This window comes from Nomascus leucogenys, chromosome 18, assembly GCF_006542625.1.
Source record: "Nomascus leucogenys isolate Asia chromosome 18, Asia_NLE_v1, whole genome shotgun sequence".
Taxonomy (NCBI): Eukaryota; Metazoa; Chordata; class Mammalia; order Primates; family Hylobatidae; genus Nomascus; species Nomascus leucogenys.
In genome coordinates, this window is record NC_044398.1 from 36,860,754 (window position 1) to 36,931,930 (window position 71,177).

The window sequence follows — 71,177 nt, forward strand, 5'->3', positions numbered from 1 at the left end:
TCGCTGCTGCTTTCTACATGGCATTCCCCAGCCTCTCTCCACTTGCTGTGGTACAGAGGTCAGGTCACAGTGAGGGGCAGAGGACAGCCTGGCCATCCTGCCAACTCAGTGTATGGCTGGGGACAGGCCCCTGGCTTTGCTGGACTTCCACTTCTTCATCCATGTGACATTGATAAGATTACTATCCTGATGGAATGCAAGGGAAATACTTCAGGAAACATTACGAATGCAGCCTTGAACGTGGCAGTCATCAGGCAGAGGAAATTTGATCACAAGAATCACCCAGTGACGCGGAGGCCAGGGAACATGCCTTGGGTGTTTCCTTGTATGTTCTGTCACTGCACATCTGTCCCAATTATGTTGGCCCTCCGGGAGTGACCAAGGTGAGAGGCGCTCAGGACTTTTCCCCAGGGGACTCAAGAAAAGATGTCAGCAGCTCTCAGAGCCAGGCCAATGATGACCATGCAGGAGGAATATTGCGGCCCTCCTCAGAGCCAGAGAGGTCCATCAGGAGCATCAGGAGGGGGGTGGGGATGGTGGCACTGTAGCTGGGCCACCCAGAAGATTGGCTGGAGCTATAAGGCTGGGAGTGGGGCCAGCAAGGTAGCCCCCCGCTGGGGGGCAGAGAACAAGAAGGTGGTGTTAGGCTGGAGAGGAGGGGAGGAGTTAAGGATTGTCTTTTAGGGCAATTCAGGGCCCCCTTCTCCAGACGTGGGGAGGTAGAGGAAGGCAGGGAAGTAAGTGTCATCTTTGACTTGCAAACCCCTACACATAGACATCCCACCCCCTCACACATAGAAGCCCATACGTGAGCACTCCACTCACCCCAGTGTGCACACACCACATCACTCACCCCCCTCAGTGTGCACACACCACATCAGTCACACCAGGGTGCACACACCACATCACTCACCCCCCTCAGTGTGCACACACCACATCACTCACCCCAGTGTGCACACACCACATCACTCACCCCAGTGTGCACACACCACATCACTCACCCCCCTCAGTGTGCACACACCACATCACTCACCCCAGTGTGCACACACCACATCACTCACCCCCCTCAGTGTGCACACACATCACTCACCCCAGTGTGCTCACACATCACTCACCCCAGGGTGCACACACCACATCACTCACCCCAGTGTGCTCACACATCACTCACCCCAGGGTGCACACACCACATCACTCACACCAGGGTGCACACACATCACTCACCCCAGGATGCACACACCACATCACTCACCCCAGTGTGCACACACATCACTTACCCCAGTGTGCACACACCACATCCCTCACCCCAGTATGCACACACCGCATCACTCACACCAGTGTGCACACACTGCATCACTCACCCCAGTATGCACACACCGCATCACTCACCCCAGGGTGCACATACCACATCACTCACACCAGTGTGTGCACACATCACTCACCCTAGTGTGCACACACATCACTCACCCCAGGGTGCACACACATCACTCACCTCAGTGTGCGCACACTACATCACTCACTCCGGTGTGCACACACATCACTCACCCCAGGGTGCACACACCACATCACTCACCCCAGTGTGCACACACCACCCACCTGCATCCACCCAGCCCTGAGATGGCCACCTGCCCCTCCCCTCTGCCTCCTTAGGAAGGGGAGGCCCATCCCTGTGGGGTCTGGAGAGTAGGGTAAGCAGGGTATGAGTCTATAGGGTCCTCAAGATCGGGTCTCACATTCAGGAGGGGCTGCAAATTAGACATTTGACTTTATTTTCGAGTGAAATTTTCAAGCAGGCACAGAAGCACACCACTAGGACTGAAAGAAGATGCTCAGCACCCAACTTGGAATCGCATTGTAACACCACACTGCCCGGCATGTACCAGGAATTCATATTTTCTCTAACGCCAGTAATTAAACAAGAATGTTTCGTTGTATTTGTGTGTTAAAGTTGTTCATTGGTTCCATGTAAACATTTAACATAACGTTTTCCCCACCCCCCACTTTTTTTTTTAATAAATGGGAGCTTCAACCATGGAGAGGGACCCTGGCCTCTCTAAGCCTCCCCTAGGCCCTGCTTTGGCTGGAGGTCAGAGGGCCATAGGTGCACTCTTCACCACTTCCAGACTCTTCCTCATACTGCCCCGTTCCATGTGTGGCCAGGAGAGTCAGAGGAGAGGGTGAAACACAGAGCAAATGGAAGCCTTATCCTCCCTTGGGTTCGGGGAGGCTGAGTCTGGTCCCACAGTCCGAGCCCAGGCGGGGCGCTGGGATGCACATGACTCAAGAGAGTCGGCAAATGCAGGCAGAGCCGGTGATCGCCGATGAGGACTGCAGCTCTTCCGAGGCTGGGGAGGCCTCACCCAGGAAGGCTGGAGTCTTGTCACTTGAGGACATATCACCAAGGAATAAAAATAGGTATGTTTCAAAGACCAAAGCCAGAGCACATTTAATTCCCACAAATTCAAACCCAGGCCCATCTCCCATGGGGTTGTCGCTGGGGGGCACCCTGGGCACAGCATGCTGGTGAGCTGGCTGTGCTGAGTAACTGCAGAGGTGCTGGCCACAGGCTGCCCCATCCCTCAGGGGAAAGTGTGCCCGGCCCTCTCAAACGGTCACATGGTTTCAGTCCATGGACAGTGAATGGCCCTGTGTGCACCATTGGCCGTGGGAGCACTGCACCAAGGGGTCACGATAGCTCCGGCCACAGTGTATCATGCAGCCCACGGGGCTGCTGTCCTGACCTCTCTCTCTATCCTGCAGGTGGCCTGGGGTTAGTTTTTCAGTGCCTCAGGGGTGATATTAAAAAGCATTTGGCCGCTGAGTGAGCACTGGCGACAGTGGCCAGACCACGCCCTGTATGTGACAAGCAGCCCAGTCACACCTGTGACTGATAGGCCTCAGCCTGGCCTGGCCTCAAAACTCCTGGGCTCCCAATGTCTCACTGCTCTTTAGCTGGAGAGAACCTGCTAAGCTGCAGCGGGGCACTTGGGAAGATCCTGGGCTTTGGTGTCCCACAAATCTGAGTTGGAATCATGCCATTGACCAATGCTACTTGACCTGCCTGTGTTTTGTGTCTCTAAATTGGAAGCCATGCCCCTCTAACTGGGTTGTGGGAAATAACATGCAATGATGGGTGTGGCACGCGGCCTGCTCCTTCCCTCTACTTCCCAAGGGTTTTGGAGTGAGCTGGCCTCTTCCACCTCTCTAACTTCCATCAACCTCGGCAGTCACCTGCCCGCCTGTGCTCCTCTGGCTCACTGCTATTGTTTTCTGCTGACTTTGGATTATTTTTCCCCCTGTCTCCTTTTCATCACCTCCTTGCACCCCAACAACCCTCCCAGGCTTTCCTGTTGTGCTCAAATCCCCATTTCCTTAGCCTTCCCTGGCAGTTGAGCTCAGTGGTGTATGCTTTGGGTGGGGGGTGGGGAGGGAGAGCGGGCTCCCTTTCCTCCTCCAGGCTGTCATGCAGATTGAATCAGTCCTTGTTGTGCCCAGGGGGATGCAGGACCTCTCATGTGGAGCCCCTTTGGCCTGCCTCCCCAGCCCCGCAGTCAGATACTACCTACACCCACACTCTGCCACGCTCATGCCCTCATAATGGTACTTGAGGGTGGGCACCCCCATGTCATCCTTGTAGAGGACGGAGATGGGGCTCAGTTTGGTGGGCACACAGCAGGCCTTGCCCACCTTTGTGGGGAACTTGAGATGCACCAGGGTCTGCACGATAGCGTGTTTCGTCGGCGTCACATCGTCAGCCAAGGGGAAGAAGCAGCCGCCCTTACACTCGTAGGCTTCGTACTCCTTGGGTGCGATGATCCAGCTGTCCCAGCCGATGTCCTCAAAGTTTACCCGCAGGGAGGTCTTTTGACAGTGGCTGCCAGCCCCGGCGCTCCTTTTCCGCCTGGCTAAAGTCGACCCCGCAGCCACGTGGCCATCCGCGTCCTCCTCGTGGCTGCTCTCACCTTGCTCTGTGGAGCCGTCCTTGGACAGCTTCTTGAGCACGCTTTCTTGTTCATGGCTGATCATCTCCCTCAGCTCCAGCCTGGTCTCCTTGGTCCCGCTGCTGTGGTCATTGGAGAAGACGACAAAGAAGGGCAGGTTTCTGGAACCTGGGGGGACACTGATGTCCAGCATGTCGCAGCCCTTCCTGTGGTTCTCCACAGTCACTTCCAGCTTATTTTTGCTCTTGGTGGAGTCGGACCGGACCCAGCGCTTCACGGCGCTGGACACTTCCAAGGTCTCCCAGCCCTCATCCTGAATGTCCTGGGACACCAGGAACGTCTTGGTCTCTGTAGCACTATCCCAGGCATCTGTTCCATCCAGAACATCATAAATCACCACGCTTCCTTTCAGGTCGTGAGAGGGGTCCACATGATTTTGACAGGAGACATAGAGTCGGAGCTCAGCTCTGGTGATCTGCTCGTGCCTCGGAATGGAGATGTTGAAGAGCAAGATGTGCTTCTGGAAGGGGAAGTCCTCCGTGGCAGTTATGGAGATGGCATCTGAAATGCAAACACACGTGGTGGGCATCTGCCGGAGGGTCTGTTTCCATGACACTGAAGCTGAGTCTCAGGGTTTAGACAGAAGGGCATCTGGGATAACAAATTTGGTCTGTATTGTCTCCATTCGGTTTCACCCAAGCCCTTAAGGTATAAGAGTATTTTGAAAGGTACATTTAAGATCTTCCAAAGGAGATGCCTCCAACTGGGATGGACAATTCCCACTGTTTATTGAGCACCTACTATGTGCCAGGCATTCCACTGGGAGCTTTGCAGAATACATTTCACCTTAATCCTCTCACTTACCCTGGGAGGATCTAATTATTATTCCACGTTTGCAGATGTGGAGACTGGGATTCAAGGCAGTTAATTGCCAAAATGCATACAGCTAGTTAAGTATTCCGGGACTTACTAGCACACAGCTAGTGAGTACATAAAGAAAACAGCAAAACTCACTGTCAGATCCTGAGTGAAGATCCTAAGTGTATGAATTTAAAGGAGAGATCCTGGGTGGGGACAGTGAAACCCCAATATTAAGACAATATCAAAAATCTCAGCCTCTAAACAGTGTATAAATCATTTGAAATTGTAATTTCCAACCAAAGAGAAAGTGGATGATTGGTTTTAGTGTTTCAGGAACAAAATCTATTAGCTTCAATTGCTTTGTCATGTCAAGCAAAAATGGGGCTTGACTTTTGGCCACATAGTTATCTCGATATCCCATTTATCCTGGGCTGACACTTTGTCATTAGCACGCTCCTGCTATACCATGTCTGGTTCACAGACAGGGAAAAGAGGTTGTATTTTCTGAGCACTTGCTATGTGCCCACATATATGGAGACCTTGTGCTATAGGGAAACCTAGCTGGCAGGTTTTGAAGTGCTAGTCCTGCCTCTGCAGACCGGTTAGGTCTGGCCTGGATGTGGTATGGAGTAGGGCCCCTTAGCCATTTGCAAGTCTCAGACCCAGGAAGGGAGAGGCTCTGTGCTCCTGGACATTCAGAGGGAGACAACAGCAGCAGGAAAAGCCAGCTGTGCAGGCAGACAGGCCTGGGTCAGAATCCAGCGGCTTAACACTTCCTAGGTGACATGGGTGGGTACCCTTGGTGGCTGCAAGCTTTGACTGAACAGTTTCACTCTTCAGAAACTTATTTCCCCTGCGTCATGTGAGCTTGACTGAGTTAGGACATAGGTCCTAGGTCTGTGTTTGTTATCTTCTAGTCCTTCTAAATCAGATATATTTCTATTTAAAAACAATTAGGTTCTCTTCCAACACTTCTCTGTCAAAGAATTTTATCTGATTTTTAAAACCCTTTCACAAGAAAGGAATAGATGTGCTTTGAAAGTTTAAAAATATACCAGTTAGTTGGAGGTGAAATAGGTTGTCTGTTCTGTTCTGAAGTAGGAAGGGCACAGGAAGGGAAGGGGGAAAGGAAGAGAAGTGAATCAGAGGGGAGAGATGGAAAGAAGAGGAGAGTAAAGGGAAGGGATGGAAAAAAGGGAGCTGGCATCCCTGTGCACCTGCTGTGTGGAATGTGGCACACAGCCTGGGGAAGGTGAATCCTTCAGAGCAGAAGCGCTGAGTAGAACTCTCAGTGACCATGGAAACATTCTGCAGTCTGCACTGCCTGATAGGGAAGCCATTAGCCACACATTTGAAAGGAAGCTGGTGAGGCTAAAGAACTAAGTTTTAATTTTATTTCATTGTAACTAATTTAAATGGAAGCTTGAAGAGCCTCCTATGGCCAGCGGCCTCCACCCTGGGGAAAGCAGCTGTGGACCTGTGAGTTCCACCCCAGCACGCGTGGTGCAAGCGGAGACCCTACCTTCCATGCTGAAGCTCCGCACAATGTTGGACGCTGGCGTAGTTGACTTATCGGACGTGTACCTGTTGTACAGGTCGATCATGTACTGCGGTGGCTCCACCCTGGTTTTGTCCTGCGAAGGGACCCCACTCAGGTTAAGGCTGCGCAAGAAATCCACCTTCATGTTCTCCAGAAACATCTTCAGGTTGAAGGTGTGCTCCGGCAGCCCACCTCCAGGCACCCCCAGTGGGCTGTGGGCGTTTCCCCCAGCAGACCCTCGTCCCCAGCTCTGCAGTGGCTTCCCCTGTAGGGAGCCAGCCAGCAGGGACAGCAGGGGCAGGGCCACCCACAGTGCCCCAGGACACATCTTGGGCCCGCGCAATCACCCAGAGAGGAGACCGCAGGCGGCCGTGCTGTGTTAGCGGGCACGGGGAGGAGCTGGGAAGGAGCAGGCCGGCATCTCCCTGCTGTTTGCTCTGAAGGAGCCGTCCTGGCCAGCACCCACTCTCACCCGCCGCCGGGCTGGATTGTCCTCCACTTGTGCTTATCTGGTCCTCGATGCCGCGCTCCGACGTCTTATCTGAGGGAGCCTTCCGTTAATGAAGGCTCTATAAACATCTGACAAACACACAGGGCATGCGGGAAGGACACGGCCTACTGTAAAGAATCTGTGCTTCTCCAGGGGGTTATTGCCCCCTAATTAGGATACTTTCTCATTTCCTTGCCAGGGCTCTTCGGAAGAATCTCCAGGCAGGGTGACATATGCTCCATCTCCTGGGCCACAGGAGTGAAGAATCCAGGAAATAAGACCAAGTAGTCCTCCAAATATAGAAAGGACAGCACAAGATCACAGTGAACCGTGGGGGCTGGGGAGATAGGGACAGTGTGGGGACCACATCGGGGCTCAGAAGAGGCCTGCTTCTTGCAGAGTCGGAGCTTGCCAGCAAGGCTGCCTGCTCTGTTGGTGGGATGCATTGAAGAGCATTAGAGATCACGAGTGAATATGGCTCCCGTGCAATTTAGTGTGGTGATGAGTCAGACTAGACACAAGCTGGGATCTCAGCTCCCTCACCGATTCCCTGCAACTGTCACCTGGAACAAGTCACCGCAGATCTTGGAGCCTCCCATTCAGAAGATAGTTGTAGGGGTTAAGAGGATGCTGTGCCCCAGGCTGGCTTGGTGGCGGCATTCTGGATGCCCCCTCTCCAGCCCAGGCCTGATTGAGCTGGAGCTGGGGGAGGAAGCCCTGGGTTCCCCCAGCCTGCTCTGTAGGAGCTCCACAACACACTGCAGCCTGTGGGGAGCTCCCCACATCCCTGCATCCCAGCTCTGTCACTGGTCTGTTGTGGGGTGGTCTTAGCTCACACCGACCTGGCAGCCACCTGGCCCACACTCACCAGCAGGGAGAACCACACAATCTGGTAGACAGGGGAGCAGGAGGGTTGTTCTGAGACTGGTATATGCCAAGAAGATGATCCCCTGGCCTTTGGAGGCTGACAAGCTGTGGCCCAGGAAAGGGCCCCAGGGACTGCATTAAGAGCAGTGTGTCTACACTTAAACTCTGTCCATTTCCATCACGTGTGGCTTTGAGCAAAGCAAAGAAGGAGCATGGTTAGAAACACTCTGGGGTATGCTGTGCCTGGTGGTTTACTCAGGGGAAGATATTCTATGCTGGTGAGGCTGTCGGGGAGAGGTTCAGAGAGCTGAGCAGGTTTAGGGGGGTGCAGGAAGGGCCACAGCATGCTGCGGTCAGAGATTGCAGAGGGGGATGGGTGAAATCAGGAGCCCCCGAATGGCTGGGCCTGGACAGAACTTGCTATCTCTGTCCTTTGATGACATGGGCCAGGGGAAGACGGGAAGTGTGCTGCTTCAGAAATGCTGCTTGGGAAGAGGACTGGAAGTGTGCTGGGCTTTGATCCAGCTCAGTGCAAGAATTCCATGGGGCACAGAAAAGATGAATAAATGGGTGCCATGCCCAAGAAATGGAGCTGCAAATGTGGAGTGGGGTGTGGTCCGGGAGGAGTGAGGACAGGGCAGACACCTGCAACGTGGTCTGGCCAGGAGCTTTTCACACATGAGAGGCTGAGCAGAGGGATAGCCTAGTGGCCTGGATGTGCTCAGGAGGAGCTAGGGGCTTCTACCTGATGTTATTTTTTAAATGTGACTTTTTTTTTCCCCCAGTTATAACAGTAGTCTATAGTGTAGAAAAATTGGGAAATGGAAAACATTAAAGAGAAAATAAATAACCTACAATTTAATCATCCAGTGATGCCCACGGTTAGCATTTTGAGACACATCCAGCTCCACAATCCTATATCTGAAACCCTTGTGGCCAGGATTGTGTTGAGACTCCGACAGTTTCAGATTTGTGGGATTTTGTATTGTGCACATGCAATAACATTCCCAAAGGGGTCAGAGACAACTCCTTATAATGACACACATGAATATTTCTGCAGTGAAACAAATAAAGACACAAATGTCCACTCAGGTCAAGTTTTCCCAGAAAAGGAATTAAAAGAAACTCTAGGTTCTCAGATGGTTCTTTATTTGGAGGTCTCAGATGAAGGACTATGGACCTGATGACCCTGTGATCCAGGGTCGTCACAGCTGCCTGTGGGTGCTGGTCACACAGACTTTGACATGGGTGTCTTTCCCTGGAGCTGTGCCATGCATCATGCCGGTGTATATCTGAAATGATTTGCCTCACAAACTCAAGATATCAATATGTTCACATCTGTTTTATTGTTTTAAATGGATTGCTTGAGGTTTCCTGATCCATATTATCAGGAAGTCTAGTCTTCTCCTTTCCTGAATTGTCCAAGTGCCCCATGGGTCAATTAAGTCCAAAGGAGATGGGGTGTGAAGGTGTGAGTCCAGCTTCTTCATGCTGGGAAGCGGGAGGGAGAGAGGGGTCCCACCTGCTGTTGCTTCTCAACAACACTGGCTTTGCTGTTGGGCACTGGTCCTACATGTCTAAACGGCTGCTTGTTCTTAGCTGATGGGATGCTCTCCAGCCCAGGTCTGTGGGGTGGCCCCCATGAGGCAACAAGGTAACAGTGTTCTTAGACATGTGCCGGGCTTACCCATCTCCAGCATGCATGCCTCTGTGGCCAGTGGCTGGGTGAAGGTAAGAGGCCAGTTATGGTCACACACCAATTCCAACCAGCCCTTTCTCAAATCTGTAGGCTCTTAAGGGGGGCCTAGGTCACCAGCTGAACTCCCACTTTCATCAGGTGGTGATTTCAGGGACCTGGTTACCTTTACATACAAATGGACCCTGGTCCATCTGAGAAAATCCCCCTAACTCTGGGTCTTAGGGAACAAGTCTCAAAATTGTTCTGATTTTCCCAGGAGGAAACAGACCCTGGATGTTCCCTCCTGCAGAAAGACCCCTCCCTCTGCTATCACCAGCTTTGCATTGTTGGGGCCTCAGGAAGGAGCTGCCTCACTTGAACCACAGAAGTTCTTATTTATCTCTCCTTTCTCCCCTCCTCCTCCAAATTGTGTACTTTCTAATTCTTCACCGACTTCCCAGGGAAATCCGTCCACGTGATTATTCAAAGACTAAAGATCTGAATTATGGTAGTCTTATGTGTCTACACCTAAATGAAGCAAAGCCCGGCATAAAATTTAAGAAAATCTACACCAAAGTGTCTTCAATCTCTGCCTTAGGTTTATTTTCGAAGCCACTTGAGATATACAAGGTTTGATATATATAGGCTTGCTTCTCTTTGACAAAAATTTTTTTAATTAAAAAAAATTTTAAATGTCATCATTTGGATTCCTTTTGTCACAGGTTGCGGAAAAGCAGAATCTAAACAGGCCTAAGCAAAGTGGATTGCACCTGACTAATGAAACCTTCTCAATCGGCAACGGTTTGGCTTTAGCATGGCTTGAGCTACAGGACAGTTCTAGCCATGCTTTCTCCTCTCTCAGTCCTGCCTTACACTGTGTTGGCTTCACGCTCCATCTCTCTGTGTCTCGGCAAGGTGGCCACTCACTGCAGCCGGCCTGCATCCCTTTCACATGGGGGGCTAGGTGGGGTCAAGGAGGAGCAAAAGCCTCTTTTCCAGGAAGTCCTAGGGAGTCTCATGGTGTCTCTCTGATCCTGATTGGATAATCTGTGAACACTCCAGCCAATCACTGTGGCTGGGGGAACGCAATGTCCTGAATGTCCTGATTGGCTTAGGACCCTGGGATGGGCGTGGCGCAGACAGCACAGGGAGAGAGTAAGGTTGGCATGAACCCCAGAAGGGTCTAGGTCTGGGCACCAGGAGGAGGTACTGGGAAAGGATTGTATAAATACCTTCCCACGTCGTGAAAAACCTTTCATGAACTTCATTTTTTTTTTTTTTTTTTTTTTTTTTTGAGACGAGATCTCACTCTGTCACCCAGGCTGGAGTGCAGTGGCGTGATCATGGCTCATTGTAGCCTCTACCTCTCTGGTCCCAGGTGATCTTTCCACTTCAGCCTCCTGAGTAGTTGGGACCACAGGCGTGAGCCACCACGCCAGCCTAATTTTTATATTTTTTATAGAGATGGGGTTCTGTCACTGCTCAGTTTGGTCTCAAACTCCTGGACTCAAGTGATCTGCCAGCCTCCACTACACAAAGAACTGGGATTACAGGCGCGAGCCACTGCGTCCGGCCCATGAGCTTCATTTTTAATGACTAAACATTTTCCAATTCTATGGACATATCTTAATTTATTCAAATATTTTCCAATGGTAGGACAATCAAGACTATTAAGATAATATTGCAAGACACATTATCGTACATTGTTATAGTGTATATTTTGTATTATTTTATTGGACAGGTCATTGGAAGTGGAATATCTAGGTCAAGGTATACGTAACATTTGCAAAGCTCTTGGTAAGCGTTGCTAAGCTGCTTTCCAGAAATGCTTTTTAAATATTCACTCTCAGCTGAGCCTAAGAACTCATCTTACCACACTGTTACCAATACTTCTTTCTAATCCTTGGCAAATTAATGAACAGCAGCAACAAAAATGCTAATTTGCATTGCTCCTGAGGCCGGACTATATTTTCCCCCACTTTTTTCAGGAGACAAACCACAGGATCTGGGCTTCAGCCTCCAAGGAGGTATAGCAGTGGCCAGGTCTCACCTAGTGCTGGTCCAGGGCCATGCTCAGGAATCACATTTGTTACCGTGCTGTGAGTCTAGGGAGAGGGCCAGAGGGCGCCACAGATTCCTGGGTGTTCCACAGGAATATGGCCCAGGGTAAGCATGCAATAACTAGTCATTAGTATTGTTGCTATCAGTACATGATCTTTCTGTGACTGTTTCCATCTCCCCCATCCCTGGGACAGCTCTGCCCTTCCTTTCCGTGGAGCTGCAGAGTGAGCTGTCAGCTCCGCTCTTCTACCAGGACTACCTCATGCCCCTTCCCGCTGTCCTCCACCAGGGCCAGTTCTGACTGCCATTTAGTACCTGCCTAGGACTCCCACACCATGCAACCTCTGTGTTCCAAGAAACAGTTGGATTCATCTAACAACTACTAAAGGGCCCCAGGGCTGCTCCTCTGCTGTCAGCAATTTGACATGTCCAGCCTTCACAGCCAGCCAAGGCTCCTCCAGGGCAGGCCTCCCATGCTCATCTCTGCATATGTCTTTGAAGACCTCGGCATGCTCTGTGGTGGGTGCTTGTCAGGCTGGGTTCTGCCCCAGTGGCTGCCAGCTTGGCCCTGTCCTCCTGCCTTTTCTCAATACCCAGACAGTTTCACATGACTGTGCTGTTGTTACTTTTAACCAAAACCTCAATAGGGTCACAAATCTCAGGACTTGTGAATTACAGAAATCATGGCATCACTGCAATTGGTATGGAAGAAGCACAATTCAATGAACAAGAGAAGTAAACCTGACTCATCCATTTATTTCAAGTATCCTTGAAGCCCGTTCCTCCAAAAAGGTGACGTTGACCTCAGCGTTCCTTCATGGAGCGAGAAAGGATTCACCTGAGTTTCTGTTACACATGACTCCAGAGCATCAGGGACCCCTTCCCTCCCAGGAGGCATCACTAAAAAAACCTATTCTCAAAGCATGGCCATTGAGCCAGCAGCAGCAGTGCCTGGGAACTGGATAGAAATAAAGCCTCAACCTGAATCTGAAACAATGCTAGGGGGCCCAACTCTGTCAAGCTCTCCAGGCAACTCTGATAGGCATTTTGCACTGTGGTTTTGACAAAAGAGGGAACTCATAAGATCCTTCCAAGAGAAAACATATGAATACATTGCCTAGCATGGTATTTGGCCCATAGTAAATGCTACATAATTGGATAAATAAACATATTTCTTCTCCATCCGACCCACCTATCCCCGACTCATACAAACAAGCCTGCTGGCAGATGCTGGAGGAGCATGGCTTGGGGTTGGGCTGAGCGTGAGTGAGCGGACTGGAGGCAGGGTAGATAGAGGATGCATGGACATCACTATCTCAGGGAGCAGAGAGAAGGGGAAGGGAAATCCCAGAAGCACCTGTGAAGGATCTTATGTTTCCAGGTTTTGGTACAGGGAAATAGTTTTGAACTCTAATATTGGTGTTTTGGTGCACAAGTCACAGCCAGGGCTGGTCAGCTGGCCTGCCCTCCTGGTTTCTCACTGAAACTACCTTCCAGCCCTCCCTGGCATGTGCTGCTACAGACGCTCTTTGTGATGTCCTTATTCCACCAGCCAAGCCCAGCTCTTTCGTCCTGCTTGATCTCAAAGTCAGCCTCTCTGTGGAGTCATCTCCATTCCTCCTCCTCCACAGTCTCCTCCTCTCACCCTCCCCTTCCCACCTCAGACATCCATAAGTTCCTCAGTCACAGCTTTGTCTCCATCCTGGCCACAGAAAAAGCATGAGTTATAAGCTTCTGTTCTGATGACATTTTATGAAGTCATAGAGAGGCACCTATTGGGACACCCCAGGCAAAACACCTGGTGGTACCAGGACTCAAGTCTCCCCATTTCTCAAGTATAAAGGTTGTATCGGAAGCCTTCTGAAGTTTTCTCCCAGCCCTCAAGTTTCTCGCTCTCAATGGTACTGTTTATGTTTGTCACATGAACTAATCTATAAGAGGCCCTGCCCTTCTAGAGGATGTGTAAATTCAGAGGTGGGGCCCGCTGCAGGCCACCACCCTGCTCCCTCCAGAATGAAACAGGCCCAGTTGAGTGACAACAGCAAACCATGTCTAGACTGTATGATGGAAGCTTTTGAGCTCTTATGACAATGTAATGTTGACATTTTTTGTTTTAAGGGAAAAACAAGTTATTTCATAAACGTATTTCTTTTTTAACCTCACTTTACTGTGTCCCAACCTCAGTGTCGTTGGGACAACCCTAGCAGACTGGGGATCACTGGCCAGGAAGTTCAGGGTCAGTGCCAGCCATGTAGGCCTTGAATCAGGTGGCCTTGGGCATCAAACTTAATGTTCCCTGTGGTCTTGGCAAGACATCAATGGACATGTTACTTATCCTTCCTGAGCTTGTTTTTCTGCAGCTCCAATTGGGCAGTAAGTTGCAAGGCTGCTGTGAGGCTAAGCAAGATCCTATAACTGCATGGTCTTCTATACATTGGAGGGGTCACTAATGATACCAGCTCCTCCTACCATAGAGTTGGGACATGTCATGTCCCCATTTGGGACCCGCCCCATTTCACATTCCAAGGTCTTCAGGGCATGCCCAGGAAAGATGGCAACTACTGAGCACCTTCCATCCAGGCACAGGCCTGGAGGCCCTGCCCACGGCTGGACCCAGGGAGAGTGTCCCAGCCTGCCCTCCCCAACCCCAGTAAGCCAGACATGAGGACTCAGAGGCATTCCAGGTATTTGGGGGGAATCCAGAAGTTCTCCCAGGAACTGCAAGTGCTAGAAAGAATAAGATAAAACTACCTTGGGACAGCCCATGTTTAGCAAAAATAGAAAGGGGGCAGTTGAATGAGAAGAAAATGAGGGATGGAGTATGCGGAAGAAAGGGACTTGGGAGTTTTATTAAGCCCCAATATTTTTTACTTATTTTGCTATTAACTTATATCCTGTCATGTTCCAAAGAGAATTAGACATGGCAAACCAAGCACTAAAGTGCAGGCTAGTTTGCACCAGCCCAGCAATCAATAGCAGCTTGAAGGCAACAATTTGGTCCCATGTCCAATTCCTGCGGGAGTAAGGGAATAAGGTGGTAAGTGTTGAGGACCATCCCAGCCCTCCCCTGACCTCTGTCAGCAGGCAGGGCCATGTGCCCAGCAGGTGGGGGTCCCCACAGCAGCTGTTCACTCATGTGTCCCAGGGCCACTTGGAGCACCTCATGGGAGATGCTGAGCAGAAGCTGCAGGGCTTCACCCTGGCACCCTCGCATCCCCCTCACCTACCAGTTCTGGCTAATCATTCTCCAGTTTCAATGGCTTGGCCTCCAGGAGTTGCCACTCTTCGGATGCTACCTAGGCTCCTGGAATCACTGTGGCTGCCTGGGCAGAAGGCCAGGGAACTGGGACTTTACATCTCCCTTCCCAGGGCGGCCAGAAGCCAAGAGGCCCTGAACACCCAGCTCCCTTGCTTGAGGCCACACTGCCCTGAGGAGTAACTAAGCTCCAAAGCTCCCCACAGAATTGCTCCTAGCCTGCTTTTCTGCTTCACCCCACCCTTGCCCATGTCTCCTGGGAGCACTTCCCCATACATCCCTTGCACAGGAATCCTGGTCTCCAGAGCCCAGCCTAAGGCCCAAGACAGACACCAGGGCTGCTTCTCTCCTTGGACATCCCCTCTTAGAAAACCACCGTAGCTTTGCAGTTTCCTCTAAGACTTGGGGCCATGTCATCTGTAGGTCCCAGCTGATGGGACTGCTATATACACACCTGTCTCAGATTGGACTCAGATTTTCTTTCAGAAATGCTGGTTAAGCAGCTTCAGGCACTCCATCATAAGGCAATGTAAACGAAGGGCATAAGGGAACAGTTTGGGGTGGCTTGGGTGACCCTTCTACACACAAGCAAAGGAGAAGCAGGTGCAGGAGACCATATGGCCCATCCACTTCCTCATGAGTCCTTGGATCTCAGGAGAGACGCCTACTTATGTTGAATCTCTTGCTCCATGAATTACCAAAAGTAAAAGATCTCTGACCAGGCAACCATAGATGTGTCTTTAAACACCCCAGGCACCTCCCAATCAATCAACTTCCCTGAGGCTAGGGGATGAGGAGAAACCCCGAGACCACTGTCCCTGTCTGGGGCCATGTCCATTCTCGACATCCGCCTAGGTTGGGTTTGCAGGAACCAGTAGTGGGGCAGGACCCTGGAAGGCACGGGAAAGTCTGAGTTTCTGGAGGCTGGGACAGACACCAGAGAGTATGGGGATGGCCTAAGGGACTCCAATGACCCTAAAAGAGGCTGAGTCCCCAGCAACCACCAGATGGTGTACTTACAGATGGGGAGCCAGTGAGATTTTGAAATGGGTGACATTCAGTTATTCAAGATACCACTGTACCTTTAATTTATTAGCTTCCCATAAAAACACATAACATACACAATCTACAGTATAGAAAGTATAATTTACAAAAATATAAAATCTTGGTTATTTTTTAGTATTCCCACATGTTACTATATGTGTTATTTCAATATGCATGTTTAAACAACCCACACTCAGCATGACTATCTCTGTGGGGAATGGTGTCAACGCCCTCCTTTTTTGTTGTTTTAAAATAAAATATATATATATTAAGAAAAAGAAACCAATATTGGCTACATGTGCATACCGTATGGATAAAAGCTCTGCAGTGGACTTTGAAACACCCATTTACACCACGATTATCCTGTTTTCCAAAATCACTATGTGGCCCAAAGTGTTCTGAACTGAGCATTTAAACAGAGTTCTTTCCGTGTACAGGGAGCAAGTGCCCTAAGATTTTGCATAGTCTTCTGGCTCAGTTATGAGATGATGATCACATCAGGCCAATGTTGTGGACACGTTTTGTTTTCAAGCCTTCAGAACAGTGGGTATGAATGATGGGCCACTTTCAGGCCAGGGCTAATTCCCAGATTCCTTCAGGGACTCAGGCTGGCATTTAAGGGGCTAGTCACTAGCAATGAAAGACCCCCAAATGATGCACTGGAGGACAGCTCTCTCTGGGCCCCAGTGATGTTGCCCATGAGCTCTGCTCTGTGTCTGCAGCTGCACCACAAGTCCTGCAGAAGGCTCTGAGAGGGCGGCTCTGCTGGGCGTGGCTTCTTTCCACCTTGGAGTGGTCTCACCGGCAGGCACAGGTGTCCACGGACATGTTGGGGTACACCTTCAGAACCACATTCCGATTCTCATCCAGGAAGAGGACCCCAAGGGAGTTCATCTTATCGGGAACACAGCAGGGCTCTGGGATGCCAGGGACGATGCCCACAGCCCTGACAATGCTCTGGATGGTGGCATGGTTGGATGGACGAACGATCTGCAAGGCAGGAAAGGAGTAGGGTTACCTCAGCTCCACCCTCACCCACCCACCCACCCATGCCGTCCTCACAGTCCCAGGCCATACTGCTCTGCTGTTGTTCCCCGGCTGAGGCCACAGAAGAGGCATCCTCCTAGAGGAATGGACGAGATCCCAAGGCGGGGCACACGATTCCTCTAAAGTCAGACATACGCTGAGTTCCGGGCTGAGGTCTCCAAGAGGCCCCAGGCCTTCCTGCCCCTTGGCTTCCCTGAGGCATGCTGTGTCCCCAACACGGCAGGGCCACATGGGGGCGCCTGAGTGTCACACATCCCCGTGGAGCACCAGGAAGCAGGCAGAAGCTGCCCAGAGGGAAAACCCAGCGAGATGCCAGCACAGCCCTGATCTCGCAGTCTGAGGAGGACAGGCATGCTTCCCACGAGGTTGTGCTCTTGTCACTGAAGGGAAGGCCTGACATGTGCGTGGCAGTGTGACAGGCTGGACACTGACATTTCCTAGGGGCTGCTCTCCCTGCATCACCCCCTTTTTTTTGTCAGCTTAGCAATTTTATGGGGTGGGTATTACCTGGACTTTACTGGGAAGACACCGAGGCTTAAAATGACTGAGTAACTTAACGAAGACCCCCAGTTAGAAAGTGACCTGGCTTGGAAAACTGTGCCCACCTCTGACAAGATGAACCAACCGGGTCATCCACTTCAGTGCATCACCAGCCAAACAGAGATTTTTATATGTAGTGCAGTTGAGGAGGAAGCCCTCTTGTGTCAGTGTGGTGGGAGGGGAGCAGGGCAGGGACACCTGCATTTGCAGCGTTCTGGCTGGTGTCCCGGAAGGTGGGGAGGCAGCAAGCCAGGGTGATAAGCTAAGCGCATGGCCAACCAGCTGCAAGCCTTCAGGGTTCCGGGCTTGCATCTGCCTGGGTCTTTGTTAGGCCCTTTTAGCAGCCCCTGTCTCTCTGTCAGGCACCTCCTTCTCTCTTGCACATGCACGGTTTTGAGGAGAAGCCATTTAATTCCCAAACACGTTACTGCTGCCCCATGTCTGGGTCTGGACTTCCCCAGCTGGCTGATTTAAGTTCAAATTGGATTTATGCACTGACTTTCTTTTCTTGGAGGGAAAGGCATGACTGCCCTGGGCAGAGTAACTAAGCAGGAAGAAACTGTGTGCTCAGTGCAGGGGGCTGACATCACAGGCAGCCAGGCTGCTGCAGGGCAGGCTGCAGGGAGAGGGATGGACTCAGCCACAGCCCAGGCTGGAGTGAAGGTGAGAACTGGAAAGCCTTAGGCTGGTGCAACAGACAGAACAGCCCAGTGCTGTGTGTCCCGCAGACCTGTGCACAGTGAAGGCCTATTCCCTGTGGATTCCTGCCCTGAGCTGCAAGGAGGAGGGAGCCTACAGTGGGAGAGCCGCTGAGGCTAGCACTGTGCTGGTCATAGATCGCCACACTCTGGGGTCCAGGCTGGGAACAGAAATGAGAGCCTTCGTCAGGAATGAGCTTCTGGGACCTGCCCTGTGTACAGGAAGCAGCATCTACTCTACCTCTGCAGATAGTTGCTATGTGGGGATGCGTTTCTAAAGACATGGATTCTCCTGCTTTTCAAAAGAATGTTCTCATTTTAAAGTCCCAATTCAACCAAGCCAATACTTCAAAAAACACAGCCAAACTCACACATATGTGAGCGGCAACTACCCTACGGGCTGCCACTGGTGACCTATGTCTACCTATTTCCTGCCTGGAATAGATAGGAGGTACTGTTATTCCCATTTTGCAGATGGCGAAACAGAAGTCCTGTAGACTGAGGAGCTTGACGGTAGCGGCAGAGCTGAGCCTTAGAATCTGACAAAAGGCGGAAGAAATCCTACCTTAGGCATGGGGAACTCACATGCTCCCGCGCAGTAGTAGGCATCGAAAGATTTCGGTGAGATTATCCACTCATTCCAGCCGATGTCTGCGAAGTCCACCTTCAGGTACCTCCGGGAGCACACCCTCGGCTCGTCCCACTGCTTCCTCCGGGCTTTCTGCATCGTCTTCTCGTCGAAGTCCAGCACCTGCGAGGAGGCCATGAACACGTCCTGGACCTTCTTCCTGCGGTCTTTGCGCCCTGGCCGGGGTTTCAGTGCCCGGAAGGGGCTGGGCCACAGCTGGTGCTTGTGGAAGTGCTGCGCGTGGGCGCGTGACGGCCTCTCATCCAGCCCCGGCAGCTCGTTGTCCTGGAGGGGCCCAGTGGCCTGCGTGGCTCGGCGCACGCGGGGGTCTGCTGAGCTGTTGGGGGCTGCCCGGGGGTCGGGGTCTCCGGCAGGGAAGGGGTCGTATCTCTGCAGCGTCACCGCCACGCTGTTGGGCTCCGAGATGGCCAGGTCGTTGGCGTAGACTAGGATGTAGGGCGCATAGGGGCTGGGCCGGGGCATCCCGGGGTCCCTCTCCTCAGAATCCAGCTGGGCAGAGAGAAGCAGCTCGCCATCCCGGCGGGCCGCCTTGACGATGGGGGAGATGTCCTTGGCCTGCCACAGGCCGCGCGTTGGGGGAGCCAGGGCCATGGCCCCGCGGAGTAGCCCCTGTGTGGCCGTGTTCTGCGAGAGGCTGCGGAAAAGCAGGTGCTGGCGTGCGGGCGGGCCCAGGGGCAGCGGGCGGCCTGAAGCGTTCTTGGCCCGCGGCTTGCATAGCACCTCGAGCGCTCGGGGCCACCGAGGTGGCTCTGAGTAGAAGTGGAAAGTGGCCGTAAGGATCATTTCCGAATCTTGCATGGAAGTCAGGTTGAAGAAATACACGGACTTCTGGTCGACCACTTCTGTGAGGGAAGGAGAGACCACACAGGCTGTGAAGTTCTCGCTGGTGCTCCTGAGGGTCTCCCACCCAGGGCTGGAGGAGCAACGCCCACCGATCCACACTTTCAGGACCGTCCTCCTCCCCCGCTTTGCTTCCCTCCTTTCGTGTAATCCTCACATTAAACTGATGAGGGCGCCTTTTGCAATCCTCAGTGCACAGGTGAGGAATTAAGGTTGAGACTATCAATATCCCATAGCAAACAACAACAACAACAAAAAGAAGCAACAGCAAAGAAATAGGAGCAGACAGGGAGGCACTCAGGCCTGCTGGACTCCAAAGCTCCTGTTTGCTCCCCCTGCCCTCTACTGCCTCTGCATGCACAAATGAACAAATGTCACTGACACCTTCATTAAGTGCTCAGGACGGCTTGGGTTGGGTCCAAGCCCTGCATCAAGGCAGCCCCTCCTGTATTTGCACAGCCCTCTATTTATGCAATCAGTTTTTAAATGCAATCATTAAATGCACTTCACATTAAACCCAAACATTCTTCCAAAAGAGATGAAATAAATAAACGCTTATGCTTTTTGAGCACCTCCTAAGGGAAACTGGGATAAAAAGTACAGCCATTTAGGCATCTGCTCTTTGTTCTGCCTGAGGACTTTTAAGATTGTTTTAACAAGAAAAGGGCAGTATCAGGATTACACAAGGCAACTTGACTAAATCTCCAAGGTCCAGGTAAAGACCGGGACGTCTCAATGATTACATCTGCAACTTGGTTCTAGAATGCTCCAGCTCCAGCTTCCCTGAGGCTGCCGGCCACTCCTTCCTATTTGTCTGGTGGCAGCAGGCATTCCTGAGGGCACCAGGGCAGCATAGCCATGTCAGCAGTCCCAGGAAGCTGCCCCAACCTTGGCAGCAGCATGAGTATTGTGTCAGGTTTGAATCGCCTAAACATTTTTATATATCAGTGAGTGTTCTCAAATGGCCAAGTCTGCTCTAGGCTTCTGAGGAGTGGGGAGTCTTTCCTGGTGCCTCCCTAGGATGCTGCACACTAACAGGACACCAGAGAGGCCAGGCCTTCCCACTGCTTCATTTCCTGACAACCAAGTGTCCTTCTTCTGGGGAACGTCTGGAAATGAGCAGAGCTCCCAAGCCTGGGAAGTGTGTGTGGGAGACACTGGGCTCTCTAGGGGCATGGGTCAGGGCCACACCTCTCTGACTCCTGTACCTACAGGATCTGCAGGGATTTTTTTTTTTTAAACAGAAATATTCCACTTTTCTTTGTTTCTGTTGGGAAGAAGGCATAATTCAACTGGGATTGTTCACATACTCTTAAGGGACTATGAGCGGAAAGAAACAGAGAAGCACATCTATGGAGGGCCTGATAAATAAATGCCGGTAAAGGCTCAGGTGACACTGAAGCCATTACCTTATTTAATCCTCACAACAAACCTGCCAGGACAGTGTCGCAGCCCCTCAACATGCTCCACACATAAGCAGCAGCCCAGGGTCTCAATGCACATTTGAACCTGGCTTCCCCAAGCATGTGGCCTTGACTGTATAACAATGACTTCCACATTTTAATCAGCACTCCAGGGGACTCTGGCCATCAGGGAAGTTTGGGAAGTCAGTGGCAGCTGATAGCTCACTCTGGTGGCAGTGGCGGTGTATCTGCAGCATCTGGGGATGAACTATGGATGGGGTGAAAGTTCACCAATAATGTTGCACCCCCCATCCCCAAGCTAGAAAATGCCCTAGGAACCAAGCTCCCAGGACTCAGTGGGGCCAGGCCCTGAACCTTGCTTTCCCCATCTGCCTCACAGGGACAACAGCCTCTATCTCACATAGAGGATTGTCTGGAAGATCACAGAAACAGCCTAGTGAAGTGCCAGGCACAAAGGAGGTTCCCCCAAATGTGCTTTCTGCCACTTGAATCTAAAGGACCAAGGCTGGCAGAGCAAGGTCCTCTCCATCAACTGGGGTACCTTGCATTCACTGATCCAAATATCTGAGCTGTAACCCAGCCAACACAACACATTGTTTTTCTTTGAACTAGTTCAAGTCTCAACTCTTCCATTGTTCTGCTAACAGATTCAGAGTGGGGAGGAACCTTTGAGGTTGTGCAAAATGGTATAAGTCCTACCTCCATGTGGCTTGAATGCCTCCTGCCAGAGGGAGCTCAGTCCTCACTGGGCAGCCTGCTCCAGGAAGACCCTCCCTGCTGGGGACTGCTGGGGACAAGATGGGTCACCCCCAGCCCCAGTGCATGAGGGACCACAGGCTGGTCCTCTCTCTGGATGTGCCTGCATGTACGCAGTGCAGGGGGCTCCAGGCTGTGGCTCAGAGAAGGGACCTCAATCTGAAATCTCTCAGTTTAGCCGAGCCCAGGCCCTAACAGAGAAGCACTGAAGAGAAAGTCATTATTTCCTCTGATGCGTGCTGGTGCCCTGTGATTCATGTCTTTTCTCTCTTCTTTCTTCTCTGCCTTCCTCCCTTCTTTCTTTTCTTCCCCTCTTTCCCCTTTTCTATCCACCCTCTTATCCTTTCTTTCTTCCTCTTCTTCTCTTTGTTTTCCTGATAAAGATTTGCAAAACTCCTACTCTGGGCTAAGCTGGGCTGACCAGGGTCATAACAGAGTTGCCCAGGAGGAGTTCAGCCTAGACGGGAGACAGACTGGTAATGGTAATGACACCCATCTTCAGTGTCTCCTCATGTCACAGTTTTAAAGAGCACTGTCCAAGCGAGGCCCCTGGTGTGCGGGTGCATTCTGTCATAGGTCACCCCCAAGCTCGGAGCCCTCCATTGCCCCAAATAAAACTCAATCCCTTACCAAGGCCTTACTCGATCTGGCTGGCCTACCTCTGCAACTTTATCTCCTATCCCTAGCCCAACCCCACCCCTCTGCCCCCCGTCACACTGGCCTTCTTGTCCTTCTGACATGTGGCTTTATTCTCAGGACTGTGCCTCACGCTTCCTTCCACCTTCATGGTTCCCCATCCAGTACCACTCAACCTCTTCAGGTATCTGCTCAAATGGAACCTCCCACAATGGGTCCCCTGGGCTCCCGTGGCTGGACAACAGCCTCAACACTCTGTCTGCTCCTGCTTCATTGGCCTTCAGAGCACTTCCTGACATCCCGCTGTATACTGATTTATTGCTCTTATCTTCCTAAAACATAAACTCTAACGGGACAGGGACACTGCCAGTTTTATTCACTATTGCACCGCTAGACCTCACCATAAGGCTTAGGTGACAGTTGGAGCTCATAGATGCATGTTGAATGAGATTGTCTGTGCAAATCCTGCCCAAGTGGGGACAAGAGAAAAGTGTGGTCTGTTACTTCAGTTAACACTGGGGGTTCCTGGCATGCTGCCCTACAGTGCAGTAACCACAGCCTTAAGAAGTCAAGAAATCCTCATTCTTTACAAAGATGCAGCTGATGATGCAAATCCAAATGGAGACAGTGGGCAGCCAGGTGTTTAGCCAGACTTCCCCTTGAACCTGAGTGTTCTCATCTGTAAATTGAAAGAAAATTGTTTATTAATTATGACATTCTGAGCTTCAAGTGTATGTGCTTGGTCCTATGCTGAGTGTTCTGCATGCTTGATTCATCATTTTCACCATGAAGAGAGTAGGGAGCGGTCATTCATTCTGTGAACAAAGAGCTGAGGCTTCAGAGAGGGTGTGCAATTTGCCTAAAGTCACACAGCTGGCAAGGGGTGGAGTCGGGGCTTGTACCCAGCTCTGTCTGACCCCAAGCCCATGCCTTTTGCTCCTCCATGTGTTCTGGATATGTTCATGATCTGCTTAAGAGCTAATGGACAAAGATCACGTGCTGTGAACTGCAGCATGTTCTGCAAACAGAGGTCATTATTTTGATATTTTTGAGTTCTGACTCCCTAAGAAGAGAAAGACCAACTTTATTTAGACAAGCTGATCTCAGTGGCTCTTGGGAATTCTCAGAACTGTGACAAGGTCCACTTTGCTGTGCACTCAGCCTCCTTCCTGAGGGCAGTGGGGATGGTACTCAGGGAAGGGACTTCCTCATCCAAAGGTCTGTCCAGCTGGTCAACTCTCAGGCCAAGAGCAGCCCCTTAGATTCTCTGCCCTATATAAAAAGATTCCAAGACAGTTTGGAGATATGTCCCTTCACCCATTGCCCATCAAACAGCTACCAGGGCAATCAGTGAGAAGGCTGGGCTTAGATGCATACACCAACAGAAGCTGGAGGAAGGGGTGGTGGGCCAGACGGTGCTGCAGAGAAGAGCAGGGAACTCACACGGATTTAGTACTTAGTGCCTGTTTCCATGCAGGCTCTAGGGTTGAGGTTCAACTCCTGCTTGCATCCCTTACTAGCTGTGGGGCCTCAGGCAAGTCATGGAACCACTTTGTGCCTCAGTTTCCTCACCCACAAACTGGATAGAGTATTTGCACCTCCAAAAGTTATTGTGAGATCAGCTCTGCAGAGCGCAGTAGCAGCACTGTGGCTGGCACCCAGCGGGGGCTCAGAACAGTTATGGCCTCAGGAACTATTGCCACCCTCAGGGCACCACATCCTTGCTCCCTGACCTCCTGCCCAGTGGGAGGCCTCACTTCTCCTCCAGCCCCTCCAGCAGGAGCCTGAGAACTCTTTTGCCTCTCCCACTCCTGCTTTTAACCAATCTCCAGGCCCTGTTTGCTCTGCTTCCTGTTTCTACACAACCATCCGCAACACAGCATCTTTCCACCCTGCGTTCAGGGCTCCAGACTCAACCACAACAGTGGTCCCAGAACTTTGTTGCCTCTTACGTCGCACTGATGCCTCAAAAGCAAATTGTCTATTAGAAGTGAAAGGTTAAGATCCTTACTATGTAAAGAACCTTTGCATATCAGTAGGAGAAAGGAGGGACTCCCATACAAGGAGGCAGTTTCCACAGGAAAAATTGCAAATGGCCAGCAGGCATGGGGAAAAGTTCAAGATGACCAGTAAAGAAAAAAAATAATTTCGAATGGAAATACCTGCAAGTTTTACCTGCATGATGAAAATATAATCCATAAAAGATGTATCCACATATATCTCACATATATATATCTCACATATATATCTCTCAAATATATCCATATATCCATATATATCTTACATATAAGGGTAAAACAATGGAGATATAGATAGATAGTGGAGGCATAGATAGATAGATATGGCTGGAATGATTCTACCAAAATATCATACTAACAATTCTGGTTATATCTGGCTACGTGATTAGGGATGACTTATGTTCTTTACTGTGATCTTCTATAATTTCCAGGTTTTCCCCATAAGCATGCATTTATTTATAATCTTTCTCTCTCCTTTATCCCTCTTTTCCCCTGCAGTCTCTCCTCTTCCTCCCTCTCTCTCCCTCTCTCCTTTCTCTCTCTCCCCTCTTCTTCTCTCTCTCCCTCCTTCCTTCCTTCTGTCCCTTATGCATGCACATTGTATTTTGCCCCATTGCCTGTGGGGGAACAAATTCATAATACTCATGGCTCTCCATGGCCTGCTTGCAACCTGTTTGTCCGTCTCCATCTCCTGCCTTTCTCTCCTTGCGTTATCATTAAAACCAAACTCCTGGCAGTCTCTGAACACAGTGGACAGCTTCACTTCCGTACCTGGCTAAGCCCCACCTGCCCTTCAAAGTGGCTGGGGCCTGGCCTGCTCTGGGAAGGCTTTCCTGGCCCCACCCAGAGGCCCCGCCCCCTGCCAGGTCAGTGCGCCCTTGGGCTCTCACAGCACCCCTGCCCTCCTTCCTATATGGCACCCCCCAGGCCCGCTGCCCTATTCTGCTGCTTACTTTGATCTGCCCTGCTAGTTTATGAACTTTTCTGGGCATCTTTGTGTTCCCTGAGCTTACAGCATCTGGCACCAAACCAAATGCTTAGGAAATACTTGGGGAACTGAAATCAACTTGAATTTTGGCATTTTTGACAGGTGAATATGTAGTATTATTCTCAATTTAGAGATGAAGAAAACCAACTCAGTATCACATTGGTAGGTGACAAAGTTTACATTTAAACACAGATCATTCAGTGGGAATTAGGGGTGGTCTAACCTTAACCCTTAGGGTCAGGCTCATAGGCTTTCTCCACCGATGCAGATTTAATAAGGAACAAAATGCACTTCAGGGAGCAATGAGGGAGGGAAGGAAGGGGTGGCTGGTATATCAACAGCAAGAGCTAATACACCATTGACACTTACATGTGTCAGGAATGGTGTAAGCACTTGACATATCTCAGTTTCCATTAAAAAAAAATCCTATAAGGAGGGGAGCATTATTAGCTCCATTTTAGAAGTGAAAAAAACTGAGTCATGGATAAGTTCAGTCCCTTGCCCAGATCGCAGAATTGGGAATTGGACCCCACGAGGCCAGCTCACAGCCAGCACTTGGCAGCTGAGCTGCGCTGCCCGGTGGCAGGGGAGGTATAGTTACGTACCGCAGGCTGTGGGGATGGAGGCATTTGTTGTTCAGGAAGAGGTGCTGCCCCACTGAGGCAGCAGAAACCCACCACTGGGGAGCAGGCTGAGACTGGCATATTCTCGGACCACAGCTGAAGCCTCCCACATGGGTGGCATCATCCATGAGAGAAGGGTCCCTGCCCAAACTCATACCTCCTCAGACAGGTCACTGGATCAGGAAGCAGGTGCATCTGAGGGCAGGCAAGGGGCTCGGCATGAAACACTTAGATGAATCAAGGGAGGGGAGGATCAAGCAACCTGCCTGGGCCCCCACTGTACGCAAGGCACAAAACCTACTTAGCCCATTTAATCCTCACTTCTTCACTGTACTACAAGGAAACTGATGCTCAGAGAGGTAAACTAACCTGTGCCACAGCACACATCTGGTAGCTGGTACAGCTGGGATTCACACCCAAATGTGCCTCAGGCTTCCAAAGAAGAGGGATTTGTCAGACACTCCAGACTACCAGAATCCTGATTTCCCAGGCTTATCTGTTTCACCCTACCCCTCCCAGACCCTGGTCGCAGCTCTGAGTCTCAGTTTCCTTATCTTTAAAGAGGGAGTGCTGGATTTGAGACACTGTCTTCAGGTCCTTTTTGAGATTAATATCCTGAACTCCACTGCTACTTGTACTACCCCCTTTCTGTGAAAACAGAATGACACAAGCAGGCATCTCCATGCCTGGCTGCAGCAAGTAGATAGGCTCAGTGGACAGGCTCACCCGTGTTGCAGCAGTGACCCTGCTGGCCTTGCTTCCTCAACTACAAGGCTTCGAGGATTGAGTTAATAGAGAAGCAACGTCAAGTTTAAACCCACAGGAATACACAATACTTAGCACGATTCTCTGTGCTCCCAGGAAATCCCATACATCAACACTTAATCTGGCTGGTGCTGGGCTCTGAGCTTACACCTATGACCTCATTTCATCTTCCCTTCAACTGCACAGGGGAGATATTGGCAAGCCTTGCCCATTTTATCAATGAATACACTCCAGTCCACATAGCTTTAGTGATTTACCCAAGGTCATATTCATGCCAGATGATTCTTAAATGGCTTAATTTAATAATGTTCCTCCAGAAATGGACCCCACATGGTGCAAGAAAGTTATGAGTGAGGATGGAGTTAGATCCAACTGGCCTGCAGCCCAGGGCCACTGACCTGGTGAGTCTGCTAAGTGGAGGAGGAGGGCATGGGGCCTCTTTGTGGCAGGTGCTCCCCAATCCATGGTTATGAGAGGCCACAGATGTTACCTTGAGTCACACAGCCAGTGACAGATCTGACCCCAGGCTGTCTAGCTCCACAGTTAGGCTTGTTTCCCTCTCCCTCAGGAGGGGAGCCTGTAGACTGCAGATTTTTCTCCTATTGAATGGCCTCATCTTCTACAGAGCTGCAGGAGACCCCCATCCACATTTTCTGGAACATTATTCTGCAACCAGGAGTAATCGCCATGACCACCAGGGTCTTCTCACCACCCCTGCGGCCCTGGCTGCACCTCCTCTCTACCCAGGGCCTGCAAAGGTGGGCAGGCTGCTGAGGCAGGAGCCTGGAAGCGCTCTCAGAGCAGGGCAGCATGGGCCTCTGCAAGTGCCCTCTGCCCAGCTCCATTCAAGGGGCTGAGGAAGTGGAAAGGTGGGACAGAGGCCGGAGACAGGCAGAGTGTTCCCACTGCCTAAGCCCCTGGGCCTTTCCTTAAACCCCTGTGGTCTGAATGCTTCATGCCAGTCCGTGGAAGTCCTCAATCCCGGGCAGCCAAGGCCCTTCTCAGTCTACTCTGCTTCCCTGGACACAGGAACCACAGCTGCCACCAGCTAGCGGCTCCTGCTTCCTGACAGGGCCCAGTGCCTGGAACTTCTGTCAGGGCTGCCTATGTTCACCGGCTGTGCCCTCATTTGTAAAGTGCCCACATAATTGCCCCTATGACAGGGATACTCCCCTGGCCCATGTTCCCTCTTCCACTCTTTGTGCTTAGAGCCTTGTGTATGGGGTAGTCTGTGTATGTCCAACAATGTGGGAGCACCCCAGGGGCAGGACCTCTGTGCCACCCGCTGCCACTCTTGGTGCCCCACTGGAGGTTCAGGGCCTGGCATGGAGAGATCAGTGAATCATTAGTGAAAGAATGAATGAACCACCCACCCGTTGGCTAGAAGAGGAAAAGTAGAGGTGCACGGGTGGGGAGACAGAAAAGTGAAGAAGGTGGAGAATGAGGAGAAGGGGTCCTGGGGCACCCTCTACTTACCCAGCCTGGCCCTGAAGCTGCGGACCGTGTTGCCCCCTCCCGGCCTAGCGCCCTGCCGGCTGTACTTCTCATAGAGCCTGTGCATGTGGACAGCGACCATGTCCTGGGCGCCGGGGCTCAACGTGGCGGCCGCGTCCCCAGGGGGCCGCTGGGGATCCCTGTCCCCCTGCAGGACGTCGGCGGCCGAAGGCAGTGCGGACCAAGCGGGGGCCCTGTGGCTGCCGGCCACGTCCTGGAGCAACAGCAGAAACAACGGCAGCAGCAGCAGCAGCTGGGGCCCGGATCCCGGGCTGGTCCGAGCAGGGACACGAGCCATGGTGTGGTGAGGGCGGCAAAGGGCCGAAGTCCAGAAGGAGGAAGGCGAGCGCTGGCGCACCAGAGGCTGCGGACTGACCTCGCGGCAGCAGGGCGCGCGGGGAGAGCCCGGGCAGCAGGGCGCTGGATACTGGGGTCCGCGCGGGGCGAGGAGCTTAGCGGAGCAGGCACTCGGGCGCGCGGTCCGTGGGTACCGGCGGCCGAGCCCCCGGCCAGCGGTCACAGCTGTCCGGAGTAGCGCAGAGCCGAACCGAGCCCGAGTCGGCGCGCTGCCTTGGCGGACTCGCGCCGCGAAAGTTTGCAGCCCACGGCGCGCCCGGCACGGCGGGTTCGAGGGGCGGGGCGGGGCGGGGCGGCCGGCGGCGCCCTGGAGGGGACCCGGCTGCGCGCCCCGGACCTCTGGGGCTGCAGTTGACAGGGTCGTCCCCTGCCCGGCTGCCATGTGCGTGCGCCCGCGTTTGGCAGCGTGCGCGCGCCGGAATGTGCGCCCGCGAATGTGGGGGGCGTGGGCGTGGGCGAGCGCGCTCCCCGCTCCCCCGCCGAGAGCCCGAGACCCAGCTCCGCAGCCGGCTCCTGTGTGTCGGCGCCGCAGCCTGGCCTGGCTGCGAGGGGGGCTGGGCGGCAGTTGGAGGGGGGCCTGCCTGCTGGGTTGCCCCTGCAATGGCATGCGATGGCTATGTGATTGCAAGATGACAGCTCCCCTGTGAGGACCAGAGAGGGGATACGTGTGAGGCCAGTTGCCTCGGAGTCAGCGTATGTCCAAAATGTGAGGGTGTGGGTAACAGAGATCCTCTCTGGGCTGACTCCATAAAGAAAAGCCCTCATCCCAAAGCTCATGCCACCCAAGGGAACTGGAACAAGATCGTGATTAAAATTCAGAATTAGCTGATTAACCAGCCCTTTATTTGGCAAGAGTAATTCCAGTTGTTGAAGAAACACATCAAAGGTCCTTATTAATCTTTGGACATGTAGCCTTCAGGATTGCAGGAGTAAGACATGCTTTCAATTTGCCTTTAAAAACATTTTCAAAGCATCAGAGCAGGAGGAGAGAAAGCAGTGGCTTTCCTAAGAAGGGTTCCCAGTGAAGTGAGGGTGTAGTGAGTCCCTGGCCCACTCCCCTCCAGCTTAACCCTGGGGCAGAAGGTCCTGATCTTTGTCTTGCCTTTAGTAGGATTTCTTCTCCATTGATAGAATTCAAGGGCTCCTATGAACTTGATGGGGAAAAAAATACATCTTTATTTTCATTAACTCTAACTGAAACTTGGCATTAACTAATGTTATAAATGCAAGCAACCAGCCACGGTGGTATTAGTGACTTTGTCACCAATAGGCACCATCCACAGATATTTTCATATCACGTGGGAGTGGTTGCAGATTCGTCAAAGTATCATGTTTGCTCATTACGACTTCAGTTAGGCCTACTGCTAGTTAGTTAGCAAAAAGGAACATAGTTACTATGTTGCAAAATTGTTTTTAAATATTTATGATAACTATATTCTAATGTAATTGTCTTCCTTTGTAACTCTGCATATTTTATTTTATGCATTTAAAAACATTCTTTTAAGAAGGGGTCCAGTGGTTTCCCTAGACTTAGAAAGGGGCCCGAGACCCACCTAAAAAGTTTAAGGACCCTTGAGAGGGAAAGAAAGGACCACGTCAAGCCTATGTTCTTCCAGAAAGCTCCCAGATACAGTCTATGCTACATTTCAAAGGACTATTTGCAAACCTGTGAACAGACTGTTCCCTTTACTTGGTAACTTTGGGCTCTGTGAGCCAAAATAGTTACTTTTCTTGGAGGGCTCACAATGCAATAATTGAAAAATTGCTGGAAAAGACTTCTGTTGGTGTGTAAAACATGACCCATTTGTAATTTTTTAAAATCTTGCAGTGTCAAATTAGAGGCCATCCTATTAAGAGCTTCTGAACCTCAGACTTGCAGCTTTTGGAAAACCAGAGAAAAGCATTTTATTTGTTTTGAAAATTAGATCACAGTGTGTTCAACTTCCCATCAGGATAGCTCCCATTTGTTCTGAACCAGTTTTCAAAAATGCTTTGCCTAGAGGTGAGATGATCGGGTCTCAGCCTGGGACTTAGTGAATCTCTCCTTATAAATGATCCAGACCATCTTTCAGTGGTCCCTTCCCCCACTCCCACCTCCACTTCCCTCCTTCTCCATGTGCCCCTCACTTCCCCTCTGTCCCCCTCTCCCCTTCCCCCCGAGAATGCCTCTGACCTGCACCGGCTGGGGGTAACCTCTGCTCATGGGTAGTTTTGTCTCTGTTGGGGCCATACACAATCGAGGCCTGTGAAAAGGAGGGTGAGTCCGCAGGAGGCCCGCACAAGCTGGGCTATTCGGAATCCGTGTCCATTAAAGCTTTCTGGCTCTCCTTAACTCATTCCCGCTCCATTCAAGCCAGCCTGAGGGTCAGGCTTTAGCCAGCACTAAAACCTGTAGGGTACAGATTCTCTGACATTGTTGGGAAAGAATTAAGGCATCAGCCCGGGACGGCTAATATTTCTTGCCTCATTTTATTGCTGAACAGCGGGACCGTAAAGTCTTGAACACGAGCACTGTGGCCCCCTTTCATGTAGCCGAGATGATGGGATAAAAATGTGTTTGGTGAAGCAATTCAGATTACCACTGGGTCACATCCTCGCTGGCTCTCAGCACGGCCCTTGAAACAGCATCACTATGACAAGAAACAATCTCTGTGCAATTTCAGCTCATGCAGAACAGTTTTTCTAGTGTGGAAATGAGGCTAATTGTGGAGCTTGCCCACGAGAATGTTTTGTTTTTAATAGCTCAGGCCGCAGCTCAAAATAAGAGTTGAGATGGCAGATTGTGGAGACAAGTCCTTAGATCTGTGATTTCTGACAGCTTCCTACAAAATTATCGTGGTTCTGGGAGTTCCGTGCACTGCAATTACCAGGGGTGCTGAGGTCTTGAACTTGCCGATTGGAGTGAACAGTGTTCCCTCCAGACAGGTGAGAAGTAGTTTGGGGGCCCTCAGTCCTCTAGGCCTCCTTGCTGTGCATTCTCGGAGAGCAGGGTTTTCTTCAGCTCAGAAAGTCATGAGCAAGGAGTGAAGAGACTCCATAGTTAAGAAGCTCTGCACCCAAGTAAGGAAGTAAAACAAACCCTGGGTAGTTTTGAAAAGCAAGCTCATTTGGTTTCGTCAAGAACCTCTCCCCAAATAAATGTTCCCAAGCGATTGTTTCATGATATTGTCCAGTTAATTTGTAGCAGAGCTAGTGTGTGATTTTAACTAGCTCTGTAACCCTGGGGCAGCCCCATTGCCTCTCTGGAATCCTGGGAGCCTCTTCTTTAAGTGAGAAGTCTGGCCTCCAGGCTCTGCTGTAGCTCCTGTACTCTCTCCCTGGTTCTGTGGCCCCATATCAACATGTTCTTGGAAGTGAGGGGGTTCCCGTGACCCTGTGGAATCAATTGGGACTAGATTCATGTCCCTATTTTCACGGCTACTTAGCTGTGTGATGTTAAGCAAGTTACTTGCCTTCTCTGGACCTCAGTTTTTTCTACCCTGAGATGGGGACAAGAGCAGGATAGTATGAGGATTCTTGGCCAGATTTTAAAGTGACATGATACTAACTAAATTGCATTGATCATTCCAATTGATCTTTTTGTTTATTGTGTGTTTGAAAGAAGTTGTAGTACATTTAAAGTGGACCCAGACTGGCAGATTTGGTGAGAGGTTCAAGCCTGGCTGTTCCTTACTCTGCAGAGAAAATTCGTTTCTTAGTGCACAGTGCCAACCACTAAAAAAAAAAAGGAAAGAGAAAGGGAATGTTTTCTTGATGAGGAAGTCGTAGACCTCTACCAAGGAGCTGTTATGCTGTTATTGTCTGTGTCTGCGGGTTCTTGTCCAAAGACTGGGAGGATGATTCACAGCTCTTCATCTAGATTTTCAAAGCTCCTGGCCCTTAAGGACAAAAGAAATGCAAGTGAGTCCCTGTTCCCCTTGGGGCATGAGCTGTGGGGCGCTAGAGACAGGAACCCCAGGGCCTCCCCAGGCCGCGGGGCCAGAGCGTAATAAATCTGTGAAATAACAAGCACAAAGGACTTTATAATCAATGACAGATTTTATTTTTGCTCTGGCAAAATCCATCCGTGGAGTTAACATTTTATAGGGAAATAACTACCCACTTTGTGACTCCTCCTCAGCCCGTATTCTCTTTCTTAAAGTTGGGAAAAGCTCAGAAAAATCAAAGTCGGCTCCTCTGAGAACCGTGGCAAGCGAAAGCATGACTTCCCCTGGGCGGGGACCCAACTCTCCCGTTACTTCCTAGGGTGGTGGGGGCCATTCATTTCTGTTTTGCTAAAATACCCGTGACATGTGAATAAACTAGGATTACAGAACATTGTCTCGGTCAGTAATCTGAGCTGGCATGGGCTCTGGTTTGATGAAATATGGTGCTCTCTGAGCAAACATGGGAATTGGTATTACTTCTCGTTAAAGCTGAACAGTGGGGCTATTTAGAACTGACGCATGAATGCAGCACTGTGGGGAGTGACAATTTGAAGGGAACTGATTTGGGGGAGGAGGGCAGTGGTGTGTGTGTGTGTGTGTGTGTGTGTGTGTGAGAGAGAGAGAGAGAGAGAGACAGAGAGTTGGCCGGAGCCAGCCAGTTAAGAGGAGTCTATGGGAGAGGCGGCCAAGGGGACACTTTGAAAATTATGACCCCTTTGTGACTTCACAGTCTCCTTATCACCCCCAGATAATCTTGCTCAAAACCTTTGACTACTCTTCTTCACAGGATGGATAAAGCCTTCTCTCCTTGTCCTGGCATTTAAGCCCTAACCATCTGGCCTCTCTGTCCTGGTGGAGTGTTTCTCCAGCCTCTCTTCCTATGCATCCTCTGCTGTCCCAGAATTTAGAGCAGCTTCATTCCTTGAGTTCTCATCCCAGGCCCCTCCCCATGGCTTTAAGGTGGCTGTAGCTAATTCCCCTGTTGCCAGCACCCAGACATTCATGGCCTCAGTTGCCAGGACTTCTGTCTGCTGAGGGCTCACAGTGGAGCCCTTCCTCAGGAAGGCCGACAGGAGTGGCCTCACTCAAGTTATCTGACACTCCGGGGACAGCCAAAGCCAGTAACTAGGTGCAGGGGCCTGGAAAGCACTGTAGGGCCACCTGGCTCAGAGGCTGTCTATACCACTGTGTCATTTAGCTTCTCCCTCTGGTTATCGTAGTCCCTCAGCTCCCTTATTGGTGTGGTCCCCCTAGCACTCTCCCATACACTTCTGCCCTCAAATTTCGATCTCAGAGTCCCTACCCTGAGATATCCAACCTGAGATAGTTCATGCCAGGAGTGATCTAAGGAAGTGGGCTCTAAGGTGGCATCTGAGACCCTCATCATCTGACATTCAGTGGCAATGAGGACTCTGTGGCTGCTGTAACTTGAGTCCCCACAGCCTGATGCTGTGGTGGTGAGTTGGAGGGGTCACCTTCTTAGGGGTTAGAGAGGTTCAGGGGAAGGAATAATTCTGAAGACAGTGGGATTGTCAAATGCCGTGGATGCATTAGAAATAGACAATAAAAGATTGAGAGGGATGAAACACTAATTGAAGGCAGAGTGTGAGAATTGGAGGATCGTGGCACCATATAAAGAAACCCTCAGTTCTTACAGCCAGTCCTGCTGTGGACCGGGCCCAGGACTTACATATTAAGATAGCAGAGCTCCAGAAATGGTTTGATTCTTAACCCCAGCACTTCTGTTATGCCAAAGTCAGGCCCTTCTTAATACCAGCACTTCTGTTATGCCAAAGTCAGGGGTGGGGCCCTGAGACTTGGAGTGGGGGCATCTTGGTGGAGGTACTCAAGAGTCTTAAAACCTTTCACTTCTTTGAACACTCTGGACCTGGGGAGGTGGGCTTTGCCCACCCTGCTTGAAGATGATAAAGATGTAGCGTGCACCCCTCTCATAATCTACCCTTACCTGTCCCCTGGCTGCCAGATGAAACCTGGGCTTATGTCATCACCTCGCCCAGCCAGGGAAGTCCCGGTGAGAAGTGAGGCCAGTTGGACTTCCTGGGTCAAGGGGGAACTTGGGGAACTTTCCTGTCTTACAAAAGGATTGTAAAACGCACCAATCAGGAGCTTTCCTGTCTTACAAGAGGTTTGTAAAATGCACCAATCAGTGCTCTGTAAAATGCACTAATCAGCACTCTGTAAAACACACCAATCAGCAGGATCCTAAGAGTAGCCAGTCACAGGGAGGATTGAAAAAAGGGCATTCTGGTAGGACAGAAATGGAACATGGGAGGGGACCAGTAAGGGAATAAAAGCTGGGCACCCCAGCCAGCAGCAGCACTCGGGTCCTCTTCCATGCTGTGGAAGTTTTGTCCTTTTGCTCTTCACCATAAACCTTGCTACTACTCACTCTTTGGGTCCATGCCATGTTTAAGAGCTGTAACGCTCACTGTGAAGGTCCGAGGCTTCATTCCTGAAGTCAGCCAGACCAGAAACCCACCGGCTGGAACCAACTGCGGACACACTGGCCCCACCAAGGGGAAGAATACGGTAGACTGGAGGATCTGCAGAGTTAGCATGTATAAGCAGGACCTGAGGGAGTATGATTGGGATGGGTCCCAAGGGTGCTGAATCAAGAGGGACTGGATATGGAAGTGGATAAGGGAGAGTTTGTCAATCTAGGAGCACGGTCCCATGATGCTGGTTTTCCACCATGGCAAGGGCCCTAGGGTATGGGGCTGATATGCTTATGGGTTGGCTGTTGGACACTTGGAAAAAGCAATGGCCTGCACTAAGTGATGTGTCAACGCTGAAATAGCTGTGGTAAGTGATAGAAGAATGGACTAAAGGCTCAGAGAGCAGACATGCTGGATTAGAAGTGGTACACAGGCTGGAAGGCCACCAGCCTATATGTTCCATGGAAGGACTCAGAGGACTCTCCATTTACCAAAGTGACAAGGAATCTACTGGTGAGAGGGATACCAGCAACATGCAAAGCTGAGGGATGGCTTCTATCTGTAGGCTGGGGCTGAGGGTAGAGGATATTGTTACTGATCTGGGCTCCTTAGCAGAAACGAGGGTGAAAGGATCCCAAAATAATGGAGTATTTTGCTGTCCAAATCAAAGTAGATGCAATTATCAAAATGAGAGGTGCAGTCAGATTTCAGCCAGGGTTCCCAACTCATGGGGATCTATGAAGATGTTTAATCAAACCTGCAGTTGCTGGGGGTAATATTGATGGGCAGCCCACAAGAGCACCATTCAATTTGTACAAACTAAGACAAATCAAGGATGGATAAATGAGGCTGAGGGCAACCACTCCAAAAACGGTCACATTTCTTTGATGGGCTTGAGCCAGTTTCTATACCTGAACACTTTGAGTGAGGGGGAGGCTGGGACCTCAGGAGGAAGGTGCCTGCAACACCACAGCAAGAATAGATGGTGGTGATTTCCAATCCTTCCCCAAAGGGACCTATCACCATTTACTCAGGCAACCACTGAACCTGAGGGAAGAGAAACATCCAGACACTTCAAGAATAAATGGACACATGGTCCAGGTTGATATTGATACGAAGGACCCAAGGCCTCATTATAACTCCCCTGCTAGAGTGGATTTTGTGGAAACCAGATGATCAATGAATCCTGGTGCAGCCCGGCTTGCTGGGCTTGTGGACTCATCCACAGCGGTTTCCCTACACCTCAAATATAGAATTGCAACAAACATCCTTGGTAGCTGCTAGAACTTTGCATTGGTTCCTTGGCTTACAGGGCAAGAGTTAGAGGAGTGGGGAAGGCAAGTTGAAACTTGTGGGGTAAGAGTTACCATAGTAGAGAAGTCCAAGGAGAAGTGTCTGAAACCATTCCCTCATCCCTGTCCTGGCCAGATTAATGAATCAAAATCAGTGTCGTGTCCCAAGGGAAATGGTAGCGATTAGTGCCATCCTTAAAAACCTAAAGGATGCAGCTGTTATGCTTACATGCTGTCCTCATTTAATTCACCAGTATGGCCCCTACAGAAAACCAGATGTATGTTAGAGAATGACAGTGATGACTGGAAATTCACCAAGCGATGTGTGAGTAGCCCTTACCGCAGCATCTGCGCCAGATGTGGGATCTTGGCAGAGCAGATTGACATGGCCTCAGGAATCTGGTATGCCGCCTCTGACCTGGTGGATGTATTCTTTTTCATCCCATTCAAGAACACAGAAGCAGTTTTCATTCCCATGGGGCAGGTCCCAGTATGCATTTACTAATATGTGTATTTCTTGTCTTAGGGCCATGTTAACTGTACCACCTCTGTCATGAGGGATCAAATGGATATGGGTCATTTGGATATTCCACTGAGCATAACATTGGTCCTCTGTATTAATGACATTGTGTTAACCAGAATGAATAAGTAAGAAGTGGAATCAGTAATCAGTAAGAATACTTTAGAAACCTTGGTAAGATGCCTGTGCTCCAGAGGGTGGGAGATGAACCCTATGATGATTCTGGGGTCTGCCTCATCACTGAGACTATGAGGTGGTGTGTTAGTCCATCTGTGTTGCTATAAGGAATACCTGAGACTGGGTAATTTATAAAGAAAAGAGGTTTATTTGGCTCATGGTTCTTCAGGCTGTACAGGAAGCATGGCCCCAGCATCTGCTCCTGGTGAGGGCCTCAGGGAGCTTCCACTCATGGTGGAAGGCGAAGGGAGAGCAGGCATCACATGGCGAGAGGGGGTGCATGAAAGAGAGGGGGAGGAGGTGCCAGATTCTTTTAAACAATGAGATCTCATGTGAACCCATAGAGTGAGGACAAACTCATTATTGCGAGGACAGCACCAAGCTATTCATGAGAGATCTGCCCCCATGACCCAAACGCCTCCCACTAGGCCCACCTCCAACATTGGAGGTCACATTTCAACGTGAGATTTGGAGGAGACAAAACATCCAAACATATCAGGTAATGAGTGGCCTGAGCAACTCGGAACATTCCCTCCAAAGTAGAAAACACATTGTATCTTGCACTTCCCATCTCTAAGATAAACAATTCCTCGTAGACTTTTTTGGGCTCTGGAGATGACAAGTTCCATCCTTGTGAATGCTACTCTGACCCAGAGGGACACAGAAGGATGCCAGCTGTGAGTGGACCCAGAGCAGGAAAGAACTCTGCAACCTGTCCAGGCTGTGAGCAAGCAGCTCAGCTGCTTGGATCATAGGAGCTGTCAGACCTGTAGTATTACAGGTATCTGTGGAAGACAGACATCATGTGGGATTTGTGGCAAGGTTCAATAGGAGCAAGTCTAAGCCATCTGCAGCAGAGAATTATATGCCCTTTGAAAAGCACCTCCTGATACTGGGCTTCATTAGAGATGAAGAGCTTAATCATGTGCCATCAGGTGATCATGCAGCCAGAACTGCCTGTCATGAACTGTGTTCTCGTAGATCCACCACGTCTACATGGTCCATAAGCTTGGGTGGGCCCAGCACTAACTCATCAAAGATGGAAGTGGTCCATCTGGGATGCACATGAGCAGTGTCAGTGGGTGCAGTGAGGCTGCACTAGTAGGTGGCTCATACCTCCATGCCATCTACCACTGTGCACCTGTGCTTCTCTTTCATTTCCTACCTGTGACCACATGGGGGTCCCTTATGATAAGGTGATGGAGAAGGAAAATGTATGAGCTTGGTGCAGGGAGTGGTAGACTTGGTATATGGGTATAAAGTAAAAATGGACTTTTGTTGCACTGTATCCTAACTCAGCGATGACCCTGAAAGATAGCAGCAATGAAGGGAAATCCTCCTTATGGGCAGAGCTGTGGGGGTACAGTTGGTCATCCACCTTATATGGAAAGAAAAGTGACCTGAGGGATTTTTGGGGCAGTGGGAAATGGCTTGGTTAGTTGATTTGGGGCCTGGAAGAAAACATCTGAAATGTCAGGGCTACAGAGGCCTGTGGTCAAGGCATGTGAGTAGGCCTACAGGAGTCGGCAGGGAGTGAGAGGATCTTTTTTTTTTTTTAATTAATTTTTTTTGCACACAAAAACAATAAACATTTTCTAAAAATACATACAAACAAAAAGATGCGTATCAAACATATTAGGAAGGTTACACATGGGAAGTCGGGGAATAGAAATGGGGGGTGGGAGTTAAAATAAATGAGAGAGGGACTTTATATGGATCAGTGATAATAACTCAGTCCTCTATTTGACAAAGAAGAGGGAGAAGGAAGAGGAAGAAAAAGAAAGTGGGATAAAGGATCAGAAAGGGAGGAAAATAGAAAAAACTAGAGTATGACTCCAGGGTAGACCTGTTTTGTTGTCACTGAGTTGGTTGGTTGGTTTGTCTGTTGTATTATTCATGTTTCGCCAAGTTGGCCAGACTGGTCTCAAACTCCTAGCCGGAAGTGATCAACCCGCCTCGCCCCCCAGAGTGCCGGGACCACAGGCGTGAACCACCACGTCCAGCCCCCACATTGCTTCTGGCCTCCGTGGTAGACCTCCCAGACGGAGCGGCCGGGCAGAGGCGCTCCTCACTTCTTCCCAGACATGGGGCGGCCGGGCAGAGGCGCTCCTCACTTCTTCCCAGACGATAGGTGGCCGGGCAGAGGCGCTCCTCACTTCCCAGACGATGGGTGGCCAGGCAGAGGCGCTCCTCACTTCCCAGACGGGGCGGCTGGGCCGAGGCGCTCCTCACTTCCCAGACGATGGGTGGCCGGGCAGAGGCGCTCCTCACTTCCCAGACGATGGGTGGCCGGGCAGAGGCGCTCCTCACTTCCAGACGTAGGTGGCCGGGAGGGCCCTCCCCGCGATGGGTGGCCGGGCAGAGGTGCTCCTCACTTCCCAGACGATGGGTGGCCGGGCAGAGGCGCTCCTCACTTCCCAGACGATGGGTGGCCGGGCAGAGGCGCTCCGTGAGAGGATCTTTATATTGCATGTCAACGTCCACCAGAGAGCACCCACTGTTGAAAAAGCACTAAATAGCCAAGGGTATAGACTGGCTTTGTCAGTTGACATCAGCAGCCTCTGCCATCAGTCAGAATGAGTGCCTGCCTGGAGCTGCTGTGGCAGGAATGGGAGCTGTGGATAGCATGGCAGCATGAGTGCCAACAGACCAGGGCCAATCTAGCTCTGCCACTTCCCAGTGTGTAGCCAGCCAGCAAGGGAGACCAACGCCAAGCCTGTGATATGGCCCACCCCTGGCTGAGCACACGAGTTACTTGGTGGAAGGATGATTAACTGGATTCTTTCCACCCTGGAAAGAGCAGTGATTCGTCTGGTCTGGAGTCTACATGTATTCTGGGTTTAGTTTGCTGTTTTTGCCTTCAGAGCCTTAGTCAGCACCACAAAACTTAGAAAGCATTTGATATTCTCCTTCAGGATCCTGTGTGACAGAGCATGGACCAAACGACTCACCTCGCAGCAAAGGAGGCACCACAGTGAATACAGGCCAATGGGATTTACCAGTTCCGGCACATCTCCGTGACAGAGTATTGGAAAGTGTGGCTGAAGCACCATCTGGAGAGGATGCTCTGAGAGGGTGGGAGGCCATCCTCCACAATACAATACTCACCCCAAACCTATGGCCAATATGTGTTGCTCTGTCTCAGTCAGTAGAAATCATGGGTCCAGAAACCAAGGCACAGAAATAAGAATGGCATTGCTCATCGTCACACTTAGTGGCCCACCAGGGGAATCTGTGCTCCCTGAATACTCGGCACAGTGGGTCTAAAGGTCCTGGTGCCCAGAAGAGGAATGCTTCCTCTAGGGGACATGGTAAGATTCCCTTTTCATGTTCAGTGACAGGTGCTGCCAACCACCCCCAGCTCCTATGTCTAGAGACTGGTGGGAGGGAGGGGAGTCTCCATCCTGCACAGGTCATCAAACCTGTGCTGTCACACACTGGGGCAGGGAGGATGTGTTTAGCATCCAGGTGATCTACTGGGTCACTTCCTGGTACCTCCCTGCCCAATTCTGATGACAAATGGACAAGGGAAGGAGCCACAGCTTGAGAAGGGCATGACAACTCTCTGGGGCGCAAGTTTGCGCCACCCACCAGGTGAGCCCCTAGAGCATCAGAGGCACTAGCCAAGGTGGAAGAGAACCTGGAATGGGTGGCAGAGGAGGGAGGTGGTGAGTACCCATGGTCCTGAGCCCAGCTGCAGCACAGGTACTGTGATCACCCCTTTAACCTTCCTCTTGTAAGTTTTCCCAGGAAAAGAGACCAGGCAGCATCCTGGGGGAGCTGTTCCCAGGCAGGACCAGATTATACAAAACGAGTGGATGCAGCTATGGAGACGGAGGCCTGTAGAGGACTCTGTGGAGCTGCCCTTCAGGGTTGCCCTTCAGGGTTGAGGCCCCCATTTCCCAGCTTTCAGGGGTGGTGGCTGCTGATGTCTCCTGGCTAAAACCCTCCCCAGAATTGCCCTCTGCAGCCTAAAGGAGCTGCCCTGCCCGTGGCCATGCCTGCTCTTCCCCAGGGCCACTGCATCTCCCAGCTTGGACCACATGGCAGTACAAAAGCCTGGGATCCCTATTCTCAATTTGGGACAACACTGAGGGGCCATCCCACCTCCAGAGCTACCTGTGGGAACAGTCACAGCCCCCATTGTAATCGCATTCCAGTCAACTTCCCCCTCTGTCCAGCAGCCTCTCTTACCCCTTCCTGGTGGCGATGTTCCCAGGTTCTGGCCTCATAAACCAGCCACGCTCATTTTTCCACCCCGAGCCTGGTTCTGGGGTGCTGCACATGAGATGGCAGGACCCAGGCACCTAGAGTGGCCATGTGTCTCAACATGACAACTGCTTACTTCCTCATTCCCCTTCCACCTTTCTGAAGAATGTCATTCTTCTTCTGATATTTCTCTAACATCTCTCTCACACTTCCTGATTCCCCTTGTTCACAGGAAAAGCAGCTGGCAGGTTGATAAGAAATTCATGAGCCCATGCTTCTTTTATTTATTTTTATGGTTAACTTCTATTTATAACAAGGAATGCTGGTTTTCCATTTATACTTGAGATTTAAAGATTCTGTTTAAAATAAATTTAAGTAAAACAGAGTGAGTGGGTTTTTTAAAAAGCAGCTAAGTAAATGATAGCGATGGCAGGCACGGTGAAGGTGGTTCACTGAAGGATGGCGACTTGGGCAATGCCTACACCAGCAATTTCTCCTGCCTGGGAGGCCCTCTGAGTCAGGTGAATAAGCACCCTGCAAAAACCAGCCCCAAGACTCCATTCTTTGCAAAGGTCCTGGCCCCCGAGTTTCAGAGATAGTCATGTCTTCCTGTAAGATATGTCCCACTGTGTGGAACAATCTGTCTCCACGTCTCATCTGCATCAGGCCAGCAGGGGCCTTGAGCGCTGAGTCTTTCTTACTCCATGTTGTTGCTCCAGGACCCAGTGTGGGCTGAGACACAGGGAGGTATGGGGGCAGGATTTTAAAGTGGCCCCCAGAATTCTGCTCCTGGTGCATTTGCCCATAGCAATTGCATCCTGAGTTGGGGTGGGGCCTTTGAATATGATGCATGTCACTCCTGGGATTTGCTTGTGTTATATGGCAGAGGTGATGAGATTTTGTGTGTATGTAATTGAAGGCCCCAAACCAGCTGATTTTGATGGAATGAAAAGGGAGATTATCCTGGGTGGACCTGCCTTAATCCGATGACAGCCCTTGAATGGCGGCCTGGGCCCTTTATGAAGAGAGGGCTCCCATGCTGGCTGTGTCCTGACAGAGGGTCCTGTCATAGGCCTCTAGGAGCTGAAGCCGTCCCTGATGACAGCCCAGAGGAAAGTGGGGCCCTCGTACTACAACTGCTAGGGGCTTGGGAGAGGGAGGACTTGGGCTCCGGAAAGGTCTGCAGCCTGGAGAATATCTGGATGGCAGCCAGGTGGGAACCTGACTGGAGGGCCCAGCCAAGCTGTGACCAGACTCCGGGCCCGTGGAAGTTGTGAGATAACACATGTGTGCTGTTTTAAGCTGCTAAACTTGTGGACGTGTATTATGCAGTGTTAGGAAACCGGCATGGCAGCCTGCAGACATTGGCCAAGTGAGTGTGAAAGCCTGTAGGGCACCCCCCCGCACTGGCTCCTGAGATTCATGGGTGCTTTCCACCTGGAGAGATGAGGCTGCCGCTGTAGGGAAGGGTTGGCAGCTGCTGCAGCCCTTGAGTTGCCCCTTACCTCGCATGATGCAGACAACGAACAGGCTGGGGACTGCTCAGGGTCACTTAGAGTGGAGCACGTCTGGGAACCCCTCTGAGCCTGGCCTCCTCAGCCATGCTTTTGGTGCCAGCCAATGCAGTGCCCACTCCGTGACCTGGAAGGCTTCACAATCTCCTCTTTCTTTGGTGACTTCAGCTGACAGTGGATCTCCCCACCCTGCCGCCTCCCCATGGGGTCTGAGTGGCAGGTGGAATGTACCCTCCCTCTTCTCACCCACCCTCTGGCTCTGGGACATAGTAGTTCTCCCCTCTGCCCCAAAAAGCCCTTCATCCTGGAGCTCTGCCTTGGGCACTCTGATGGCCTGGCCCCTCGCCCCAGTCTCCCCCACCCCACCCTCCACCCTGCCACTCCACCCCTTGCTAGCTGTTTTGTCTGCCTGCATGGCTTCCTGCCTTCTTTTTGAAACAGCTCTCTCCTTTCTGTGGAAGAAGGCTTTCCCCAAACCACACATGAGGCTCAGTGGAGCTGCCTGTCTGAGAGGTTGCCTAAGTGCCATGCCAGGGGGTTGGTGTATGACCTTGCCAGTCCTAACACTTCCCCCAGCCACAGTGAATCCCAGGAGAAATCCTAAGTTGGGTTAGTCATTGTTCCATAGAATTCTTCTAAGCAGACTTGGTGGTGAGAGCCCCGCTCTTCAGTTTGCTGAGGTGGAATGTCAGGTGGCCAGACTGGGCTGGTGCTGCCAAGGTCCCTGTAACACAGAGACACCTGTCTCTAACTGAAGGGAACTGAGGCAGCAGAGGAGAGGATAAAGAGGTGGAGAAGCAGGAAGAAGAGAAGGAGGAGGAGGAGGGAGGGGAAAGAGAAAGAGGAAGAGGAGGAGAAAGAGGAAAAAAAGGGGGAAGGAAGAGGAGGAGGAGAGATGAAGATGAGAGAAGAGGGAAGGTGTTTTAGTTACAAATTATCCCCAAACTTATTATGGCTCAAAACAATACACAGGTTCTATCTCACAGCTTCTGTAGGTCAGTGGTTCAGCTGTGGTTGAGCTCAGGGTCTTTCTCAAGGTGCAGGCTGAAATCTCCCTCATCTTGCACCGGCTTCAAAGCCCTCCAGGCTACAGGCAGGGTTCAGTTCTGGACTCTTGGGCTGACAGCTTCATTTCTTGCTAAGTTCTGAGCTCAGGATTCTCTGCTTATTCTGAGCCTTTCCTTTCAGAACATCTCCATCCACTTCCCAATCTGGGATCTGCACCCAGGCCTCAGGCTGGCATTCCCCAGTGGCTCTGGGATACCAAGCTTGCTTCCAGGGATCTTCTGCCTCTCCTTCTGCACCTGCTCCCCTGTTGTGATGGTGCCATGGAGCTGAAGGTTCATGGCTGGCTCCTCCCTCTTTTCCCCTCATCCCCAGCCAGCTGCCAGTCCTGCGAAGCTCATCTCCTGGAGCCCCTTCTGCCTGCTCTGCACACGGACACTTTCTTATCCAGATCTTGATGCTTTCCTGCTGCTGGTCCCTATGCCAGGCCCACTGCTTTCAGGCTCCTTCCTCAAGACCACAGGGCAATCTTCCTCATGACAGACATGCCCCTGCCACCCTCCTGCTTGTGGGACCCCACCTGTCTCCTTTCTGTGGCATGACGCCTGTGTCAGATGCCAACACATGGCCCCTGCCCCTCCTCCACACCTCTCTTCCAGGCACCTACATGTCTTCTGATTTCCTGCCCACATACTCCTTCCTCCCAAGCACAGGCTTCCTCAGCCGTTCTCTCAGCCTGACATGTCATCCCCCAGACCCACCCTTGATCTTCTCCACCTGCAAGTCCCAGGGTCAAGTTTGTCTCCCTCAGGAGCCCTCTCAGAAGCCCCCCTGCCTCCACAGCCCTTTCCTTCCCCTTAGGAATGGGACTTGCTCTAGACAGCCCTGTGCAGAGCTGTCCTGCAGGTGGCTGTCCTGCAGGTGGCTGTCCTCTGCCCCAGGCTCATGGGGGGACAGTGGCTGATGAGAGTCTGTCCCATGGAAGGTGCCTGGGGAGTTAGGGAATTTGCTCCAGGACCATGGGAGGTGAGGAAGGGGACCATGACACATGGGGGTGATGCCCTCAATGGCATGAAGCCCCTCCACCCCCTTCTTTCCTCTGGCCTCCCTTCTGAGCCCCAGTCATGAGGCAGGAGGGTGGAAAAGTTCACAGCCAGAAACTCTCAGCTCTGAGCAATTGTCAGTTTCCTGTGATTCTAGCAGGATTTGCTACTCCTCAATGACTTACTCAGACATCACGGATGATAGAAGCCAAAGCTAAACTGGAACAAGTGAGAATGAAGGATTAATTGGCTGAGATAACGCAACTGCCTGGAGGAAGGGGTGAGCTAGCCTTCCGGAAAACTCAAAGTAGGGCCTTCCACATTGTCAGCCTCCCTCCCTGCCCTCTCTACCCTTCCCTCCCTTCCCTTCCTTCCTTCTCTTCCTCCCTCCCGCCCCCTTCTCTCCTCCTCCTTCCTCCCTCCCACCCCCTTCCCTTCTCCTCCTTCCTCCCTCCCGCCCCTTCCCTCCTCCTCCTTCTTCCCTCCCGCCCCCTTCCGTCCTCCTCCTCCTTCCTCCCTCCCACCCCCTTCCCTCCTCCTCCTCCCTCCCTCCTGCCCCCTTCCCTCCTCCTCCTTTCTCCCTCCCTCCCCCTTCCCTCCTCCTCCTCCTTCCTCCCTCCCACCCCTTCCCTCCTCCTCCTTCCTTCCTCCCTCTTCCTTCTTCTTCCTCCCTCCTCCTCCTTCTTCCTCTCTCCCTTCCTCCTCTTCTCTCTTTCTCCCTTCCTTCTTTTCTTCTCCCCTTTCTCCCTCTTCAGAATGAAAACAGCTTTGGTGTTAATTGACAATGTAATTACTCCTTGGCTATTTTAAAGCGAGAGTGATGTGTAAGGTAGACCTATCAACATTCTGACTGCCATGTGGACCCACAGGCAGCAAATGTTTGTTCTAGGGGCCGGACAGTCAATATTACAGGCTTTGTGGGCCATATGGTTTTAACTCTGCCTGTGAATGCAACCATAGACAATACGTCAACGCATGGGCATGGCTGTGTGCCAATTAAACATTATACACAAAAATGATGGGCCGGGAGCAGTGGCTCACACCTGTAATCCCAGCACTTTGGGAGGCCGAGGTGGGTGGATCACAAGGTCAGGAGTTCAAGACCAGCCTGGCCAAGATGGTGAAAGCCCGTCTCTACTAAAAACACAAAAAATTAGCCAGGCATGGTCGTGGGCGCCTATAATCCCAGCTACTTGGTAGGCTGAGGCAGAGAGTTGCTTGAACCCAGGAGGTGGAGGTTGCAGTGAGCCAAGATCGCACCACTGTACTCCAGCCTTGGCGACACACCAAGACTCTGTCCGCCCTCCCCACCTCCCCTCCACTCAAAACAAAAGATGATGGCCTGGATTTGGCCTGTGGGCTGTAGTTTGCCAACTACTGCCATAAACATTTTCTTCTGGCCTCAGGCATCAGCATCATTTTCTCCTATGACAGAATAGTGGAGCAGGTGAATGTAAGGAGGTCATGAGTCCAGCATCTCTGGGCCCTCTCTGCCGTGGTTTATGACCAAGGAGGAAAGGCATGACTCCCTGCCAGCCTAGCTTGGGGATGCCAGAGGTGGACTGATTGACCTGGCATGAGGCAGGTGCCCAAGTCTGGATCAATTGTGGAGGGAAGTGTGTGGCTCTTGGTGGTGGAGGGATGTGCTGTTTAATGAAGGGTGAGCTGTTTGGGACACGCAAAATGATGAATGTCCAGTACATTTTATATCCCTCGAGCAGAGCTCAGCTTTTATGAAACCAGTCTTACTAATTACTATGGCATGATTTTTTAAAAAGTAGATTGTTTTCACTTACTCTGTCCCATCATTTATTGTTTACACAGAAGTTCGGTGCATTTCCTGACTCCTTCCCACCTCTGTGAATGCGCTCCAGGCTACAGAGTATCTCCCAACAGGTATTCTTCAGTCCAGAGGACTCACAGTATTGGCCTCCTGGGACTTACTTGGTTTCTTGCTGACATTTCCCCTGTCCCCATGGCCCTTTTCCACACCCCACCTCCTACCTCCAGTAGGTCAGACTCTGGGAGGCATTGGCAGGCTCACATCCAGCTGGATACCATCATAGCTAAAGCAGTGCTGTGATCTTTGTGCTTCTGCCTCTGTGGGTAGAGCCCTGATCTCCTCCTGTGGACCTAACCCGCCCAGTGCAGGTGGACCCAGCAAGCAGAGCTGTGGCTTCAGGCTGGTGGCTGAGCCCCTCACACCTTGGAGACCCTGGGGTTCCTGCACGTTGCCTCAGCACTGCCTCCTTCCTGGCTGCTGGGGCTGCTGTGCCCAGCTCACCTCTGGGGTCAGCCTCTCTGGGGCCAGCTTCTTGCTGCAGGTACAAGACTTTGGCATTCTCCTCTGCTGAAAAATGCAGATAATGATGAATGTTCCTCAGGGTGCCGTGAAGAGCAAAAGAATTGTGGAAAGCACGTGCAGCTCTCGGCTCATCGCCGGGCTAGAGTGACCATCTTCATCTACCCTGAATCCTCCCAGTTTTAGCAATGAACATCCGGCATTTCAGGAAACCCTCAGTCCTGGGCTAAGGAAAGCTGCAGTAAGTGCCACCGGGGCTGGCATTGCTGGTTTTTTCCTGTCCCACCATGGCCTGCACAGGGACGATGTCCTCTCACACCTCCATTTCCAGTGTGGAGATGATCCAAGGCCATCGTGTCAACAGCTCCTTGGCCTGCTGGGTGAAGAACCCAGAGATCAGTCCCACGCTCTGGCCTCCACCTATGTGTGCCGGCCTCAGCCTTGGTTCCTTCCCTCTCAGGCCATCCTAGGAGAAGCCAGGTCCTCTTGGGGATGGTGGGGGGCCAGGGAGATTTGTGGCAGTGCCCTGCTGCCCACCAAACCTGACTCCCGACTCCTCCAAGCTTACGCTGCTGCTCACTCAGGGTTGTGGGACCGCCAGCCTCCAGCCACCCCTCTGCTCCCTTCCACCTCCTGCTGTGCCAACTGGGGCCCTTACACATGCATATGATAACCCCCTGTTTGGCCAAGCTCTGTCCACACCCCTCCACCCTCCTCCAATGCCAGGTGCTGCCTTCTAGGACTCCCCCTGTTCATGATAATATGCATTGATGCCCTTCTCCGACATTTAGCTGTTTTCAGGGAGGAGTAAACTGCATGGTGGGCTGGACATGGTGAGCACAGGGTGAAACAGACTGCGAAGGAAACTAGATGGCTAGGCTTCAGGTCAGCGCCTTCTATGGACATGGGAGCTGTTGGGAGGGCAGTCAGCAGGAAGGGGGCTGCATCGGGAGGGGCTTGGAAGATGGGCTGGGGAGATCCCCAGGAGGGAGGTAGTGAGGGGCTGCCACCTAGGTCTTCTGCTTCCTGTGAAGGACTTGTTGGGAGACCTCCTCTCCTCCTGTGTCCACAGTGCCCGTGTCAGGCTGCAGCTGCCGCTAGCTCCACAGGACAGGAGCCCCTGAGCTTCTGCACTGTTCCTGCTGTCAGGGCCAACCTGACAGAGTTAAAGCCAATTCTCTCCAAAGCCAACTAGACTCAGGGTGGATTCTTCTAGTGCCACTTTGCCCAGTGATGCCCTTGCTTCAGTTTCGAATTAACCAAATGAACATATTGCATGAGATGGTTTCAGCCCTATATGAAGCAGTTGGAATTCTATTAGATTTCCCCTGATTTTCTTCCTTGTGAGCATTTGTTGTTACCCAGTCTAGCACTCTAGTGTTTATTACATATTTCTACTTTAGGTAAAATTCATCAGACAGAGTGCTTCTCTATATACATTCCTCTGCGGGGCTTGCTATTTCCTTCTGCCCATTTTGGTGCACAGTACAGCTTTTGGTGTCTGCCCCTGCTTTCAGGGGTGCCCTCTGTGACCAGCGACCCCAAGAAAGCCACACCCATGGTGGTGTATTAGCACCTGCACCCCCACATCAGAGCCATCAGGCATAAATACCAACTTGCAGGGGGCTGAAAAAATGCTTTCTTATTATAAATGTACATACAACTCATTGAACAATATATGGAACATCTCTAAAGCACAGATAGAAATAATTCTCTATTTTTGTACCACCCAAACTTACCATTACCAGGTGGTTCAAGTCTCTTCCATCCTTTCTCTGTGAATGTCTTATTTTTCATACAGTTGATCCATCTGTAGTCAACAGATGTGGATTTTCTTTTTGTCACTAAGTGTTAGAACATAAGCATTTGTTTAATATCACAAATAAACTTTCAAAAACATACACCATAGAGTGTGGAATAATAGGCATTAGAGACTTGGAAGGGCAGGAAAGTGGGAGGGGTGAGAAATTACATAAAGGGCATAGTATACACTATTTGGGTGATGGTTATAGCAAAAGCCCAGACTGTGCAATGTATCCATGTAACAAAACTGGATTTTTACCCTCTAAATCTGTATTAAAACATATTTTAGGCAGGGCACGGTGGCTCACGCTGTAATCCCAGTACTTTGGGAGGCCGAGGCGGGCGGATCACGAAGTCAAGAGATCGAGACCATCCTGGCTAACACGGTGAAACTCCATCTCCACTAAAAGTACAAAAAAGTAGCCGGGCGTGGTGCTGGGCGCCTGTGGTCCCAGCTACTCAGGAGGCTGAGGCAGGAGAATGGTATGAACCCGGGAGGCGGAGCTTGCAGTGAGCCAAATTCGTGCCACTGCACTCCAGCCTGGGCGACAGAGCAAGACTCAGTCTAAAAAAAAAAAAAAAAACCAAAAAACCTCAAAAAACAAACAAACAAAAAACCTATATTTTAACTGACTGTATATTTCTTTCTTTCTTTTTTTTTTTTTTGAGACAGAGTCTCACTCTGTTGCCCAGGCTGGAGTGCAGTGGTGCAATCTCAGTTCACTGCAAACCTCCACCTCCTGGGTTCAAGGAATGCTTGTGCTTCAGCATCCCGATTTGCTGGGACTACAGAGGTGTGCACCACCACTCCCTGCTAACTTTTTTTTTTTTTGTACTTTCAGTAGAGACAGGGTTTCACCATGTTGGCCAACCTGGTCTCAAACTCCTAGCCTCAAGTGATCTGCCCGTCTCAGCCTCCCAAAGTGCTGGGACTACAGGCATGAGCTACTACGTTCAGCCAATTGACTGTGTATTTCATTGCTTAGCTTTGCCATGGTTCAGTTAACCAATCTTCCCTTGCTGTTTATTCCAGTTTTTTCATATTATAAACAATATCAAAAAGAACATCTTTGTGCCTAAATACCTTTTTTTCCATATTTATGATTATTTTGGCTTTGGCAAATAATTTGCTAAATAGTACCAAAGAACAGATTTGCAGAAGTGAAATTATTTGCTCAAAGAATACAAATATTTGCAGAGCTTTTGTATATATTTAAAACTGCTATCCCCCAAATAGTGATATTACTAAGCTTATTTTTTATGTACCAAGTTTTACGCTTTTATAAAAGCAAGTCTAATTCTTCTTCATGTCATTGATAATTCTAAGCCTTGTGACATCTCTCTACCTAGATTAAATATTCAGTTATAGTTTCTTCCTGCATCACTTATGTTACTGCATGTAATTGTTATTGTTGTATGTTGTTACAGCTGCCTGTGTGGTCTGGGTGGGATTTCTTTTGGCCCACCCTGTGAGGCACATGGGCTCGAATGGCTGGCTTATGACTCACCTGGGGCATGAAAATTAAGAATAACCGGGGCTCCTCAGCCATGCTACTTCTCTGAACCCATCAGCTTCTATGCATTCTTTCTGATGGCTGGAAGGGCTTCTGTTTGGAGTGTCTGGGGTGTTAGGAAGTGTGAGATGCTCTGAGGCTCCACGGAATGAGTGGACGGGTGGCCCCTACATGGTGTGGCAGAGGATGCCTCCCCCCAGGTGGCCCTGTTGTCATCTCTGCACCCCAGAACCCTGGCCTAACCCCAGGACTCCAGAAGGCCTGCTGAGAAACCAGGCTGTTACCCCATTTTGAGTAGCCACTCTGTCAGGTCATGTCTGGCATGTGTCACCTGCTGATGACGGAAGGCTGGGGCAGGTGCTCGAACGCCCCTTGGGTGCAGCTAGGGAGGTGCTGGCCCTGCCTCCCCAGGCCAGGCTCACAGGCCTTTTGGAGTCCTGATTTTGGACTCCCACTGCACCCTGTGGGACCTGGAGATTTTTTTCTCTTCAACATCCATGTGAAGATGCTTCCTGAGGAACTTCCATGAGCTCAGCACTGGGGCAGGTAGTTCTGGGGATGCAGAAAATAAGAGCAGGGGTGTCCAAAGCTGGTTGCGGGGTGGCAGCTTCTGGGGACTGAGAGTAAGGTCAGGGCACAAGGTGAGGACAGAGGAGCAGGTGGGAGATGGCAGCGATGACAGGGCTCTCACTGGGGGACCGTAGCTGGGCCTGAGAGGAGAGGCCCAAAAGGCTTCCTGAAGGTGGTGACTGAGCTGGGAAGGAAGCAGCACAGGCAAAGAAAGACAGGCTTTGCAGGCAGGGCTCAAAGAGATGGAGGAAGAGAGGGGAGCAGCCATGAGCTTCCCAGGAACGGCAAGTGTCTGGGTAAAGTGGGAGGTCAGGATACCCCTGGACTTCGGAGGCCTTCAGACAATCACAGACAGCAGAACCACGGCAGCAGAACCCTGGGAGAGAAGGAAGAGGCAGTGGCGTCTGCTAGCTGCTGGAGCAGAGTGGCCTTGCAGGCAGCTCAGAGGCCCAGGGACTGTCATGGGCAGAGGCATAGGGCTCGGTCCTTGCTGAGGCTGGGCACTGAACAAGGTGGTGCATGAGACAAAGCTTGGAGTCCGGTCATCATCCCCCTCCTCAAGCTGCCACCCTAGCTGGAGCTGGATTTAGGAAACGACAGCCCTTTTTTCTCATGGGGGTGGTACCTGGCTTTGGACAGACCTGAAGAAGGTTCTCTCCAGACCTGGAGGAGGTCCCTGGAAGGCAGCAGGCAGGGAGAGTGGCTGTCCTGACCAGACAGCAAGGGGTGGAGGAGGAGCCGGCTATGGCTGCATGACCTTGAATGACCTTTGACTCCACAAGCATAGTGTCTGTGTAACATGTGCCTTGACAGTGCATCTTGAGGTTTAAACATCATTCTTTAAATCACCCTCCATGATGCCAGGTATCCTACCCCTCAGAGTGAGAGGGCAACTGGCTGGTGTTTTTCAAGCTGACCACCCACAGCCTCACTGAGACACCTCTTATGTCCAGGAGCCAGGTGTCCAGGTCCCTGTGCAACTGTGGTGCCATCGTGTCCTGGACCCTCGCCACCTTGGGGGCCCGTCAGCGCCTCTCTGGAGCCTACAGAGGCACCTGGCAGGCTGGCAGGCAGCTTTTATGTGCCTAGTTAGGGTTTTATGGTGCAGCCGGGAGGATCTGTTTGACAAGGCGTGCATGTGGCTGTGGCGTCTGTGTTCTTGGCCAGGCCTGCCTGAGAGCAGAGGCTGGCGGGGTCACCCTGGGGACCGTGCGCCGAAGCTCAGCCACGGAACAGGGGTCCAGGCCATCCTGTCTAAGCCTTGCCCCTCCTGAGATACTCATTTCCATTTGTTCATGAAAAGGCCAGGCTGAGACCGGCCCAGGGGGTGGAGGAAGTGGGGCAGGGAGGCCTCCTGGCCTGGGGGAGTTCTGGGAGTGCCCCTCCAATCCCCTCAGGGCCAGCTCCGGGTCCTGGAAACTCAGAGGACAAGCTGCAGGACTGGCCACCCCCCTAACCCTGTCTCTGTGCAATTTGTATTCCAGTGGGCAAGGTGACAATAAACCTATAAGTAGACAACGTAGTCACAAGATGGTTTCTGGCAGGGTGGCTCTAGGAAAGACAGGAGGCGGGGCCAACTGGGAGGATGTGACAGTGGCAGGTGGTTGGGCTCACCTGGGGAGAAAAGGAACTGCGGAGACACAATGAAGCTTAGTCACCAACCATCAAAGGGCAGGCGAGGATACCACTTAGCAGTGAGTTTGGGGTGCTCATGGTGCAGGCTGCAGACCAGAGCCAGGGAGAGGCAGGAGGTGGAAGGGCCAGGCCTGGGTCCTCTTGTCTTTGGTGAGGAATCTGCGTTTCTCTTTGATTGGCACTGTGGCACTTGCAGGGCTCACAGTCATTTGAGTCAGGTAATCATTAGGGGAGGTGGGGACACAGTCGGCTGCACACAGCCTAGAGAGATCAGCTCTGCCTGGGCACTCATGGACAGGGAGTGCCTGGGACCATCCCCACTCACACCTAGTGACCTCTGTCATTCTCAGAAGTGCCCTGATCTGGATGATTAATTATGCGGTCAGCTTCACGATGGGCACCTTCACAGAGGGAGAGATAGTCCTGCCTCCTGGAAGCGGAGGATGTTCACCAGGCAGGCAGCAGGGAAGAGGATTCCAAGTCCTGGAATTAGGAAATGCATAAATGTGCTGGGAATTGCTGAAAGCTCGGTAGGGATAACTCCTGTACTGTCAGGGGAGGGATGCCAAAGAGGCAGGAGTGGGGCTTGAGAAGACTCCGTGGAGTTTGGACTCAACCTTGTAGCCTTGGGTTGTTGAGAGTCACAAGACAGTTCAAAGTCTGAGAGGAACACAGTCAGGCTTATGTATAGAGAGAACTCGGTGAGGACTCAGGCAGGGGAACCAGGGAAGAGAGGAGCCAAGGCAGGGGTTGAGGAAGGAGACTGTCATAGTGTCCCAGGCAGGAAGCGTCAGGGACCTGACCTATAGCAGGATCATGGGGTTGCAGAGAAGGATGGATATGGACAACTAATGAGGCGGGCTCAGCGAGGAGGAGCAGATGTGGGAGGGGCATCCTGGGTGGGGCCCAGGTAGGGCATAGGGCTCTGGGTGGAAGTCATGGAAAGCTGGAGAACCCAAGGCGAGGACAGCAGAGCTTGTCTTGTGCACTCAGAGGGTGGCAGGGATGGCTAACGCTCTCCTGCTAAGTGTCTGTACCCTTCTTCTGTATTTCCCAGCCTTCCTTGCAGTTGGTGGAGGCCACGTGGCTAGCTCTTGCCAATGAGAATGTGAGCAGAAGTCAAGTATCACTTCCTGTCCAAGGCAGTGTGTAGGGGGTGAGGTCCTCCACATTTCTCACCTCCTGAGCTCTCTAAGATGGCAGAAGAACAAAGTGGAAGCTACTGGATCCCTGACCTCCCATTTGAGGAAGGCTGTCTGACTTACATAGTGAGCCTGCAATGACAGTGAAGCTGCTGAGGCTTGGGGACTTGCCACTACTGTCCATGAGAGTCCTGTATCCTGATTGCTCACATGAAGGGCAGTGGGGCAGGAGGAGGTGACAAGGCGCAAGGGCAAGCTCATCCAGAGAGAGGAAGAGGCTGGTTGCTGTCCTCAGTGCCTGTCCCAGATTCGCCAGTCAGGGAGCCCTCCTGCTCCCTGGGGAGACTGAGGACACACGGGGCTACAGCTGCTCCTTCCAGTGCATTTGCAAGGATGCGAGCTCTTGGGTGTTCATTTCATCTCTGAACCCCTTATGGTTTAGCCTGTGGTCAACTGAGGCAAGGCTGTCCTGGAGGAAGAGTCAGCAGCCAGAGGACTGTCCAGCTGCTGCCATGAGGCCACTGCTCCCCAGGATCAACCACTGCCCCTTTATTCATGCACCTAGCATCTCTGGTGAGCAATTTAGCTTCTCCGCATGGAAGACTCTAAAATGAGTCAGAAGGGAACAGTACAACCTAATCCCAAGGCTCTATCAAACTCTGGACTTTTAATTATAGCACCATTCTGGGACCCATTGAATTTAGAAAACAGAGGCAAATCCTCAGCTACTAGGGCAGTTAATCCAGGCAAAGCAATGCTCTCAGCTTTTTGTATTTAGTGAAAGCCACATTGAGGTTACTGTGGTCAAAATCTAAAGCAGAGATCCGGTGACAGCTGAAGGAAAGAAAGTAAATGATGTTTATTGGGTCTGTTCGGCAAAACTTCTTTCCTATTCTTTTGTTGTTGTTTTTCCTTTCCTAGTATCTTTCTGTAGATTTTTGTCCTGGGAAATCCCACTTAAATAAATATGTGGAGTTTAGTAAGTTCCAGTCTTCTGGGGTGCATCCATTGCCCACATTTATCTTATCCAGTGCTATTCTCCCAAGTCAAATCTTCCCCCGCAAAAGGTAATTTCCATCTTAGCAACGTTTAAGCAGGCCTGGACTCCATCCGTCGCTGTCCTGCCTGGCTATGGTTTGGGAATCTTGTCTCCTCTCTGACCGTCCTTAACATCCCAGTTTGATACATTTTTTCTTGGGCTTTTCCCCCAAGGCATGGATCACCGTTACACTCTGGAACTAGCCTAGCTTCCAGAATGCCTACTGAGAAGTTCAATGTCCTTTATTTCTATTTCTTTCCGTGTAACCTTTCTTCTCCAGTTTTTCCCTCTGGCAGTTTTAGGATCTTCTTTTGATTCCGTGTGTTCTCAATCTTCATGCTGATGCATCCTCATGGGTGTTTCTGCTATACATTGCGCTGGCCACTGTGCAGACTCTTTCTGTGTAGAAACACATGTCCTTCCAATGTAAGAAATTTTCTAATTACTCCCTTAGGTTTCTTATACTTATCCCCTGTTTCCAATCTCTCTCTCTCTTTAAATATTTATTTAGTGTTCAACATTTATTTTACATCCAGGGGTACACGTGAAGATCTGTTACATGGGTAAATTGTGTGTTGCTGAGGTTTGGGGTATGAATGATCCCATTATCAAGGTAATGAGCATCAGACCTGATAGGTAGTTTTCCCACCCTGCCTCTCCTTTTACTCTCCAGCTTCTTGTAGTTCCCAGAGTCTATTGTTCTAATCTTTTTGTCCATGTGCACTCAATGTTTAGCTCCCATTTATAAATGAGAACGTATGGTATTTGATTTCCTGTTCCTGTGTTAATTTGCTTAAGATATTGGTCACCAGCTGTATCCATGTTGCTGCAGAGGAAATTATTTTTAATGGTTGCATAGTATTCCACAGTGTATAGATTGATTCCATGTCTTTGCTATTGCGAATAGCACTGTGATGAACATACAAGTGTATGTGCATTTTGGTAGAACAATTTATTTTCCTTTTGGTGTGCACCTGGTAATGTGATTACTGGGTCAAATGGTAGTTCTGTTTTAAGTACTTTGAGAAATCTCCAAACTAATTTCCATAGTAGCTGAACTAATTTGAATCCCCACCCACAATGTATAAGCATTCCCTTTTCTCTACAACCTATCCAACATCTATTATTTATTGACTTTTTAGTAATAGCTATTCTGACCGGGGTGAGATGGTATCTCATTGTGGTTTTTATTTACCTTTCTCAAAACATTAAAAGCCACCTATGACAAACCCACAGCCAACATCACACTGAATGGGCAAAAGCTGGAAGCTTTGCACTTAAAAAATAGAACAAGACAAGGATACTCATTCTCACCTCTCCTATTGAACATGGTAATGGGAGTCCTAGCCAGAGCAATCAGGAAAGAGAAAGAAATAGAAGGTATTCAAATAGGAAAATAAGACATCAATTTATCTCTCTTTGCTGATGATGTGATTCTATACCTAGAAAACCCTAATGACTCTGCCATAAGGCTCCTAGTCTGATAAATCACTTCAGTAAAGTCTCAGGAAGCAAAATCAATGTACAAACATCAGTAGTATTTCTACACACCAATAATGTTCAAGTTGAGAGCCAAATGAAGAATGCAATCCTATTTACAATAGACACACACACACACACACACATACACACACACACACACATCCTAGGAATACAGTTAACTAAGGAGGTGAAAGATCTCTATAAGGCGAACTACAAAACACTGCTGGAAGAAATCATAGATGATACAAACAAATGGAAAAATATCCCATGCTCATGGATCAGAAGAATTGATATTGTTAAAACAGCTATACTGCCTGAAGCAATCTACAGATTCATTGTCATTCCTATCAAAGTACCAATGTCATTTCAAAGAATTAGAAAAAAACTGTTCTAAAATTCATATTGAACCAAAAAAAGAGACCAAATAGCCAAAGCAATCCTAAGCCAAAAGAACAAAGCCAGTGGCATCAAACTATCCAACTTCAAACTATATCACAAGCTATAGTAATCAAAACAGCATGGTATTACTACAAAAGCAGACACATAAGCCAATGGAATAGAATAGAGAGCTGAGAAATAAAGCTACACACCTACAACCATCTGATCTTTGACAAAGTCGATAATAACAAACAATGGGGAAAGGACTCCCTATGCCATATGCAGAATAATAAAACTGAACCCCTGCCTTTCACTGTACACAAAAATTAGCTCAAAATGGGTTAAAGATGTAAATGTAAGATCCCAAACTATAAGAATCCTAGAAGAAAATCTAGGAAATACCATTCTGGACATTGCCCACGGCAAATAATTTATAACTAAGTCCCCAGGAGAAATTGCAAAAAGGCTGGGCATGGTGGCTCACGCCTGTAATCCCAGCACTTTGGGAGGCCGAGACAGGCAGATGACCTGAGGTCAGGAGTTAGAGACCAGCCTGCCCAACATGGCAAAACTCTATCTCTACTAAAAATACAAAAAATTAGCCAGGTGTGATGGCAGGTGCCTGTAATCCCAGCTACTTGGGAAGCTGAGGCAGGAGAATCACTTGAACCCCAGAGGCAGAGGTTGCAATGAGCTGAGATGGTACCACTGCACTCCAGCCTGGGTGACAAGAGCAAAACTGCATCTAAAAAAAAAAAAAAGAGAAAAAGAAAAAGGAAAAAAATAGAAATTGCAACAAAAAGAAAAATTGACAAGTGGGACCTAATTAAACTAAACAGCTTCTGCACAGAAAAATAAACTATCAACAGAGTAAGCAGACAACCTATGGAAGGGGAGAAAATATTCACAAACAACACATCCAACAAAGGTTGAATATCCAGAATTTGTAAGGAACTTCAATAATTCAGTAAGCAAAAAACAAAGAATCTCATTTAAAAATGGGCAAAGGATATGAACAGACACTTCTCAAAAGAAGACATACATGTGGTCAGCAAATATATGGAAAAACGCCAATCTTTTTTTGTTGCAGTTCTAGTTTCTGGCAAATTTTTTAAATTTTTATTTCCAAATGTCTTTGTTGTTTAAAAGATTTTAATTATTATGTATTTTTATTTCTAATAATCCTTTTTTATTATCAGTTTAATTCTTATACCTTCTTGTTCTTTTTTTATGCAATTTTTTTTTTCCTCTAGCCTCTCTGAGAATCTTAATGCAAGTCTATTGGAGGTCTTCTCTTGCTTCCTCCATCACCTCTGTTTTATTTGGCATCTGTCTTTCATGCTGCAGACTTTCCTCAAATGCCTGAGGATCCTTTTCCATTCGTTCAAATTGAAGAGATAATCACTAGGAACCCAAGAATGAAACAAAACAAACAAGACAAAATCTACAAGAAGTCACAAGAAAGTTCAGTAATGTGGCTAGATACATTTCCCAAAAGCCAGAAAGCTTATAAAAATGATATCTAACTAGAAAAATAGTAGAAGATCAGATGTCACTCACAATGAGGGACCCAGGAATTATGCTAGCAAATAATAGAAATTCTTTTGTATTAGTCAGGGTTCTCCACAAGAACTGAACCAATAGGCTATATATAGATATACCTAATAGAATAGATTTATTATGAGAATTGGCTCACACATTTATAGAGGCCAAAAAGTCCCATGATCTGCCATCTGCAAGCTGGACACCCAGGAAAGACACTGGTGTAAATCAGTCTTGATGTTCAGGGTACTGATGATGTAAGTCCCAGATTGAGCCCAAAAGCCGAGAACCAGGACCACCGACCTCTGAAGGCAGGAGAATATCGATGTCCCAACTCAAGCAGAGAGAATGGCTCTCCCTTCCTTTGCCTGTTTATTCTAATCAGGACCTCAAGGGATTGGATGATGCCCACCCACACTGGGAAGGGCCATCTGCTTTACTCAGTTCCTCCATTCAAATGTGAATCTTTTCTGGAATTACCCTCCCAGAAACACTCAGCAATGATACTTTACCAGCTGTCTGGACACCCCTTAGCCAAGTCAAGTTAGCACATCAAGTTAACCATCACAGACTTCTTGGTGACAACACGAATGCCTCATTAAAATCTCTAAGATAAGAACTGATTCATACATGGAAAGAATTAACATTGTATTCATTTTAGTCCTCTGAAATTTAATCTATAAATCCAATACAATTCCAATTAAAATTCTGGAAGGTTTTTTTTAATAAACTAAACAAAATGGTTATAAAATTATATAGAAGAATAAAAGTGTATGAATAACTAACACACTTTGAAAAAGAAGAGCATCTATTAAAAAGCCAGTAGGGTTGGATAGGAGGAATAAGGTCAAGAGATCTTACTGTACAACATGATGATTATAGTAAATAACAATGCATTGATTCTTGAAAGTTGCGCAGAGTAGAGTTTAAGTGTTTCATCACAAAAAGATAAGTATGTGAAGTAATGCATGTTAATTAGCTCATTTAGCCATTCCACAATGTATACATATTTCAAAGCAACATGTTGTATGTCACAAATATATATAATATTTGTCAACTAAAAATAAATTTAAAATCCACTAGAACTGACAAATGAGTGTAACAAAGTTGTAGAATACAAGCTTAATGTAAAAAATTGTGTATCTACCAAATAAAAAAATCAGAAATTAAAATTGGAAAACAGCCCCATTTATAATAGGATTGAAAAATGTGAAACATCTAGGGATACATCTGATAAAGAAAGACTAGGATACTGACAATTCTAGGTCATTGTTGAGAGAAATTAAAGATCTAAACAAATGGTGAGAAACACTGTATTCACAGATCAGAAAACTTAATATTAAGATGTCGATTTTCCTCAAATTGATTTACAGATTCAATGCTATGCTAATAAAAATCTAAAAGGATTTTTTTTTGTAAGACTGAGAAACAATTCTAAAATTCATATGGAAATTCAAAGGACCTGGAATAACCAAAACCCTGAAAAAGAAGAACAAGTTTGGAAAACTAACATTTACCAATTTCAAAACTTACAGAACTGCAGTAATCAAAACAGTGTAGTATTTGTGTCAAGACAGACAGACTATGGGACAAAGTAAAGAGCCCAGAAATGGACTCACACATACATAGCCAACTGATTTTGAAAATGATACTAAGACAATTCAGTGAAGAAAAGATAGTATTTTGAGCAAAGGGTGATGGAGTAATTGTATATCCATATGCACAAAAAGCTTTGATCCACACCTCATTCTCATCACGTATGTAACAAAAATAAACTTAAAGAGGGAGCCAAGATGGCCAAATAGGAACAGCTCCGATCTGCAGCTCCCAGCATGAGCGATGCAGAAGACTGGTGATTTCTGCATTTCCATCTGAGGTACCAGGTTCATCTCAGTGGGGAGTGCCAGACAGTGGGCGCAGGACAGTGGCTGCAGCACACTGTGCACGAGCCGAAGCAGGGCGAGGCATTGCCTCACTCGGGAAGTGCAAGGGGTCAGGGAGTTCCTTTTCCTAGTCAAAGAAAGGGGTGACAGACAGCACCTGGTAAATCAGGTCAGTCCCACCCTAATACTGTGCTTTTCTGACGGGCTTAAAAAACGGCACAACAGGAGATTATATCGCGCACCTGGCTTGGAGGGTCCTACGCCCATGGAGTCTCGCCGATTGCTAGCACAGCAGTCTGAGATCAAACTGCAAGGTGGCAGCCAGGCTGGGGGAGAGGTGCCCGCCATTGCCCAGCCTTGCTTAGGTAAACAAAGCAGCCGGTAAGCTCGAACTGGGTGGAGCCCACCACAGCTTAAAGAGGCCTGCCTGCCTCTGTAGGCTCCACCTCTGGGGCAGGGCACAGACAAACAAAAAGACAGCAGTAACCTCTGCAGACTTAAATGTCCCTGTCTGACAGCTTTGAAGAGAGTAGTGGTTCTCCCAGCACGCAGCTGGAGATCTGAGAAGAGGCAGACTGCCTCCTCAAGTGGGTCCCTGACCCCTGACCCCCGAGCAGCCTAACTGGGAGGCACCCCCAAGTAGGGGCAGACTGACCTCACATGGCTGGGTACTCCTCTGAGACAAAACTTCCAGAGGAACGATCAGGCAGCAGCATTCACGGTTCACGAAAATCCGCTGTTCTGCAGCCTCTGCTACTGTTACCCAGGCAAACAGCGTCTGGGGTGGACCTCTAGCAAACTCCAACAGACCTGCAGCTGAGGGTCCTGTCTGTTAGAAGGAAAACTAACAAAGAGAAAGGACATCCACACCAAAAACCCATCTGTACATCACCATAATCAAAGACCAAAAGTAGATAAAACCACAAAGATGGGGAAAAAACAGAGCAGAAAAACTGGAAACTCTAAAAAGCAGAGCACCTCTCCTCCTCCAAAGGAACGCAGTTCCTCACCAGCAATGGAACAAAGCTGGACGGAGAATGACTTTGACGAGTTGAGAGAAGAAGGCTTCAGACAATCAAACTACTCTGAGCTACAGGAGGAAATCCAAACCAAAGGCAAAGAAGTTAAAAACTTAGAAAAAAATTTAGACAAATATATAACTAGAATAACCAACACAGAGAAGTGCTTAAAGGAGCTGATGGAGCTGAAAGCCAAGGCTCGAGAACTATGTGAAGAATACAGAAGCCTCAGGAGCTGATGCAACCAACTGGAAGAAAGGGTATCAGTGATGGAAGTTGAAATGAATGAAATGAAGTGAGAAGGGAAGTTTAGAGAAAAAAAGAATAAAAAGAAATGACCAAAGCCTCCAAGAAATATGGGACTATGTGAAAAGACTAAATCTACGTCTGATTGGTGTACCCGAAAGTGATGGGGAGAATGGAATCAAGTTGGAAAACACTCTGCAGGATATTATCCAGAAGAACTTCCCCAATCTAGCAAGGCAGGCAACATTCAGATTCAGGAAATACAGAGAACGCCATGAAGATACTCCTCAAGAAGAGCAACTCCAAGACACATAATTGTCAGATTCACCAAAGTTGAAATGAAGGAAAAAATGTTAAGAGCAGCCAAAGGGAAAGGTCAGGTTACCCACAAAGGGAAGCCCATCAGACTAACAGCGGATCTTTTGGCAGAAAATCTAAAAGCCAGAAGAGAGTGGGGACCAATATTCAACATCCTTAAATAAAAGAATTTTCAACCCAGAATTTGATATCCAGCCAAACTAAGCTTCATAAGTGAGGGAGAAATAAAATCCTTTACAGACAAGCAAATGCTAAGAGATTTTGTCACCACCAGGTCTGCCCTAAAAGAGCTCCTGAAGGGAGCACTAAACATGGAAAGGAAAAACCTGTACCAGCCACTGCAAAATCATGCCAAATTGTAAAGATCATCGAGGCTACGAAGAAACTGCATCAACTATCGAGCAAAATAACCAGCTAACATCATAATGACAGTATCAAATTCACACATAACAATATTAACTTTAAATGTAAATGGACTAAATGCTCCAATTAAAAGGCACAGACTGGCAAATTGGATAAAGAGTCAAGACCCATCAGTATGCTGTATTCAGGAAACCCATCTCAAATGCAGAGACACACATAGGCTCAAAATAAAAGGATGGAGGAAGATCTACCAAGCAAATGGAAAACAAAAAAAGGCAGGGGTTGCAATCCTAGTCTCTGATAAAACAGACTTTAAACCAACAAAGATCAAAAGAGACAAAGAAGGCCATTACCTAATGGTAAAGGGATCAATTCAACAAGAAGAGCTTACTATCCTAAATATATATGCACCCAATACAGGGGCACCCAGATTCATAAAGCAAGTCCTGAGTGACCTACAAAGAGACTTAGACTCCCACACAATAATAATGGGAGACTTTAACACCCCACTGTCAACATTAGACAGATCAATAAGAGAGAAAGTTAACAAAGATACCCAGGAATTGAACTCAGCTCTGCACCAAGCAGACCTAATAGACATCTACAGAACCCTCCACCCTAAATCAACAGAATATAAATTTTTTTCAGCACCACACCACACCTATTCCAAAATTGATCACATAGTTGGAAGTAAAGCTCTCCTCAGCAAACGTAAAAGAACAGAAATTAAAACAAACTGTCTTTCCGACCACAGTGCAATCAAACTAGAACTCAGGATTAAGAAACTCACTCAAAACCGCTCAACTACATGGAAACTGAACAACCTGCTCCTGAATGACTACTGGGTACATAACGAAATGAAGGCAGAAATAAAGATGTTCTTTGAAACCAACGAGAACAAAGACACAACATACCAGAATCTCTGGGTCACATTCAAAGTGTGTGTAGAGGGAAATTTTTAGCACTAAATGCCCACAAGAGAAAGCAGGAAAGATCCAAAATTGACACCCTAATATCACAATTAGAAGAACTAGAAAAGCAAGAGCAAACGCATTCAAAAGCTAGCAGAGGGCAAGAAATAACTAAAATCAGAGCAGAACTGAAGGAAATAGAGACACAAAAAACCCTTCAAAAATTAATGAATCCCACTTTGGGAGGCCAAGGCGGGCAGATCACGAGGTCAGGAGATCGAGACCACGGTGAAACCCCGTCTCTACTAAAAAATACAAAAAAATTAGCTGGGCGTGGTGGTGGGTGCCTGTAGTCCCAGCTACTTGGAGAGGCTGAGGCAGGAAAATGGAGTGAACCCGGGAGGTGGAGCTTGCAGTGAGCCGAGATTGCACCACTGCACTCCAGCCTGGGCGACAGAGCGAGACTCCATCTCAAAAAAAAAAAAAAAAAAAAATTAATGAATCCAGGAGCTGGTTTTTTGAAAAGATCAACAAAATTGATAGACCACTAGCAAGACTAATAAAGAAGAAAAGAGAGAAGAATCAAATAGATGCAATAAAAATTGATAAAGGGGATATCACCACAGATCCCACAGAAATACAAACTACTATCAGAGAATACTACAAACACTTCTATGCAAATAAACTAGAAAATCTAGAAGAAATGGATAAATTCCTCGACAAACACACCCTCCCAAGACTAAACCAGGAAGAAGTTGAATCTCTGAATAGACCAATAACAGGCTCTGAAATTGTGGCAATAATCAATAGCTTACCAACCAAAAAGAGTCCAGGACCTGATGGATTCACAGCCGAATTCTACCAGAGGTACAAGGAGGAACTGATACCATTCTTTCTGAAACTATTCCAAACAATAGAAAAAGAGGGAATCCTCTCTAACTCATTTTATGAGGCCAGCATCATCCTGATACCAAAGCTGGGCAGAGACACAACCAAAAAAGAGAATTTTAGACCAATATCCTTGATGAACATTGATGCAAAAATCCTCAGTAAAATACTGGCAAACCGAATCCAGCAGCACATCAAAAAGCTTATACACCATGATCAAGTGGGCTTCATCCCTGGGATGCAAGGCTGGTTCAACATATGCAAATCAATAAATGTAATCCAGCATATAAACAGAACCAAAGACAAAAACCACATGATTATCTCAATAGATGCAGAAAAGGCCTTTGACAAAATTCAACAACCCTTCATGCTAGAAACTCTCAACAAATTAGGTATTGATGGGACGTATCTCAAAATAATAAGAGCTATCTATGACCAACCCACAGCCAATATCATACTGAATGGGCAAAAACTGGAAGCATTCCCTTTGAAAATGGGCACAAGACAGGGATGCCCTCTCTCACTACTCCTATTCAACATAGTGCTGGAAGTTCTGGCCAGGGCAATCAGGCAGGAGAAGGAAATAAAGGGCATTCAATTAGGAAAAGAGGAAGTCAAATTGTCTCTGTTTGCAGATGACATGATTGTATATCTAGAAAACCCCATTGTCTCAGCCCAAGATCTCCTTAAGCTGATAAGCAACTTCAGCAAAGTCTCAGGATACAAAATCAATATACAAAAATCACAAGCATTCTTATACACCAATAACAGACAAACAGAGAGCCAAATCATGAGTGAACTCCCATTCACAATTGCTTCAAAGAGAATAAAATACCTAGGAATCCAACTTACAAGGGATGTGAAGGACCTCTTCAAGGAGAACTACAAACCACTGCTCAATGAAATAAAAGAGGATACAAACAAATGGAAGAACATTCCATGCTCATGGGTTGGAAGAATCAATATTGTGAAAATGGCCATACTGCCCAAGGTAATTTATAGATTCAATGCCATCCCCATCAAGCTACCAATGACTTTCTTCACAGAATTGGAAAAAACTACTTTAAAGTTCATATGGAACCAAAAAAGAGCCCACATCGCCAAGTCAATCCTAAGCCAAAAGAACAAAGCTGGAGGCATCACACTACCTGACTTCAAACTATACTACAAGGCTACAGTAACCAAAACAGCATGGTACTGGTACCACAACAGAGATATAGATCAATGGAAAAGAGCCCTCAGAAATAACGCCACATATCTACAACTATCTGATCTTTGACAAACCTGACAAAAACAAGAAATGGGGAAAGGATTCCCTATTTAATAAATGGTGCTGGGAAAACTGGTTTGCCATATGTAGAAAGCTGAAACTGGATCCCTTCCTTACACCTTATACAAAAATTAATTCAAGATGGATTAAAGACTTAAATGTTAGACCTAAAACCATAAAAACCCTAGGTGAAAACCTAGGCATTACCATTCAGGACATAGGCATGGGCAAGGACTTCATGTCTAAAACACCAAAAGCAATGGCAACAAAAGCCAAAATTGACAAATGGGATCTAATTCAACTAAAGAGCTTCTGCACAGCAAAAGAAACTACCATCAGAGTGAACAGGCAACCTACAAAACGGGAGAAAATTTTTGCAACCTACTCATCTGACAAAGGGCTAATATCCAGAATCTACAATGAACCCAAACAAATTTACAAGAAAAAAACAAACAACCCCATCAAAAAGTGGGCGAAGGACACGAACAGACACTTCTCAAAAGAAGACATTAATGTAGCCAAAAAACACATGAAAAAAATGCTCATCATCACTGGCCATCAGAGAAATGCAAATCAAAACCACAATGAGATACCATCTCACACCAGTTAGAATGGCCATCATTAAAAAGTCAGGAAACAACAGGTGCTGGAGAGGATGTGGAGAAATAGGAACACTTTTACACTGTTGGTGGGACTGTAAACTAGTTCAACCATTGTGGAAGTCAGTGTGGCGATTCCTCAGGGATCTAGAATTAGAAATACCATTTGACCCAGCCATCTCATTACTGGGTGTATACTCAGAGGACTATAAATCATGCTGCTATAAAGACACATGCACACGTATGTTTATAGCAGCACTATTCACAATAGCAAAGACTTGGAACCAACCCAAATGTCCAACAACGATAGACTGGATTAAGAAAATGTGGCACATATCCACCATGGAATACTATGCAGCCATAAAAAATGATGAGTTTATGTCCTTTGTAGGGGCATGGATGAAACTGGAAAACATCATTCTCAGTAAACTATCGCAAGGACAAAAATCCAAACACCACATGTTCTCACTCATAGGTAGGAATTGAACAATGAGAACACATGGACACAGGAAGGGGAACATCACACTCTGGGGACTGTTGTGGAGTGGGGGGAGGGGGGAGGGATAGCATTAGGAGATATACCTAATGCTAAATGATCACTTAATGGATGCAGCACACCAACATGGTACATGTATACATATGGAACAAACCTGCACATTGTGCACATGTACCCTAAAACTTAAAGTATAATAATAATAAAATTTAAAAAAACTTAAAAGGCATCACTGACTTACAAGTAAAACCAAAAGTATAAACTTTCTAGAAAAAAATTTCTAGAATAAAAATAGGAGACAGAAAATAAGAGATTGGGAGAAAATATTTGTAAACTGCCTATCTCATAATTTGTATTGAGAAAATATTAAAAACTCTTAAAAGTCAACAATAAAAAAAATCAACCCAATTAAAAACTGGCAAAAGATCTGATCAGATGATTTGCCAATAAAGTTATGGAGATGGCAAATAGCACATGAAAAAAATGCTAAACAGAATCAGTCATTAAGGAAATGCAAATTAAAATCACAATGAGACAGCAGTCTTCCTCTATCAGAATGTCTAAAATTGAAAAAAAATTACTGACAATATCACATGTTGGTGAGGATGTGGAGCAATAGGAACTCTCATTAGTAATTGATAGGAATGCAAAATGGTATAGACACTTTGGAAAACACTTTGGTAGTTTCTTATAAAACTCCACTTGCCTGATGACCCAGCATTCCCACACCTAGGTATTTACTCAAGCAAACTGAAAACTTCCTTCCACAAAAAAACTTGCAATTGCTTGTCGTAGTGTTACTCATAATCAACAAAATCTAGGAATAATGAAGATATCCTTCAACAGGTAAATGGATCAACAAACTGTGGTACAGCCATACAGTGGAATAAAACTCGGAAATAAAAAGGAATAAACTACTGACTTAATAACAATAAGGATAAATTTCAAATACATGTGTCTAAGTAAAAGAAGTTAGACCCAAAAGATGCCACTGATGTGACATTCTAAAAAAAGCAAAATTACAGAATGGGAAAGATCAATAGTTGCCAGGAGCTGGGGGAGGGGAGAAGGTCTGACCACAAGAGGGCCTCAATAGAGAGTGTTTAGGGGGATGGAACATTCTGCATGCTACTCGAGTCATAGACACTTGACTCTATGCCTTTGTCAAAGTCCATAGAACCGTACACCACAAAGAGTGCACCTAGCATTGAGCAAAGAAGGTAAGAAACAGAATGAAATATCTCAATACTGTATATGTAAATTAGAAATTCACACATGCACAATACAATATATATTTTAAGAAATTATATTAAGTATGTCATAATGACTGCTTATGGGGAGACAGGATTGTGGCTTGAGGATAAAGGGGAAACAGACTAAAACAATAGAGAACCTTGCATGGGCCAATGGTGAGAGTGTGCGCTGAGCTGAGAAGTTTAATGAATTCAAACGTTTCTATTTGAAATCCAAACAAAACAAAATATAAAACTAAAATTTGGACCAAGGCACAAAAAACTGATTGGACGCTCTGAGTCCCAGGCATGTGCGTGAGTGAGGGCTGGGGCTGGTCTATTGAGAGCCTTCCCAGTAGTGTGATTAGGAGGGACTTGGTCATCCATTGAGGGACCCCAAATGTCAGTTCATTTTCTCTTGGACAGCTCTGGAGCTTCTATCTCCTCTCAGGGGAGGGGCAGATGTAGCTGCCAGGCTTAAGGGAGTGGAGGAGGGAAAGGGCGGAGGATGTGAAGGCTCATCTGGAAGTTCGCTTCATCCCTTTTGGAGTAAGGCACTTACACAAGTCCTTAGCAGTAACTCACGTCCTTGAATCCAGAGGGTCTTCTCTCCAGGTTCCCCAGGACGGATACTGCGAGTGATCTGAGGGCTCTGGGAAGAAACTCACCTGGCTCTGCTGGGTATGGAGAGGATAGGAGAATGCTTTCTTTCTTATTCAGAGTTCCACAAAACCTCTGTTTTTAGCTCCACATCTCATTCCCACTTTATCGTTCCTGGAACCTCCAATTCCAGAGCCTGTACAAGGTGTTACTGAGCCAGATTGCAGGCTTCTTACTGTCTTCCTTGCTGTAGGCTTAGCTTTCACCTTTCTAACTTCTCCAAATTTTGACATCTCTTATCCGCTGCCACCTCTCTTTTTCTTTTCTCCTTCATAGATTTATGGATTTTAATTCCATTTAGCCATTTTACTGGAATTTTGGGGAATAAGTGGACACAATGCCACTTTTATCTGCTATATTTACTTGAAGACAACACCATGCTATTTTGCTGGGCCTCCATTTTCTCCTTCTTGATGTGGGGGTTAATGGCACTATGGTGAAATGAACTCAGGACCACAGCCAGGTGTGGAGGAGACAGGACAAGATGAGAAGGTAAACGTACCTAGTTTGGATTCCCAGCTCCACTGCATACTGCCTAGCTGAGTTTGAGCAAGTCGCTCACCCTTCGTGAGCCTCAGTTTCCTCGGTAGTAAAATGGAGGTGTTCATACTGCTTCTACCCAGTTCCACAAGGCATATAGTAGGTGTTCATTCTATGCTATTTTTCTTTCCCTAAGGGAATGCATAAACCAGCAGTCTCAACACTATCATGGAGAGATTTGTTATACGTGGCAATTATGGCAATGGGATCCAAATGAGTGTCTGAAGCAGGGCAGGGTCCAGTGAGAATTTTTCCTAAGCAAAGTCTCTCCCACTGCTCTGCCCTGTTGCTTAGGGGTGGAAGCAGATTCCAGACCCACTATCTGAACTCTGGGGGCCATCAGGAGATTTCCGGCAAAGCTGGGATTTTTTCCTCGCACAAGCAGGAGCCCATAGGTCTGAGTACCATGGGGGCGGGAGGGAGGGAGCAAGGAGCCCTTTCCTTCGTGTGTCATGGTGTGGGGGTGGGTGGGGGTGTGTTGCCCACTGGGTGGCAACTGAGAACAGACCTTTTAGGTAGAGAACAGGAGTTCCTTGAAATCTTGAGAGTTGAGAGATTCCAGAAAGACCTTGCCATCCTGAAGAAGTGATACATGGGTTTCCAAATATGCATGTTCCCTGGGTCATTTTTCTGCTTAGCTGCATGAGAGACATGAGCTTTATGTCACAAGGGTTCCAATGGTATGATGCATCTTAGATCTTGTCCTGGTTCTGCCAGGAATTTGGGCCAGCCCCTTCCTCCCTCTCTGAGCTTACTTTTTTCATTTGTAAGAAGGGCAAATATACAGCAAGTGCACTCCTCATGTGCACAGCTCCAGTGATCTCTGGCATACTTTCCAAGTCTTCAGATGTGTTTGGAACACTGAGCTCATATATCCATCTTCAGGTTGACCCAGTGGAAGATTCTGCAGGTAATTACTTTGCTGATGGCTTTTAATCCCTTAAGAGACAGATATTCTTTCTGGGACCATAACACTGTTTTGGCACAAGTCTGTGGGGTCTGGAGGCATACCCATGGTCAAAAACATCCTCCTTTGGTGGGGATAACAGAAAAATAGTAGTGGTGATGGAGAAACACAGAGATGTGTGCCAAGTCCTGCCAGGTGCAAGTCATCTCATCATCCTGACACAGGATTGCCAGTGTCTCTCTGATCAGCAAATGGGACACATGTAGCAATTGTGCCTCTCTGTCATGGGGCCAGACCCTTGGGAAGAGTGAGGAAATCATTTATCCTGTGATGGTCAATGTGAGAAGAGATGGAGGTGAGAGTGAGAGGACAGAGGGAGACCTGATCAGGTGACCATCTGCCTCCTCTTCCGGTCAGTGATGCTCCTTCAATGCTGACCACCTGGGGCTGAGAACACACGTGGCCAGTCAACTCTCTGGGTCCTCCATCCATGAGCTTTGTCATCGGACACCCCAAGGATAGACATTGTTTCCCATGCAGCACCATGGGGGATGCTTGGTCCCCTGGAGAAGGGCCAGATGTCTCTGGGGCTTTGTGAGGACTCCTGTGGGCAGGGCAAGATGAAGCTTGGACCAACAGCTGCATCGTGGAGCCAGCACCTCCACCCCCAGGCAACTTTCTGTGGATTATGAGTCTTTAAATTCCATTGAGTCTCATCAACATGGGATACTTTGCAGGAAGAGGCTTCTTCTGTGACCTCCCATGAGCCACGTACATACTCATGGAAGGGCTGTTGACTTGGTTTCAGCCCGAAGTTATTTTGTAAAGCAAAAAAATAGTGATCAAACACATCCATTCATCAGCGACAGTTTGGAAAATGTCAAGTAGAAAAGAAAATATAATTCTCATTCCTATCACACAAAGTTAGCTCCCATTTTGATGCTGTTCCATTCTTGACTTTTCCTGTGGATGTTTTTGTCCTTTTACACAGCCGTGATTATACAATTACACACTTTTTTTCTCTTTTTCAACTTTTATTTTAAGTTCAGGGGGTATATGTGCAGGTTTGTTACATGGGTAAATTACGTGTTGCTGGAGTTTGCTGTACAAATAATTTCATTACCCAGCTAGTGAGCATAGTACCTGATAAGTAGTTTTTTGACCCTCATCCTTCTCCCAACCTCCACCCTCAAGTAGGCCTCCGTGTCTGTTGTATCCAACTTTGTGTCCACATGTATTCAATGTTTAGTTTCTACTTATAAGCGAGAATGTGTGGTATTTTGTTTTCTGTTCCTGTGTTAATTAACTTAGGATAATGGCCTCCAGCTGCACCCATGTTGCTGTAAAGGACATGATCTTGTGCTTTTTTATGGCTGCATAGTATTTTATGGTACATGTGTACCACATTTTCTCTATTTAGTCCACTGTTGACGAGCATTTAGGTTGATTTCATGTCTTTGCTATTGTGAATGGAATTGCACTCTTTCATATCAAGATTTCATATTTTTTACTGGATGCATAAACATATTCCCATGTGCTTACAAATTTTTGCTACAGATCGTGGCTGAGGACATACAGTAGATTAATTGGCCAATCCTCTATTTTTGGTTAACTGGTCTATTGTAAGCTTCGGCTGTTATGAATAATACTGAAGTCACCATTTTCATGTATTTTTGGAAAACCCAGGATCAATTCTTTAGGGTCATTCCCAGAGTGGAGTACGTACACG

At 48.8% G+C, this 71,177-nt stretch overlaps 2 protein-coding genes across 2 annotated transcripts; both read right to left on the bottom strand.

Annotated features, from left to right (window-relative positions):
• Positions 1 to 1,749: 1,749 nt before the first annotated feature.
• GDF2 (growth differentiation factor 2) lies at positions 1,750 to 6,882 on the bottom strand. Its single transcript, XM_003278182.2, has 2 exons — positions 6,322 to 6,882; positions 1,750 to 4,499 (listed from the first exon to the last, which is right to left on the bottom strand). Exons 1-2 carry the CDS (start codon positions 6,665 to 6,667, stop codon positions 3,556 to 3,558), a joined length of 1,290 nt encoding a protein of 429 aa, XP_003278230.1. The 5' UTR covers positions 6,668 to 6,882; the 3' UTR covers positions 1,750 to 3,555.
• Positions 6,883 to 15,746: 8,864 nt separating this feature from the next.
• GDF10 (growth differentiation factor 10) lies at positions 15,747 to 28,962 on the bottom strand. Its single transcript, XM_003278192.4, has 3 exons — positions 28,196 to 28,962; positions 18,586 to 19,511; positions 15,747 to 16,725 (listed from the first exon to the last, which is right to left on the bottom strand). The coding sequence occupies exons 1-3, from the start codon at positions 28,950 to 28,952 to the stop codon at positions 16,534 to 16,536; spliced, it is 1,875 nt and encodes a 624-aa protein (XP_003278240.2). The 5' UTR covers positions 28,953 to 28,962; the 3' UTR covers positions 15,747 to 16,533.
• Positions 28,963 to 71,177: the final 42,215 nt, after the last annotated feature.

What these genes read in the sequence shown, in the direction of transcription:
- GDF10 (XM_003278192.4), bottom strand. Translation starts at nt 28,952, where the DNA reads ATGGCAGCCGGGCAGGGGACGACCCTGTCAACTGCAGCCCCAGAGGTC. An exon ending in CAGCTTCAGGGCCAGGCTGG is followed by an intron (nt 19,512 to 28,195) that starts GTAAGTAGAGGG and finishes CTTCCCTCACAG; the next exon opens with AAGTGGTCGACCAGAAGTCC. An exon ending in GTGAGTTCCCCATGCCTAAG is followed by an intron (nt 16,726 to 18,585) that starts GTAGGATTTCTT and finishes CCTGCCTTGCAG; the next exon opens with ATCGTTCGTCCATCCAACCA.
- GDF2 (XM_003278182.2), bottom strand. Translation starts at nt 6,667, where the DNA reads ATGTGTCCTGGGGCACTGTGGGTGGCCCTGCCCCTGCTGTCCCTGCTG. An exon ending in GCGGAGCTTCAGCATGGAAG is followed by an intron (nt 4,500 to 6,321) that starts GTAGGGTCTCCG and finishes TTTGCATTTCAG; the next exon opens with ATGCCATCTCCATAACTGCC.